Source organism: Macaca fascicularis, chromosome 6, assembly GCF_037993035.2.
Source record: "Macaca fascicularis isolate 582-1 chromosome 6, T2T-MFA8v1.1".
Taxonomy (NCBI): domain Eukaryota; kingdom Metazoa; phylum Chordata; class Mammalia; order Primates; family Cercopithecidae; genus Macaca; species Macaca fascicularis.
Genome location: NC_088380.1, coordinates 148,451,282 through 148,522,531, shown reverse-complemented (window position 1 = coordinate 148,522,531; position 71,250 = coordinate 148,451,282). Strand labels below are relative to the sequence as shown.

General features: G+C 43.3%; 2 protein-coding genes across 16 annotated transcripts; one reads left to right on the top strand and one right to left on the bottom strand.

The window, feature by feature from the left end:
* The first annotated feature begins 20,225 nt into the window (after positions 1–20,225).
* GNPDA1 (glucosamine-6-phosphate deaminase 1) lies at positions 20,226–43,203 on the top strand. Of its 6 annotated transcripts, none has more exons than XM_005558093.4 (7): positions 20,226–20,258; positions 21,211–21,340; positions 25,571–25,672; positions 27,126–27,308; positions 28,310–28,494; positions 30,187–30,361; positions 42,487–43,203. In XM_005558093.4, the coding sequence occupies exons 2-7, from the start codon at positions 21,217–21,219 to the stop codon at positions 42,594–42,596; spliced, it is 879 nt and encodes a 292-aa protein (XP_005558150.3). In that variant the 5' UTR covers positions 20,226–20,258; positions 21,211–21,216; the 3' UTR covers positions 42,597–43,203. The 6 variants fall into 6 exon arrangements, with proteins under 6 accessions (XP_005558150.3, XP_045250291.2, XP_005558148.1 ...); XM_045394356.2 differs by having other exon boundaries at positions 20,226–20,962; XM_005558091.5 differs by lacking the exon at positions 42,487–43,203 and adding an exon at positions 31,350–32,821.
* A 1,733-nt stretch (positions 43,204–44,936) lies between these two features.
* RNF14 (ring finger protein 14) lies at positions 44,937–65,798 on the bottom strand. 10 transcript variants are annotated; one of them, XM_005558085.5, is made up of 9 exons: positions 65,239–65,798; positions 64,026–64,199; positions 61,330–61,499; positions 60,130–60,281; positions 56,241–56,768; positions 54,453–54,681; positions 51,276–51,448; positions 49,515–49,645; positions 44,937–46,396 (listed from the first exon to the last, which is right to left on the bottom strand). In XM_005558085.5, the coding sequence occupies exons 3-9, from the start codon at positions 61,481–61,483 to the stop codon at positions 46,339–46,341; spliced, it is 1,425 nt and encodes a 474-aa protein (XP_005558142.1). In that variant the 5' UTR covers positions 61,484–61,499; positions 64,026–64,199; positions 65,239–65,798; the 3' UTR covers positions 44,937–46,338. The 10 variants fall into 10 exon arrangements, with proteins under 10 accessions (XP_005558142.1, XP_005558141.1, XP_005558140.1 ...); XM_005558084.5 differs by having other exon boundaries at positions 65,284–65,798; XM_005558083.5 differs by having other exon boundaries at positions 65,736–65,798.
* Positions 65,799–71,250: the final 5,452 nt, after the last annotated feature.

Here is a 71,250-nt window from a genome sequence, read left to right as displayed (position 1 = left end):
AAAAACTAGCCGGGTGATGTGGCGGATGCCTGTAGTCCCAGCTACTCGGGAGGCTGAGGCAGGAGAATGGCGTGAACCCGGGAGGCGGAGCTTGCAGTGAGCTGAGATCCGGCCACTGCACTCCAGCCTGGGCGACAGAGCAAGACTCCGTCTCAAAAAAAAAAAAAAAAAAAAAACAAAACGGAACATCTTCAGGCCTCGGTTTCCTTATCTGTTAAATAAGATGACACATGTAAAGCTCTTAGCACAGTCCTTGGCATGTAGTAAAACAACCTCTAAGTGTTTTTAGTTATTGTTATTGTCTTAGTGCTGCCAGAGCACAGCGTGAGCCCCCTGCCCTGCAGCAGAGTGAGTTGGGTCTGAAGCCACTTTGGACTTCACACAGAGCCCCACGGCAATCCACAGAGATCCAAGGAGCGCTGTCAGGCTGGCCTAGATACTGAGATGGTATCCTGAGACGACAGCAACCCGCCATCTTTTCCTTGTGTCCCTCTGACAAGTGGGACATCACCAGCACTCACACTGGATGATGCTCCCTATACAGAAAGCACGTCCTAGAAACTGTGGAGACCTATAAAGTAAGGGTGAGTTTGCTTTAAGAATCAAATGAGGTAGTAGACATATTGTGCCCGGCACACAGCAAATAATCATTATTATGCATTATTAGAATCTATAACTTTATATAATTTGCTGTAGTGTCTCTAAAATACAACCTTATGAATAACAATTAGGATTAATTGAGCACCTACTCCAAGAGCCATCCGTTGGGTCTGGATGCTCAATACTTTCACCTTTTTCTGATGACAGCACTCCATTTTCCTTTGGGGAACTGCCTACACCCCTCCCATGGTTCTGGTGGGATGGCCAATCACAGTCCTCTATTCCAGTCCCTGACAGTTTCTTTAAAACCTGATCAGCCTGAGACCACCAGGAATGAGCCTATAGTCTGAGGAAATCAGATATCTTGCCTCCAAGCAGTAAGGTGGGGCACTCCAGAGGATCTCCGGAAGGAGGGCAGCTGTCTTGCAAGATTTGGGTTTCTGCTCAAGGATTCTAAGGAGGGTTGAAGGGAAGCACGCATCAGTTCTGGGTTGGATGCTGTTTTGGATGAGGGATTAAGAAGAGCAAGGATTAACTACGGATTGAGCATTGTCATGAGGCCAGGGCAGCTGAGCTGTTGGTTATCCCCAGTATTAGGTCAGAAAAGCAAAGCATGCCTCTGCCATTGTCTTTGGTCATAGGTAAGAGAGCAGTGGCCACTTGCAGAAGGTCCTTACAGCATTTCCCAGCCACTACATGACTTTGGGAGGAACAATGTTTCTTGCCGGCTTTGTAGCTGGCTCTAACTTTTCTGTCCTCTTAACCTGCTGTTTTCTTTTCCAGGACAAGTTGATTTTCACTTTCAGTCCTAGATACAGTTTTACTCTTTTTGCCCCAGTGGTGACTTTGAACAAAGACACCCTTCCTCATGACACTTTACTGCTATTTGCTAGACAGTTGTCATAATAAGTATTCAAACCTCTGATGACTATGATGGGTAACCCCTGAAGTTTACAAAGCCTAATTGTAATTGTAAGCAGCAGCCCTGCCCCACGTGCCCTGAGCTGGGGCAATCAGGCACTGGGAGCTGCGGCAGGAGACTCTTAGATGGGAGGCAAAGGTTGGAGGAGGCCATCTAAGGAAGAGTGCCAAGGGAGGCTGGGCCACAAACAGTTGTTGCTGAGATTCCTGGCTCTGCCTGTGCTCTTCGGGGCCTCCCTGAGGACTGATCGTTTATCTCTTCTTTTGATTCTGGAGCAATCCCAATGATTTCCCAGTAATCCTTGTTAAACTGAGCTAGTCAGTTTCTGTTGCTTACAACCCCAGAACCCTAAATAACATATCTGTTTTTGCAGGTCTTCTATTGGATGGTGGGATAGAGAGGAATAAAGTGCAGGCTCACAGTGGTATACTCACTGTGTACCTATGATGTAAGGGAGTGATTAGTCCCATGACAAAATGATTCTTCCCTTTGCAAAGTAATTCACCCCTGGGTCCTTCCCTTTCTCTCCTAACCCTCATTCTGTAAACTCTGTGAATTCTCACTATATCCCCAGTGCCTGGCCCACAGTAAGCCCTCAACAGATTCACTGAATGAATTAATGAATAAATGAATGGAAGTTACGAACAGCTCCATTTCTACAGATAGGAAAACTGTGCCTCAAAGAGACTTACAATTAAGCTTATGCACACGCTATTAACAAGTGGTAGAAGGCCAGGCACGGTGGCTCATGCCTGTAATCCCAGCACTTTGGGAGGCTGAGGCGGACAGATCTCCTGAGGTCAGGAGTTCGAGACCAGCCTGGTCAACATGGAGAAACCCCGTCTCTACTAAAAATACAAAATTAGCCAGGTGTGGTGGTGCATGCCTGTAATCCCAGCTACTAGGAAGGCTGAGGCAGGAGAATCGCTTGAACCCGGGAGGCAGAGGTTGCGGTGAGCCGAGATCATGCCATTGCACTCCAGGCTAGGCAACAAGAGCAAAACTCCATCTCAAAAACAAACAAACAAACAAACAAACAAAAAACCTGGTAAGTGGTAGAGTTGAAATTCAAAACCAGGCGAGTCTGCATCTTCACTACACCACACATACTTCCCTTATTCACCCTAGAAAGAAACTCTCCTTTTCTTGCATAGGAGAAAACCAAGGTCCCAATGAAAGGTTTTTATGTCAAAATGTCAACTTCCAATTTGGTGGTTCCTCAAAAAGTTAAATGTAGAATTACCACATAACCCAGCAATTCCACTCCTAAGTAACCCCAAAAGAGTTTAAAGCAGGTACTCAGATAAGTACTTGTACACACATATTCACAGCAGCACTATTTGCAATATTCAAAAGGTAGAAACAGCCCAAATCTCCATCAATGGAATGGATAAATTGTACATATACACACAATAAAATATTATGTAGTCACAAAAAAGGAGTAAAGTATTGATACATGTTATGATGTGAACCTCAAACACACTCTAAGTAAAAGAAGTTAGACACAAAAGGTCACATATTTTATAATTCAAGTTATATAAAATATCCAGAATAGGTAGATCCATAGAGACAGAACACAGATTAGTGGTTACCAGGACAGGAGGGAGAGGGAATGGGGAGAAACTGCTTATCAGGTACAGAGTTTCCTTTTGGGGTAATGAAAGTGTATGAACGTTACAAAGTGGTGGTTGTGCAATATTGTGAAAGTCCTAAATGCCTCCAACTAGTTCACATTAAAATGGCTAATTTTTTGGTCAGGTGCTGTGGCTCACACCTATAATCCCAGCACTTTGGGACGCCAAGACAGGTGGACTGCTTGAGCCCAGGAGTTCGAGACCAGCCTGGGCAACACAGGGAGACCCTGTATTGACAAAATAATATATATATATATAAATAAAAAAATACAAATTTTTAAATGGTTTAATTTAAAAATTTTAAATTTTAACATTTCTATTTTATGTAAATTTCACCTCAATAATACAAATATCTTGGCCAGGCACAGTGGCTTATGCCTGTAATCCCAGCACTTTGGGAGGCCCAGTCAGGCGGATCACCTGAGGTCAGAAGTTCGAGACCAGCCTGACCAACATGGAGAAATGCCATCTCTACTAAAAATACAAAACTAGCTGGGCATGGTGGCGCATGCCTGCAATCCCAGCTACTCGGGAGGCTGAGGCAGGAGAATCACTTGAACCCAGGAGGCGGAGGTTGCGGTCGGTGAGCCAAGATCACATCATTGCACTCCAGCCTGGGCAACAAGAACAAAACTCTGTATCAAAAATAATAATAATAATAAAAAATCTTAAAGCCACTGAACTGTACATTTAAAATGAATTAAATGGTACATTTTATGTTATATATATTTTACACACACACAAAATTCACACTCCAGGAGCCACCCTGGCACTCAGGAACACCAAATGTTGCCCATGGCATCTCTCCTAGCCCCGAGGAACACAATAAGCACTCAATGAATGCTGATGTTTTTAACTCGTTTTTAGGCTGTGCTGGAGAGAAGCCTTCTCCTGGAGGCAGTACGGTCGAATGGCTAGGAGTACAGACACAGGAGTTCAAACCTCAGGTCAGCCACTTATCAGCTTGGTGACTCTGGGTGATTTGTAAACCTGTCTATGCAAGTTTTCTCATCAATAAAATTGGAAAAACAGTGCCTACCTCAGAGGGTTGTTCTAAGGACTAAGTGAAATGATAATGTGTGAAAAGCACTTGGAACCATCCCTAACAACACAGTAAGTGTTCAGTAAGTATCAGCTGCTAGCATGAGGGTGATTATACACTACAGTGGGTTCTGCTGCTCCCAACCCCTCCATTTTCACCAATGTTTACCATACTACCTCTCTGTAATACATTTTGTGCTGCAAATAACCGGTTTTGGCAGGAAAGGAGTTATTATCTTCAAAGCAAGCTGACTCCCCAAAGAGAGACTTTTTGTGATGAAATCCCAAGGAAGCTCCAGAGACTCCCTCCTTGGTGTTTCTGTCCATTAGCAGTAGGGAGCTCCCAGGAAATAAATTCTTTTTTTTTTCTTTTTTTTTTTAACTGAGATGGAGTCTTCCACTGTCACCCAGGCTGGAGTGCAGTGGTGCGATCTCGGCTCACCGCAACCTCTGCCTCCAGGGTTCAAGCGATTCTCGTGCCTCAGCCTCCCGAGTAGCTGGGACTACAGGCGCCCACCACCATGCCCAGCTAATTTTTGTATTTTCAGTTGAAACGAGGTTTCACCATGTTGGCCAGGATGGTCTTGATCGCCTGACCTCATGGTCCTCCCACCTCAGCCTCCCAAAGTGCTGAGATTACAGGCATAAGCCACAGCACCCGGTCTAGGAAATGAATTCTATACCTAGTAATCAGAGTGGTTCCTGTGCCCTTTGGCTGCTTGTGCAGTTAAGCACATTTATCATGAGCTCTTCTTCTCAGTCATTCGCTATGTGGGATGAAGCTGTTCCCCTCTGGGATTAGGACTTCCCCCATTTCCACCCAGGCTGTTTCTTGTGCTCCGTGATGTGGAAGAGACTTGGAGATGTGGGAAGCGTCCCACACAGCTGATCAGCCAGGCACAGAGGTCCACCCGCCTGCAGAAGGGTCACCAGGCTCAGACACATCCTGTCCACACCTGCAAATCTATCCGTGCCTCCTGTTCATGCCCAGCCCACACATTCAAGTTTTTAAATTCATTGTTTTCAAAATAATTAAAAGTCTCTTGCTCACTCTGACAAAATAAGCCGCCATGTTGTGAGATGTTCTGTGACGAGGCCTAGGTGGCAAGAACCAAGGGAAGCCTCCAGCTAACAGCTCATAAGCAACTGAATCCTACCAATAAGCATGTGAGTGAGCCAGTGTTCCACAAAGGGGCTGGATACGCAGAGCGACCCCCAAATGCCAGAGCCAAGAAACGAAAGGAGGTTGACAAATCCAGCTTGCTGGTAAAGGATGATTTGTTGAGGTAACTCAGACAGAAGCGTGGTCTTGGGTGGCCACAAGACAGGTAGATGTGTTACTCCCCAAACCCAAGGATTATACACTATGGGGAAATAGTACATATCCTCTGGCAAGACAGTTAAAAGCAGCCCTCCAGAACAGTCAAGAATGCTGTGTGTGTCCTAGCCAATAATGTGTGCAATAACATCAAAGTTGCTTTTTTCTTACACATAACAAATAAAAGTGGAAATAACAAATAAAAGGGAAACCAGGAAACAAAATTAGCCAGGTGTGGTGGCGCATGCCTGTAATCCCAGCTACTTGGGAGGCTGAGGCAGGAGAATCGCTTGAATACAGGAGGTGGAGGTTGCAGTGAGCCGAGATCACGTCACTGCACTCCAGCCTGGGCAACGAGGGCAAAACTCCGTCTCCAAAAAAAAAAAAAAAGACCTAGATAGGGGCCAGGTGTGGCAGCTCAATCCTGTAATCCCAGTACTTCGGGAGGGTGAGGCAGGAAGACTGAGAGACTGAGGCAGGAGGATTGCTTGAAACCAGGAGACCAGCCTGAGCAACGAAGTGAGATCCTGTCTCCACAAAAAAAAAAAAAAAAAAAAAAAAATTAAGGAAACAAAAAAAGACCCAGCTAAGCTGCACCTAGATTCCTGACCTCCAGCAACTTTAAGATAATGTTTTTGTTTTAGGCACTACATTTTAGAGTAATCCGTCATTCAGTGAAGAATGACTAATATAGTTGAGGGTCAGTTTTATATGTTAACTTGTCTAGGATACAGTCCTCAGTCAATCAAACAGTAATTTAGTTGTTGCTGTGAAGGCAATTTTGTAGACATGATTAGAGTCCATAGTCAGTTAACTTTAGGAAATAGAGGCCAAGCGTGGTGGCTCACACCTGTAATCCCAGCACTTTGGGAGGCCAAGGCAGGTGAATCGCTGGAGTCCAGGAGTTCGACACCAGCCTGGGTAACGTGGTGAAACCCTGTGTCTAGAAAAAATACAAAAAATTAGCCGGGCATGGTAGCACATGCCTGTGGTCCCAGCTACTTGGGAGGCTGAGGTGGGAGGACTGCTTGAACCCAGGAGACGGAGGTTGCAGCAAGCCGAGATCACAACACTGCACTCCAGCCTGGGCAACAGAGTGAGACTCTATCAAAAAAAGTGAAGAAAGAAGAAAAGGAAGAAAAGGAAGAAGGAAGGAAGGAAGCAAGGAAGGAAGGAAGGAAGGAAGGAGGGAGGGAGGGAGGGAGGAAGGAAGGAAGGAGGAAGGAAGGAAGAAGAGATTGTCCAAAATAATCTGGGTGGGCCTGATTCAATCAGTTGAAAGGCCTTAGAAGAGAAGAGCTGAGGGTTTCCAGAAGAAATTCTTCCTGTGGACAGCAGCTTCAGTTTATGCCCAAGAGTTCCCGCACACCTTCCTCACAGCTTGACCTATGTATTTCAGAACTCCCTCACCAACTCCCACAATAGTATCAGCCAATTCCTTGCAATAAATCTCTCTCTCTCTCTCTATATATATATATAATTAAAGTTAAAATTGTTTAATATACATAATGCATCACAGAGAATAAAGACATGAAAACAGTATCAAAAGGATATGCCATAAAAAGGAAGACTCCCTCCACTTGCTGCCTTTTAGTTCCCTTCCCCCAAGGAGATCACTGCGACCTGTTTAACATCCTTCTAGAAATTGTCTGTGCACACAGAAACATATATTTATTCTTACCTCCTGACCCTCATGCATGTTTTAGCACACATGTTATACACAGAGTTCTGTATCTTGCTTTAAAAAATTTATTTAACTATTGTGGTGGTCTTCCTATCAGTTCATGGAACTCGCTTTTTAGTAGCTGTATTGTACTCCATTTTACAAGTATGCAAAACTAGTCAATCAGTCCCTGATTGACGGATATTTAGGTTGTTCCAATATTTTTCTTTAACAAGCTGGGATGCCATGGATGCCCTTCCAGAAAGACAAAGGACTTAGATTTCTTTCTGTTGGGTATGGGGCTTTCCCTCCCTTCCCCTCTCATTTTCCTCATAGAGTTGGCTGTGTATGTAGGGCACATCCTGTATTTTGTCCTACTTGACTTTGTCAAGACTCCTTCAGTGTCCTATGTTCAGCTTTTTTCTTTTTTCTTTTTTTTTTTTTTTTGAGACGGAGTCTCGCTCTGTAGCCCAGGCTGGAGTGCAGTGGCCGGATCTCAGCTCACTGCAAGCTCCACCTCCCGGGTTCACGCCATTCTCCGGCCTCAGCCTCCCGAGTAGCTGGGACTACAGGCGCTGCCACCTCGCCCGGCTATTTTTTGTATTTCTTAGTAGAGACGGGGTTTCACCGTGTTAGCCAGGATGGTCTCGATCTCCTGACCTCGTGATCCGTCCATCTCGGCCTCCCAAAGTGCTGGGATTACAGGCTTGAGCCACCGCGCCCGGCCAAGCTTTTTTCAATACATTTAAAAATTCATCAGAGCTACTTTTCCTCGACAGTAACTGGCACCTAAATTAAATCACCTAAATGGCAACACTAGTTGAAAAGCGTATCTCCATAAAGATTTGGACAATACCTTCTGGTTTCATGCAGGTTCGGCTGAGGGAAGAACAGAAGGAAAAACTGAGAATTAAGGGTACTTATTATTCAGGAAAGGAAAACACTGTTCTTTGGCAGAAGTCCAAAGTCATGAACTGGAGACACCGTTAATTAGAGATAACTTCCAATCATACACATGTTCTGAAAATCGGCCAGTCAACGACAGCATCGCTGCAGTAACCCCACTCCTAAAGGTAAGCGGATCCACAACAGCCCAAAAGGCAGCGCATCAGGGCCGGCCCCTCGGTCCCCTCCGCTGCTCGACAGCAGCCAATGAGCAAGTGCCTCGCTCCCGCGCCGGCGCTCTCGGAAGTCGGGGGCGAAAGGCAGCCTTCGCCTGTGATTTGCTGACACAGCTGAAAGGCCTTAGATTCCTAAATACTTACGCTTCAGCAGCGCCACCAACCCTGCATGACCTGCTTCCCTAAACCTAACACTAAATCAGCCCTGGGTGTTGGGAGACTTTCCCGTCCAAGTACTGTTCTCTCTTGCAAGCAAACCGGAAGTTTCCTTTTTTTTTTTTTTTTTTTTTGGCATCAGATGTCAGGTTCAATGTAATGCAACTCTTTTAACAGTTGGACCTTGTTTATAGTTTGTTATGAGTTTGGACTTATGAGTGACAGATGTACTAAAGCGGCTGTGAGTTTAGCAAAGTCAATCTCTTCCATTTTTGCAGTAGTTTATATGATGTTTTTTATTTGCGTATATTTGAACCCCTGATTGTCAAAAAGCAAGTGTAAATTCTGTCATGAAATTTCTGACCAATGGACATTTATTAAACAAGGAAAAAGTCCTTTTGAAGCTCTCTGTGTAGTAATTGTTCATTTAGTATAAAAAATGATAGAAAGTTAGGTGGAAACTAGCATATACTAATGGCTAAACATAAAAGAGATGTAAGATTTTCTCAACTAATACTAAGAAAAGTGATATACTAACAAATTTTTTTGATTAAGAGAAGCAGATTAAGACAAAAATAGTTGTAATAGAAGTTGTAATGGCCTTCTACACTATATCATTATCAGTCTTTCTGCTCAAATAACTATTTCAACATACTACTAACAAAGTATTTTCTGGTTCCAAAATTGCAAGCAAAATTTCAAATGCTAGGATAAAATCGACTGCCCTAATTTAAAAAAAGCTTCATTTATTATTACAGAGATTATCAAATATCTAAATGCCTCATCTTTTTATGGCATAGCTACAATACAAGTATCACAATACAGGTTCAACTTTTCCTGTGCGCACTAGTTTTCTCATGAAAAACACTTGCAATAAGACAATTACAGGTAGAATCCCTTCCAGGTGAGACTTCAGAAACAATAGCAAATATTTGCAGAGCCTCTTGAGTTAGCAGTTAATGAGAACATTTTTACTGCTTTTGTTGGAGATAATACAAATAGAACTTTTGGTGGATGTATGCATACAAGTACACTGTTTATTTGATGTTGGAGCAAAGCCTCAATGATTCTATGGAAGGTATCAGTAGTCCTGCCCATGTTCTCATAATGCTGCGTAAATAGCATTGGATGGATGTCTTCTATTGAAACTGAAGTAATTATCATGAAATTGTTCTCCTACTTTAGTATTTATAGCGTTCTAACTGAACATTTTAAGGATTTTTATGATTTTGATATTCAGAATTCTTCATTTCTCTTGCATTCAAAAATCCATTGGCTCTCTTTAACAAATATAGTTGAGAGAATCTTCCATTTATTTCAAGCACTGAAATTATACTTTAATTATGAAGAAAAGGCCCCCCAAGTTCTTGACTTTTAAAATAATCCATTGAATGATGCCTAGTTATTTCTCATTCATAGTTTTCAATGTCAATTCTGCAATAGGATTCTGCAAATTGAAAGAGCAAATAGTGTTATGGAAGTACTACTCCATTGCTAAGCGTATTTGTTGAATGTGTTGAAGGAGAATTGATGAAAAACGCATCCCTTGAATTATCAAAACTATTCTTAAAAGGGACATTACATATGAACAGGAAAATAAATTTTAGCTCAAAGTGGACAATTATCACAACACTTGTTATGACCATCTTTCAAGATGGATTTTATCCCTTGAAAAATTCATTTTTTTCACATGGATGTTACTAAATACTCTTCCAGTGTGGGTACAAGTGGAATCACCATGTGCGTGATGAAAAAGAAAGAATAAAATCTACACTACACTATATTACACTGTATTTTTTTTAATACATTGTATTTTTTAATTTATTACATGGGTTTTCCTTCTTTTCACTACACTACATTATGTGTTATGCATACAGGTACAATGTTTATTCAAAGTTGAAGCAAAACCTAAATGATTACATTACATGAAAAATTTCATGATAATTACTTCAGTCTCAATAGAAAACATCAATGCTATTTAAGAAGTATTATGAGAACGTGGGCAGGACAGCCAGTATCTTTCATGGGATCATTCAGGCTTTGCTTCAACTTTGGATAAACATTGTACCTGTTTGCATACATCCATCAAAAGTTCTATTTGTAATCTACATGTAGTGTAGTGAAAAGAAGGAATAAAAACTGATGACAATGCTCCTTTTTGTCAGTGGACAACATTTTAAAGAGTCATTGACCAAAAGAGGCAATGTGATCCTGAAGAATGGAAAAGGAAGTTACACATGAAAGATGACACATGTGCTTCAGCCAATCAAATTTGAAGAGTAATTATCAGAGTTGGTAACTTTATGTCTGTGTATGTTCAATACATTGGCTTGTAAAGCTAATGTCAAGCATGATTTCTCATTAATGAATATTCAGTGGCCAAAAGAGCAAAATAAATTGGATACAACCACTGCAGAAGTCATGATAAAATGTAAATGGAACACAGACTAATGCAAGGAATTTTATAAACAAATTCTGCAAAATGAAGAACTATTAGGGAGTGCCAAATCTCCAGGGAAATATAATAAAAAGGTATGTAATTTAGATATTTACAATTTATTTCAGATAAGCAATGAATATGTTACTAAAACTAACTTACTAAAAGTATGTCAGTGCATGCAATATTTTTCTATCTCAATTATAGATAATTATAAATTATCTATAATTTATAAATAATTCAGGCAATTATAAATAATTATAAATAATTCAGGCAATTATAAATAATTCAGATTTCACTGATGTCCTGTACTTTTATTTGTTAAATCTACTCCCTCAGCCTCTGTGCTGCTGGGCCTTTGCTTGTGCTGTCTGTAATGCCTTCCTCCTCCTCTTAAATGATCAAATCCTGACTCTTTTGAGCCCATCTCAAAAACCCTAGTAATAATGGTAATCGTCCCTTAGTGAGGGCTAACTCTGTGCCGGGCACTGTTCTAAGTGCTTTATATATGTTAAATCATTTGCTCCTCCCTGAGATTATTATTCTTGAGAATAATAGTACAAACTATGTGGCAGGTATTATTTGCCTTAGATGCATTACATCATTTACCCTTCGTGAGGCCACGGCTCTTGATAATAATAGTATGTACTATAAGATAGATATTATTTTTCCTGTTTTATGGGTGAAGCCATTAGGGAACAAAGACATGTCATAACTTACACAGAAATTACACAGCCCAAAAGTGGTAGAGCTGGGATTCGAAGCCAGATACTGTGGCCGTGGAGTCCATTTCTGAACCCCAGACCTGCATGTACCCCGCTCTGCCCTGTGAGACTCTTCAAGATATGACCCGCTTTCCCATTTAATGGTGGAACCACACAATTTATTATATTGTTTTTTCCTTGTGACGGAGCCTAAAATTACTAAATTTGTTCTCATTTCCCCCTTTAAAAGGAATTCTGCCATAGACAAGAGGTGGAATTAACTCAAGCATCCATCAACAGATGAATGGAAAATCAAAATGTGGTAGGAAGAGGCATAACTACAGTGATGATAAAAAGCTCAGTGAGGCCAGATGCGGTGGCTCACCCTGTAATCCCAGCACTTTGGGAAGCTGAGGCGGGCAGATCACTTGAACTCAGGAGTTCAAGACCAGCCTGGGCAACATGGCAAAACTCCATCTCTACAGAAAAAATAAAATAAAAAAAAAAGCTGGGCACAGTGGCATGTGACTGTAATCCCAGCATTTTGAGAGCCCAGGGCAGCAGGATTGCTTGAGCCCAGGAGTTTGAGACTAACCTGAGCAACATAGTGAGACCCCATCTCTACAAAAAAATTTAAAAATTCACCTGGCATGTTGGCCCATGCCTGTAGTCCCAGTTACTCAGGAGGCTGAGGTGGGAGGATTGCTTAAGCCTGGGCGGTGGAGGCTGCAGTGAGCAGTGATCACACCACTGCAGTCCAGCCTGGGCAAGAAAGCAAGACCCTGTCTCAAAAATAAATAAATAAATAAAAAGTTTAATGATTGCCAAGGGGTTCAGAAAGTAGAATAGGTCCTAAATTATAGTGTCATATAGAATAGTTTCACTGTCCTAAAAAAATCCCCTATTTTTGGGAGGATTTTTGACACTATGCATGTGTCAAAACCCATAGAATTTTACAGCACAGAGCATACAAATTTTTAAAACATCATTTAGGAGAAGGATCCCAGGACAGAATATAGAATGTGGCAAAACAATATAACTGCATTAAAATGTATTAAACAACCTCACTGAAAGTTATGGAGGGGGAAAGATGCTGACAAGTAACTTTGAAAATTAGTGGAGCCTGTCAGATGAAAGGCAAAAGAAACTGTACATAAGCACTGTGCTCTACTTGATAAAGTTGTTTCACACGGGACTGAGGGTTACAATCCTGGTACTGCTATACATGCGTACTGAAATCAAATAATTAAGTAAATGGATGGCAGATAGTAGGGGAAAATGTGGTATATACATACAATGGAATATCATTCAGCCTTGAAAAAGAAGGAAATCTTTCACATGCTACAACATGGATGAAGCTTGAGGACATTATGTTAAGTCAAAAAATGGTTTAATGGCTATAAAGTTTCAGTTTTTCAAGATGAAAAAGTTTTGGAGATTGGTCACACAACAATGTGAATATATTTAATACTATCAAACTATAGACTTAGAAATGGTTAAGATGGTAAACTTCATGGGGTGTGTGTGTGTGTGTGTGTGTGTGTGTGTGTGTGTTTACCAAATTAAAAAGAAAAAGAAAGGCCAGGTGTGGTGGCTCACACCTGTAATCCCAGCACTTTGGGAGGCCAAGACGGGCAGATCATGCAGTCAAGAGATTGAGACCATCTTGGCCAACACGGTGAAACCCATCTCTACTAAAAATACAAAAATCAGCTGGGCATGGTGGTGCACACCTGTAGTCCTAGCTACTTGGGAGGCTGAGGCAGGAGAATTGCTTGAACCTGGAAGGCGGAGCTTGCAGTGAGCCGAGATTGTGCCACTGCACTCCAGCCTGGTAACAGAGCAAGACTGTCTCGGAAAAAAAAAAAAAAAAAAGAAAGAAAGAAAAAGAAAAAAGAAATTCTTCCTTTGCCTTCTAGGCTTCTCCCCTCTCCTCTGCCCTCTAAGGAGCCAGTTTTTGGTGGTTTCAAATCTGGGTTTTTGCGATGAGAGAGAAGGGAGAAACAACTGAGAAGCCAAAAGGACTGAGAGAAATTTACTACAAGGAAGAGGAGAACAGAGCTAAATTGAAAGGAAAGCAAAGTAGAAACCCACTTTGGTTGGTCATGTGGGTGTGCTGTTGGGACAAAGAGATTTTTTAGTTAGAATTAAGAATGAGTGGTTGGCTGGGCACAATGGCTCATGCCTGTAATCCCAGCACTTTGGGAGGCTGAGGCAGGCAGATCATTTGAGGCCAGGAGTTTGAGACCAGCCTGGTCAACATGGCAAAACCCCATCTCTACTAAAAATACAAAAATTAGCTGGGTGTGGTGGCATGTGCCTGTAGTCCCAGCTGTTTGAGAGGCTGAGGCAGGAGAATCGCTTGAACCTGGGAGGTGGAGGTTGCAGTGAGCTGAGATAGTGCCACTGCACTCCAGCCTGGGCGACAAAGCGAGACTCTGTCTCAAAAAAAAAAAAAAAAAAAAAGTGGTGGAGAAAGTTTTCCTGGTTAGCAGTAAAATAAATTAATGAAGGAGAATTTTAAGAGGTGCTCTGAGTTCTGATTTGGATTATCTTTGATTTTCTTCTAGAGACACTAATAAAAATGTTAATTTTCAGTTGCTGGATTGTTTCTCTGAATATCTCTGATGAGAGAATAATAATAATATTAGGTTACACAGTATGAAATTGCTGATATTTTATAGTTTTTGACCCAGAAAAGTCACAATTTCAAATGGTTTAATAACTGGTATTTATTGACCACCCGCCATGTGTCAGGTGCGGTTCCAAATGCTCTACATGTGTCAATTCATTTCATCCTCACAGCTAGCCTATGAGTGGCCACTATGATTATCCCCATTTTACAACTGAGGGAGCTGAACTACAGAAAGGTTAAGAAAAGTATCCCAGCTAATTAGTGATTGATCCAGAATCTGAATCCAATGGGCTTTGGAGCCAGTGTTCTGAGCCACTTGGGGCTTTGGCTTTTATGTGCAAGGTACCACTGAGCTACAGGGAGTATGGGAAATGCAGGGAGTAGTGACATATGGCTATCATTATAGGAAGTAAGACAGGGCCTCTGAAAATGAAAAGGTGGAAAACAGCAAGTAGCAGAAAGAAAGGCTCAGCGAAAGCGTTGGCAGGGGATTCCACAAGCATGTGGAAGGGGGCATGATGTTGGAGTATAGGGGTGGGAAGTGGGGAGTCTCTGACGGGTCTGACATTGCACCTTCAGACACAAGGGAGTGGGTACAAAGGTTAAATCTCTTGTTCGCCACCCTCCCCATTTGTGGATTTTTTTTTTTTTCTGAGCGTATTAGATACATTGCTGCATAACAAATCACTTGATTTAGCAGCTTAAAACCACAAGTGTTTATTATTTCACAGCTTCTGTGAGTCAAGAATTCAAGAATGACTTAGTTGAGTGGTTGTGGTTAAGGGTCTCTCATGAGATTTCAGTGAAGCTACTGGCCAGGGCTGCAGTCATTTGCAGTCTTGACTGGGACTGGAGGATCTGCTTCCAAGATGGCTTCCATGGCTTTTGGGAGAAAACTTGTTTCCTCACCACCTGGGCTTTTCCATAAGGCTGCTCCAGTGTGTCCCCCAAATGGCAGCTGACCTCACTGAGAAAGTGATCCCAGAGAGAAAACAAAGAAGAAGCTGCAATGGATGCTATGACCTAACCCTGGAAGACACACCCATCATTTCTGCACTATCCTGTTGGTTACACAGGTCACCCCATCCACTGTGGAATGAGACTACATAAGAGTGTGAATCACTAGGAGCCATCTTGGAGGCTGGCTATCACACCAAGTTACTAACATTCATAAAAATGTAATTCCTAGAGCCTGGAGGTCCACAAGGGTGTGGACTTGGCTTTGTTCATTGTTGTGTCCCTAAAACCTAAAATAGTGCTGGGCACATAGTAAAGGCTCAATAAATATTTTATAAATGAATGACAAAGAAGACCGTAGGGCAGGTGGCACTTTACTTGGCTTGGATGGAAGCATAAGATTTGCTAAGTTTTCAAGGTTTTTTTGTCGTTTTTCCTTCAAGACAAAATCATTCATTTCATACAAATATTAAGCAGAATGTATCCTACCCCACAGCACCCACTTTACAAAAACATGAGTCAATGAGACGATGCTTTAAAAACTTTTAGCACAGTGCCTAGGACAGAGTAGATGGTCAATTATTTTGATCAAAACTTTTTATTAAAATTTTTTTCTTTTTTTTGCCAAATAGGGGGCGCAGTTTGTTTGTTTGAGACAGTGTCTTGCTCTGTCACCCAGGCTGCAACGCAGTGGTGCAATCTCGGCTTACTGCAACCTTCACCTCCCGAGTTCAAGCGATTCTCATGCATCAGCCTCCTGAGTAGCTAGGATTACAGGCACGTGCCACCATGACCGGGTAACTTTTGTATTTTTAGTGGAGACAGGGTTTTACTATGTTGGCCAGGCTGGTCTCAAACTCCTGGGTTCAAGTGATCTGCCCGCCTCTGCCTCCCAAAGTGTTGGGATTACAGGTGTGACCCACCACTCCTGGCCAAATCAAATCTTAATAACAAGTTAGTGTGTGTCTATGGCAGATTGTATTTTTTAAACATGGCCATACTCATACATGTATCCCATCCAACATGCTTTTCTTATAATATTACTGAACTTCTTACACAGAAAGATGGGGGTCTATGTTTTCTCTTTTTAAATCTGGGTAGGGGCTTGTGATTTCTCCAACCCACAGAGCTCAGCAGAAGGGATGCTATATGACTTCTGAGACTAGGTCAGAAGAAGGATACAGGCTTAGCCCACCTTTGTCTCGATACACTTGCCATTGGAACCCACCACTATGTTGTGAGGAAGCCACGGCGACAAGGAGAGCCATGTGTGAGTATTCTATTGACAGTGAGCACCCGTTGCCAGACATGTGAGTCAATGAGCTTTCATATGATTCCAGCCCCAGACTCTGAGTCTTTCAGTTGACGGGCAAGACATCATCGCCACTGTATCCTGTCTGAATTTCCAGCCCACAGAAACTGTGAGAAATAGTCATTACTGTTGTTTTAAGTCACTAAGTTTTGGGGTAATCTGTTATGCAGCAATACATAACTAATAAAATATCCTTCCAGAATTTCCTCTAACTAGCTTCAGGGGAAAATGATATTTAATTATGTATTCACTCATTTACTCACTCAACCACGAAACCCAAAAGGGTATATTTGGCTTCAGACAATGCTATTCTAGGGGGCTCAAATGATGTCATCAGAGTTCTGTGTCTTTCTTCTATTTGTTGTACCTTTCTGTAGCTCTAAGCTTTGCTCCATTTTACAGCTCAAGATTTCAGGAGAAGAGTATTTCCCCCCAGTAGCAGCATAAACCCCCAGGAAGACCTGAATCACCTGCTGTAACAGTGAGTCATGTTTTCAATTTCAAGTCACAGGCAATTCCCCTAAAAATGATTTAAAGATTAAGCCAAAAGGACATTTACCATTTACTTATAAGAAGCCCAGAGTAGGAGGTCCCAGCACTAGTCAGATAGCAAGGACATAAGTGTTTTCTCTCCTCCACTCTATCCTTATGCTTGGTGCCTCACAATTATAATGTGGCCTCCCCAGCTTCAGTCATCACAACTGCCTTCAAGGCAGGAAGGAAAGCGAAGGAACCAGAAACCGCCAGTTTGTTTCTCAAGCACAGCACTTTTCTCAGGAAGTAAAATATCTAACCAGAGGCCATCCTCCTCCCTCGTTGGGCAGAACGAAGTGACTTGGCCACGCCGTAGCTGTGGGAGAAGCTGTGAGGTCGTTGACTTTCCAGTTTCTCCAGTGGGAAGCAGCTAGGGAGAAGGAGGCTGTGAATGGCTGCTGGGTTAGTGTCTTCCATGCCTGCCTGGCCTTGAACTAATCATGGCCAGAGCCATGGAGTCTCTAACTGGTTCAATCCTAGGTCAAAGGGTAGGGCCAGCACCATGCAAACTATGAATTGAGCAGAATTTGGGGGGTAACAGCTGGGCAGGTTGTTTGCCCAAAGCAAGGGTGCATTAGAAGGTATAAAAATATCTGACCATACAAAAGTTGCAGAGTGTTCCATTGTGTGGATGAACTCACAATTCTTCTAATTTGCCAACTTTAGTTCCAAGACAAGAGGATGGGAGGATAAGTGCAGTTTAAACACAGGTGTGGAGTAGGAGGAGTACAGGGAGACAGGAGGTTAGGGCTAGAGAGCATTTCAGTATGGTTAGAGAGTGGGTTGCAAGGAGGGTTAGGAGGAAATAAGGGGTAAGTAATTACAGCTGGCTGTGAATGCCAAGCTATGCTAATATTTCATTTAATAGTCACAACAGCCACAGGAGGGCAGTATTACTTAATTTCCACTCAATTCTCATGTTTCAGGTAAGAAAACTGAGACCTGGGGAAGTTGAGTCATTTGCTTGAATTACTCACTCAAGAACCAGAAATTAGCCAGACCAGAATTGAAAGGCAGGTCTTTCCGATTAGTCCCCAAACTGACCCAAGAGCCTCCAGGCTTCACAGAGACCCTGTACTGGTTCCCTGCAGAAGGGGTAACTCAGGGGAAATGGGTTCAGTCACCAGAAGTCACCGTCTTCCTAGAAAGGTCTGGATGCAGATGCTGCACACCTGGCCCACGTTATCAGACGTGTTTGGAGATTGGAGTTGGAGCTTCACTGTGAAACATCTGCAGTCCTAATGTTGAGACATTTTTGGCTGGGTGCGGTGGGCTCACGCCCAGCACTTTGGGAGGCCAAGGCGGGCAGATCACCTGAGGTCAGGAGTTCGCGACTAGCCTGGCCAACATGGTGAAACCCTGTCTCTATTAAAAATACAAAAATTAGCTAGGCATGGTGGTGGGCACCTGTAATCCCAGCTACCCAGGAGGCTGAGGCAGACTTGCTTGAACCCGTGAGGTGGAGGTTGCAGTGAGCCGAGATCACACCACTCTACTCTAGCCTGGGCAACAGAGCCAGACTCCATCTCAAAAAAAAAAAAAAAAAAAAAAAAAAAAAAGATTTCTGACTGAATTTAAAAATAAACAAAAACTACACAAACACCAAGCCATTCACAGGCTCTCAGGATTTGGAAAATAAAAAACAAACAAACAAAAATAACACTGAGGCAAAAAGCAAGTCCCCCATAGTGTAAAGGTATCAGCTCCAACATCTCTGGTCTCATCAGGGCCTCACCAGATGAAGCCTACTCCTAGCAACCTGGTCTGGAGCTGCAGCTGGGCCCAAGGGCTGGGTGAGCGCCTGGGGCTGTCCACAGTGAGCAGATTCAGCAGAATTGCAGATCGTGGCCACCCGGCTGACTGAGGAAGGCCCTGTCACCTGTCATGAAGCCAGAATTCCTTTGGCCTTTTGCTGCGGGAGGAAAATTAGGTTGATTCAGGAGATCTCGCCACTGCTCCCTAGCACTGACCAAAGTCCGGGATGTCGGACTGTGAGGTCATATATCACAAGTCTCTGTACTCCTTTGAGCCCCAGTTTCCATATCAATAAAATGGCGGTAATCATATCTGACGATTGGGCAGGATTCTATGAAATAATGGGCACAAAGCTCTTGCAAAACCCTATGTAATGGAAGATGTTACTGATGACCAGCACTCAAGTCCTTCCTCCAGCCTCTGCATGGAAAGTTCCCAAGTGTCCCTAGAAGTCTCGAACACTCTAATGTTGAGTGGAAAGAATACGATGGATCTCTTGTTCTGATATAGAAGCGTCCCAAATTCAGTCATACCAGCTGGGAGGCAGTGCCCGCTAGCGGTAAAAAGCATGGATTTGGGATTTGGACAGATTCCCCTGAATTGAAGTCTTAGGCAAACCACTGGTGCCTCTGGCCAAGTTAACTTTTCTCTCCAAGCGTCAGTTTCTCCACTCGTTAAAAAGTAATGGCAAACCTACTACTGGAGCTTAATAAGGATTAAGTGAAATAATGCAGGTCAAATATCTGACCCTTGATATATATAAGCCTCATGTGTATGTGTTCCCATTTATGTAAAATAACAGTGTAAGCATATTCATAGAAAGCAATTCAGAATGTACTCTAAGCAATGGTTATCTTGGTGTGGGGAGTTGGGGAAACCAAGGGCCTGCCTTTTTCTCTATTATATAATGCTGCAAAGTTTGATCTTTAAAAAAGGACTTTAAAAAGTCCAATTGTATTTTAAACAACAAAAGTTTTAATACCTGGGTAAATAAATGCCATCTAAACAAATAAAGAAACTGAAGACAGAGCCAGGCCCAACCCTAGGAGACTGAGGCAGCGATTCTGCTTTGCCTGCCCCCAGCTCAACCCCTGCACTAAAAACCCCGGCCCCAGCCCCAAGTTCCAGAGGGCTGTATTCCTGGGGGCGACCCGGCACGCCTCAAGTCTCCCTCCTCTTGCACAAAAAAAAAAACAAAAAAACCAAAAAAAACACCAGGCTCGAATCCCCGCCTCTCAAGGGAAAGTGTGTTTTTTACGGTCTGTTCCAGGGCCTGCCGGAGCCACCGGCCGAGGTGAGACTGTGAGTGGCCGGAATCCCTCCGCCGAGAGAGTCAGTCCCAGTAGCTGCGGCCCCGCTGAGTCAGCCCAGCGGGCGGCGCACGCTGCGCCGCGTGACCCGCAGCCACGTGACCCGCGCCGGGCCGGGCCGCCGGCGCAGTAGCTGCAGCCGCCGCGGGAGGCGTACGCGTAAGTGGGGAGAAGGGCTGGCGGGCACCTTCCTCGCGGGCCGGAGCGCGGAGCGCTGCCCCAGCCCTACGGCACCCGGGGTCGGGACCCCGGGGAGCCGCTCTCACACATTTTCCAGCCGGGATCGGAGGGTCGATGGGGTGGTAATCGGGGTGGGGGACACGCTGTACCCCACCGACGACCGCGCGGGCCACCTTCGCCTCTTGCTTTCCCACTCCCACTAACCGCAGTGCTGGGGGAGCAAAACGTCCTCCTTCTGGAGCGATTACCTTTTACCTTTTGTGCTTTGGGGGAAACTGAGGACCCAGAGGGGTTCGCAAAGCAAGGCGGGCCAGTAGGAACACCCCTCCGCTAGTCCCTCAGCACACAGCTCCCCAGGCAGAGCTCATTGCCCCACCTGCTCTAGTGGCCCAGCATGATCCTATGACCCCTCTACTTCTTGAGGAAGAGTCTTGGGGTAGAGGGCGGGGAGTGTGGAGAGTATCCCGCTCCCGTGGGGGCAGGGATGAGGGAGGCGGGGCTGAGCAGAGCATCTATCCGGATGGTAACAGCCAACATAGTAAATACTAAGTGGTTTACACGCATTCTCTCATTTCGTATTACCCGTCGTGAAGTCTGTGAAGTAGGTACTATTGTCCCAATTTTTATAAAGGAGGAAACGGCTCAGAGAGAACTTAGGTCCTTCGACCGAGGTCCTTTAGTTGGTAAGTGAAGGAGCTGAGATTAGAACCCAGATCTGCCCCCAGTAGCGCCTCCTAGTGGACTGTGGGTGGTGGAGGCGACTGGCCCAACCTCTTAGCTCCTCTGTGAATAGAAAGGCCTTTTTCCTGGCTCAGACAGCTTGGGAAGGGGGGATTGTTGCTGGGTAAGAGAGGCTTCTCCCACCACCTCCATCTCTTTCTCTGCCCCTTACCATTGATTCCTTTCTGTCATCCCCTCTCCCCCACTGCAGGACAAGATGAAACTCATCATCCTGGACCACTATTCTCAGGCCAGCGAGTGGGCGGCTAAATACATCAGGAACCGCATCATCCAGTTTAACCCAGGGCCAGAAAAGTACTTCACCCTGGGGCTCCCCACTGGTGCGTTCTTGGATGGAGAGGGTGCCGTGGATAGGAGTGGAGAGAGTAGGCAACAGGGGCCAGGTACACGGGCTCACTCAGCCAAGGGACTTCACGGGGGCTCTGGGGTACTGGTGCTGAGAGTACCTTCGTGCCCCTTCCACATACAAAGGACCCAGCTTCCCTTATGGGTTGGTTTAGTGCTGCCTGTTCCTGCAGAATCCTGGAGCAGAAGGGATATTGGTTAGGTAGGAAGAACTTGATTTTTAGGCTACATCCTAAGTCAGCCTTGTCCACCAGGGTTTCTTAACAGAATTAAGTCCTGATACCCTAAGGCATTCATTTTATGTAATGAATTAATTTCTCTTCTCTATATCTAGAGGGGTACTAGCTAAGTACCATCCTTGGGAGAATTGAGAAGGTAGTCACTTAGGTAATTTTCTGTAAGGCTTAATTAAACACAGGACCTAAGTAAAAAACAGTCCTAATTTCTTTTGGAAAAAATCAAAATGTTGCTTTTTCAGAAAGATATTTTGACCCCAGCTCCTCAAGACAAATGTCCTGATTATTTCTTTCAGAGATGGGTGGGTTTGCCCTAGTGGCCGTTCCTGACCCATCCATTAGAGTGTGTATGTGTGTGTGGTGTGTGTCGGGGGGGTTCTTCAAGCTTTTTCTTTTTCTTTTTTGTCTTCCTTGCAGTCCAGACTTTTTCTGTAAAAGGCCAGTAGTAAATATTTTAGACTTCACTAGCCATATAGTCTCTGTTGCAACAACCTCACCCTTCTGTTGTTTGAAAGCAGCTATTATTAGCCTGGCACAGTGGCGCTCACCTGTAGTCCCAGCTACTTGGGAGGCTGAGGTAGGTGGATCGCTTAAGCCAGTAGATTGAGGCTGCAGTGAGCCAAGATTGTGTCACTGTACTCCAGCCTGGGTGACAGAGTGAGACCCTGTCTCAAAAAAAGAGAAGACAATATATAAGTGAATGAGTATGGTTGTAGGCCAATAAAACTTTATGGACACTGAAGTTTGAACTTATATAATTTTCACATGTCACAAAATGTTGTTATTCTTTAATTTAAAAAAACTATTTAAAAATGTAAAAACCAGTCCAGGCACAGTGGCTCACATTTGTAATTTCAGCACTTTGGGAGGCTGAGGTGGGCAGATTGCTGGAGCCCAGAAGTTTGAGATTCTCCTGGGGAACATGGCAAAACCCCATCTCTACAAAAAAATACAAAAATTAGCTAGGCATGGTGGCACATGCCTATAGTCCCAGCTGAGGCTGCGGTGTGAGGTGTGAGGATTGCTTGGGCCTGGTCGAGGCTGCAGTGAACCATGATTGTGCAATTGCACTCCAGCCTGGGCGACAGCAAGATTCTGTCTCAGAAAAGAAAAGAAAACCATTCTTAACTTATGAGCTGTATAAAAACAGGCTGCAGTGCTGGGCGTGGTGGCTCATGCCTGTAATCCCAGCACTTTGGGAGGCTGAGGTGGGTGGATCATTTGAAGTCAGGAATTCGAGACGAGCCTGGCCAACATGGTGAAACCCCACCTCTACTAAAAATACAAAAATTAGCTGGGCATGGTGGCAGGCACTATAATCCCAGCTACTCAGGAGGCTGAGGCAGGAGAATCAGTTAAACCCAGGAGACAGAGGTTACAGTGAGCTGAGATCGTGCCACTGCACAGGCCAGATTTGGCCTGTGGACCAAAGTTTGCTGAGCTCTGCAGTAGAGGTTTGTGGGAGTAGTATCCACCTGTGCCTGTGAAACCACCAATGTCTCAGGCCCTCTGGAGGCTGTGCTAACATCCTGTCTCCTAACTGTGGAGAGAAACAACCTCTCTATGGGTCAGAGTCTGGTCTTCTGAAACCATTCCCTCATTCCCATCATTGCAGAGTCAGATCCAAGCTCTTCAGTGGCATTAAGGCCCTCCAAAACCTAGCCTCTCCCTGCCTGTCCTGCTTGAACCAACAGGACAGCATTTCCACACGGGTTCCTTGGAACATTCCTTCTGTTAGATGTAGCACCTGTCAGGGTTCTGAGTGGAAACCGCAGAAACCAACTCCAGCTAAATTAAGCAGAAAAGGAGTTTATTGGCTAGATACTGGGAAGTTTAGAGAATTCATGGGAAGGCTAGAAGTTTGGAAAATGGCAGGAGAGAGGAAGCTATGTGGCTCAGGCATAGCTAAGGCCTTGTCACACGGACCAGCTGATTATTTTGCATGAGTTGTGGGGAGCTGCCATTCACCCAGCAGGTATTTATTGAGTGCCCTCTGTGTGCAAAGCTGTTCTAGCCTCTAAGAATACAGCAGTGAACAAAAAGGATATAAACTTCTGCCTTCTGAGGCTTAAATTATAATGGGAGAGACAGATAATAAACAATTAGCAAAATATAGAGTATGTTAGATGGTGATAAGAGGAAAGGAGAAACATGAAGCAGGAAAGGATAGGGAGTGTGTTGGCAGGGGTGGGGCTGTGCAGTGTTGGATATGGTGGCAGGGAGGGTCTCATAGCCGGGGGCCAGGTTCTGTGGAGCCTTAGAAGGACTGGTGTTGCTGAGGGTGAAATGAGAAGCTAATGGTGGGTTTTGAAAAGAATGGTGACATGATGTAATCTCGGTAGTTTTTTTTTTTCCTTTCATTTTTTTAGTTTGCAAAATCTGAAATATTCAGAAAAGTTAAAAAAAAAACAGGTCAATACCATTCACCTAAATTCACCAATTGTTACCATTTTGCCACATTTGCTTTAACCTTTCTCTGGCTCTTGTTCTGTATCTACACACACACAAGTTTTTTTTCTGAACCATGTGAAAGTAAGTTCCAGACATCCTGACACTTCTCTCTAAATCCTTCAGCACATATCTCCTGAGAATAAGGACATTCTCCTACACAACTATGATACCATCATACCTAAGAAAATGAAAAATCACGCCATCATCTCATATGCAAACTATGTTCACAATTTTTTCTCAGTTGTCCACATTTATCTTTTATAGGTTGGTTTTTTAAAAATCCAGTGTTCAGTCAGGGTTCATGCATCTTTAGTCTTTTAATATACAGTGTTCTCCTACCTTTTATTATGTGTGTGTTTTTATGACATTGACTTTTTTGTTTTTTTTCAAGATGGAGTCTGGCTCTGTTGGCCAGGCTGGAGTGCAGTGGTGCGATCTCGGCCCACTGCAACCTCTGCCTCCCAAGTTCAAGTGATTCTTGTGCCTCAACCTCCTGAGCTTACAGGCACATGCCACCGTGCCCAGCTAATTTTTGTATTTTTAGTAGAGACGGGGTTTCACCATGTTGTCCAGACTGGTCTTGAACTCCTGACCTCAAGTTATCCACCTGCCTTGGCCTCCTAAAGTGTTGGGGTTACAGGCGTGAGCCACCACGCCCGGCCATGACATTGACTTTTTTTTTTTTTTTTTGAGACGGAGTCTCGCTCAGTCACCCAGGCTGGAGTGCAGTGGTCGGATCTCGGCTCACTGCAAGCTCCGCCTCCCGGGTTCACGCCATTCTCCTGCCTCAGCCTCCCGAGTAGCTGGGACTACAGGCGCCCACCACCTCGCCCGGCTAGATTTTTTGTATTTTTTAGTAGAGACGGGGTTTCACCGTGTTAGCCAGGATGGTCTCGATCTCCTGACCTTGTGATCCGCCCGTCCCGGCCTCCCAAAGTGCTGGGATTACAGGCTTGAGCCACCGCGCCCGGTGACATTGACTTTTTAATGAGACTCAACTAGGGCTTCGCTGCTCCTCAGGGAAGTCTTCCTTGAACCCTGAAGCACTGGGTGAGCTTGTACTTTACCCCATCACAACTGATGTTCCTGCTTTGTGTTCTGCTCCTAAACAGTTGAGTTATTTTAGAGTAGCTACTGTCCCTTGCTCCCCTGTGTCCTTATCACATGGCCCTGTGCCTTGCACATAGTACTTGTTCAGGGATTATCATGTCAATAATTAAGTCTGATGTTCACTCAGGTACTAATCAGAGTGATTTCAGTCATCAGTGTGCTGGATACTGGGGATTCAGCAGTGATCAAGGCAGACACAGTCCTGCCCTCCTGGAGCTTAAAGTCTAGTGGCAAAATAGGCATTAAACAAACAATTAACGGATGGATGGCAGTTAGGATTGGAGTACTGGCTAGGACTTCAGATCTGACAGGTTCTCCCTGTGAGCAGCCCAGACTCATTCCTGTATACCCTCTGGGCTTCCAGACTTGGGGTGCAAGGGGTGTTCATGGCTGTGGCCACTCTTTCAGGGAGTACCCCACTTGGCTGCTACAAGAAGCTGATTGAATACTATAAGAATGGGGACCTGTCCTTTAAATATGTGAAGACCTTCAACATGGATGAGTACGTGGGTGAGTCTCTCTTTCAAGGTTCTTTCCTGATTCTAGGAGACTGATGCTCCTCCTCTCATTGGCCCAGCCCTGGAGAGGAATCAGGGAGCCAGTGACATTTGATGATAGGCTCAATTATCAATATTTACCTCTTGGTTTACTCAGCTCTAAAATGGGGCTAGTAAAGCTGACCTCACAGGTTGTAAGCATTAAATGATATCATAAAAGATGTGGAAGTTTCTTACACATAACAAATACTTAATACATATTAGAGTATCTCCTTCTCCTGCCTGCTCCCCAACTCCATGCCATTTCTTTCTGGAACAAATGATTGCAAGTGGGATCCTGGCTGGGGTGTTTCCCCTAGGATCTGGATCTGTGCTTCCTCTCCTGTGTGTGGCCTCCAGCTCCCCTTTCTGCCAGGTACACTTGGAGGGGACCCGAGATTGGTGTCCTTCCTGCTGCTGAAAGGCTATACCTTAGTCTTCCATCACCTCCCCTTCACCCAGTCCTTTTGTAATAGCTTCATGTTAAACATCCTTTTTAAAAGAAAAAAATTGTGGTAAAATACATGTAACATGACATTTACCATCTTAACCACCTTTCTATGTATAGTTCAGTAGTGTTAAGTGCGTTCACATTGTTGTGCAACCAATTTCTAGAACTCTTTTCATCTTGTAAGACCCAGGCTCTATACCCGTAAAACAGTAACTTCTCGTTTCCCCCTTCACCAGCCGCGGAAACCACCATTTTACTGTCTGTTTCTATGAATTTGACTACTCTAGAATCAAACTAGAGTATATAACTGGAATCATAAAGTATTTGTCTTTTTGACTGGCTTCTTTCACCTAGCATAAAGTCCACAAGGTTCATCCATTGTTGTAGCGTGTGTCAAAATTTCCTTCCTTTTTAAGGCTGATTTTACATACTCTTAATGCTTAACATTAAACATTATTATTTTTTTTTCCTGGCTGAAAAAAAAAGTTGATTTGGGGAAGCCTTGAGATAGTTCCCTCTAACCACCTGGTGTTCAAGCTGGAATGTATTCAGGCTGAGTGGGGTAGAACTGGGAGTGGATGGTGGGGTGAGAGGCACAGGGTGAGGGGTGTGCTTGCTTGCTTTCTAAGATGAGTGCAGCCCTACCCCAGGGGGCCAGAGTGTCTCCAGCCTCTAACTTAATGGTCATTGCCTTATGAAAAGCAGATTAGAATGTGGGGATTTCCCAGGCCCTTGGTGTGTAGTTACTCTGGCCCAGCTCTGTGGCCACAGATGGTGGTGCTGGGTGGGTGGACACTTACGGATACTGGCTCAGTCTGTCCCGAGTGGCTAGGGGTCAGAGGGCTGGTGCCTAAGGCTCCCAGATGGGCAGACCCCTGGGAGTGTCTCTGTAGGTCAGCTTGGTGTCCTGGCATCCTTCTTAGGAGGGAGGCTTTGGCTTGGCCTAGGCATGACTGAGTGCCCCATGGCCCCACAGGCCTTCCTCGAGACCACCCAGAAAGTTACCACTCCTTCATGTGGAACAACTTCTTCAAGCACATTGACATCCACCCAGAAAACACCCACATTCTGGATGGGAATGCAGTCGACCTACAGGCAGAATGTGATGCCTTTGAAGAGAAGATCAAAGCTGCAGGTGGGATCGAGCTATTTGTTGGAGGTAAGCTTGACACTCTGCAGCACACAATCCAGGGCCAGACCCGTGGGAAGGAGGACAAGACACCACGCCTATCTCCAGACAGCTTCCTCTGGGCGTGCTAGTGACCGCACAGACAGGCAGGAGAAATGGGCTCTGCCTGGCTCTGTTACTCAGGAACTGTGTTATCTTGGGGATCTCTTTGTGCAGTTTGATGCCTTGTCTATAAACTGAGAGGTTTGGGTTTGGACTCTGAGGTTCTGTCTACTCCCCAGTCTTAAGGTTTTATGGATCAGTCCTGGAACTTATCTAAACATTTAACATCATGGACTCCTGTAGTTCCAAAAGTCTCCACACAGCCCCTATAGATAGCCAGTTGAACCCCAGAGAAGTTAGGTGACTCACTGAAGGTCCGCAGGTGGGAGCAGGTGTCTGCTTCTTGGATTTGTGCTCGGGTCCTCTGGGCTGCCCTTTTGTGTGTCCATCTGTCGCCACCTCTGGAGTTACCCATGAGGGGTAACATTGAATTGCCTTTTATTGCTCTAGAGATCACTGTTCTGTACTTAAAGGTGGGGAGGAGGTAGGAAGCTCTCATCCTCTGAGATTTTAGAACCTTGGCAGCCCCTTCCAGGTTCTCTGGGTGTTTTGTTCACTGCACCTCTATCCCAGCAGCAGGACCCTCTAACTACAGGCGGAAGAGACAGAGAAGGTCCACTTTCCTGACAATCTGGGGAGGCAGAAGCTGTTTGGAGTGCTTCTTCCTCAGTTTTTTGGGGGTGATAGCAAGTTAACAATGTGTGTGCCTTAGACAGAAATGGTGGGGAGGGTCTCCTCTGAGACAGTATGTCAAAGAGAAATAAATGGTAGGGAGGGGGACAGAGTACCTGCTCAGGGCTGCAAATGAGAAAGGTGACACAGCTTTCAATGATTTTTTTTCAGACCCTAGTTAGGGAAGGAGAAATTGTCCATTCTTGAAATCTTGGATCCCTGGGACTCACAAAGCTGCGTGGGCTCTCTCCCTGTAGGCATCGGCCCTGATGGACACATTGCCTTCAACGAGCCAGGCTCCAGTCTGGTGTCCAGGACCCGTGTGAAGACACTGGCCATGGACACCATCCTGGCCAATGCTAGGTTCTTCGATGGAGAACTCACCAAGGTGCCCACCATGGCCTTGACGGTGGGGGTGGGCACTGTCATGGATGCTAGAGAGGTGAGGATGCAAGGGCCCCACCAGCTTTGCGCTGGGTGGACTTGTCTTTCTCTTATTAATCTTAACTATACTTGTACCACCTACATTCTTATTAAAGATGAACACATGATAAATAAAGCTAAAATCCCTGCTGACCCTGTTACTCACTGTTCCTCTTGCCTCTTTGGAAGACATCATTATTCCCAGTGTGAGGTGAATCCCTTGAGCATGTTTTTGGTGCCTTTGGCTGACTGCCTGGGACAGCAGGCTCTCTGGCCTCGGGCCCCTTTCATGCTTTTCACAGGCAGAGAGGAGGCCAGCATCACTAATGTTGGAATATGAATTTTGTACCTGACCAGGTATGGAGAGAGGGGCTCCCTTGTTCCTTGTAGTTGGCAGAGGTCACTGTTTGGACACCAAGGATGCTTGTGCTTCTAGCCCCGTGCTCAGAGATTAATAAATGTGGTGAAGTGTGATTAAAATATAAGTGTTTTAAACTGAATTTAGCTTTTCCCCTAAAAAATTGACTATCATTTGAATTTGAATTTTTTGTGGTTCCAATTTCCTTATTTTCATTAGAACTTTAGAAGCGTTTTCTCTTCCTTTCTGATGTGCATTCAGTGGGAAGCAGCTATAGACATGTTAGATTTACATTTCTTTGCCCAAGCCAATAGACAAGCATCTAAATCAGTGAAAAATTCCCTGTTTAAAGTGAACTTTTGTGATATGAGTGACAGCGCCCAGATTTCTGTTGGGTAATCTTCAATCAGTATGTGGGGTGGGGGTGTTTACTCGCTGTTTTTAGCCTTGCAGCTTAAACCTGTTTTTATCATGAGGGCATCTTGATCTGGGAAAGGACCTGGGACTGGAAATCAGGAGATTATCTTTTCTAAAAAGAGTTCTGGGTTGCTGAGGGGTCCGGAATAAATAGTCACATTCCCTCTCTGCTTCTGTGTTCTAATCTTTTAAGAAAGGAACAGTACATCTTGTTCACAACTCTGTGGCACATGTGAATTAAAATGAAAGGAAATCTATAGAACTGAGTTATTTTTTTTCTCTTTTCCTGCCCTTGAATAGAGCTGATTTCTTTAAGATCACTTACATTCTTGATATCTTAACTGTTAAGTGGAGACTGTGCCTTTGTTTTATTATATATTAACAAAAACCATCACCCCAGGTCACATTAGTTCATAGGTTTAATGCTATGAACTGAAAGTGACCAGATAATGGAGCAGCCTTCCTGGGATTCAGCCTTAGAGGTCCCACAGATAACTCCTACCATTGCCTGCAAAGCATCCTTGCTGGTGGTGCAGGTTAGGAGCCCTCTTTCACAAACTGTGCTTGTGGAGAGTCACCAAGCTGACGGGATAGCGGGCCTGGGCATGGCATGTCTGTTTACAGGGCACTTTCATAGGCATCATCAAAGATACCTGGAGGCACTGTCACGTGGTGGTCAAGAACATGAACTTTAGGGTCATAAATGACCCTGGGCAAGTTACTTAACCCCCCAGGCTCTGTTTTCTTATCATATAACATGGGGATAATGATGCCGCCTGCCTTGGGTTATTTGTGTGATAAAGCACAAGGAGCACTGAGCAAAAGTATGTTGCATGGTAACCACTTACAATGTGATATGAAAAACAATCATCCTTACAACTGTTTAGGGTGTCTGGAATGCTCCCCTCTATCACGGACTTGTTTTCTGATCCCCAGGTGATGATCCTCATCACAGGTGCTCACAAGGCATTCGCTCTGTACAAGGCCATCGAGGAGGGAGTGAACCACATGTGGACCGTGTCTGCCTTCCAGCAGCATCCCCGCACCGTGTTTGTGTGTGATGAGGATGCCACCTTGGAGCTGAAAGTGAAGACTGTCAAGTATTTCAAAGGTGAGGGAGGTGTGGGTCCAGGAACAGGTGGTCAAGCTCAGGGTGTACCGGGAGTTAGTAGTAGATCCAGCTTTCATCCTCTAGTCGTTTTACTTGACAACTGTAATCTTAAGAAATATCAAACCCAACTGCATCACACTACACTGTCATTTATTTTCCACCTGTGACTGCAAAGATCCATTTCTGGAGATATGTTTGCTCTGAGAAGGAGGAAAGAAAATGCCGAGTATGGTCCAAGGACTATGTGATGACCTCACAGTGCCATTGAGCCTCAGGTTTTCTCTTTTCAAATCTTAAACAGCCATTCCCCTCTAGGTGAGACACTGAATTATCAGGAGGATCTTCATTTCTTTTACTTTTTTTTTTTTTTTTTGAGACAGTGTCTCACTCTGTCACTCAGGCTGGAGTGCAGTGGTATGATCTCGGCTCACTGCAACCTCCACCTCCCGGGCTTAAGTGATTCTGCTTGACTCAACCTCCCAAGTAGCTGGAATTACAGGTGCCCGCCACTATACCCGGCTAATTTTTGTATTTTTAGTAGAGACGGGGTTTCGCCATGTTGCCCAGGCTTGTCTTAACTCCTGACCTCAGGGGATCCACCCATCTCGGCCTCCCAAAGTGCTAGGATTACAGGCATGAGAGCCGCCATGCCCGGCTCTTCTTTTACTTTAAAAGGATGCACACTGCTTTAGGCAAACGTGAAAATCCTCCTTTACTCAAGCAGGTCAATTAGGAATTTGTTCTTTGCTGAAAAGACTAACCTTTAAATAGCCAACTCCCATAGTGATTGAATTTATAAAAGTTCCATGAATATAGTACTCACTGTGAATAACTCTTCTTGTACTTAGGGTGTTTATCATTTGGGGATCATAGAGAAAAGAGAGAAGAGTCAGCTGTAAGACAAAATTTGAGAGCTCCTGGATGTTATGATTGATAATCAAGGAACTCTTGCCACTGCCTGAATTAACTACTTTTTAATTTTTTGTAGGTTTAATGCTTGTTCATAACAAGTTGGTGGACCCCTTGTACAGTATCAAAGAGAAAGAAACTGAGAAAAGCCAATCTTCTAAGAAACCATACAGCGATTAGCCTGTGCTGGGACCTAGTGTCAAGTACCCATAGGGAAAGGCAGGTCTTTCTGGAAATTGTCTTTAGAAGAAAGAATTGTATTTCTTTAATCTAGTATGGGTACTCCAGATAAGTGGGTAAACTTATTGTTCTTGGCCATGAGGCTGGGAGCCTAGTCATGGAGTTTAGCTATAGGGAGAATGATTTGTTTGTAACTTAATCAGAAAAAAAATCTCTGCAAAATGTACTCCATCATTTTGATGTCTGCCAAACCCAGGTTGGGAGTTTTAAACTTTTTGTTCTGCTTCAGCCACGGTTCACATGTACAACACACTCCCATCAGGAATTTCTCTCCTTACATGCACTGATTTTCAAGTGGGAGGGAATTAGGGGCTTGTGTATATTGGATGCCACCTCTTTGAAGAGTCTTGAGAGTCCTTCTTGCACAGGCCTGCCCCTTGGTTGAGAACCATTGTTCCAGGTTAAGGCACAAACTCTCAATATCTAAAGTGCAAGGAAGCAGGCTCTTTGGTCAGTAACAAGTGCAGTGGAAAGAAAACATCCCTTCCTTCCTTCTTCCAGTTGTTTTCCAGTTTCACAGCTTTTCTCTGAACTGGGAGAACCTGGGGGTGGATTTGGGTGGGTGGGGTCAAAGAGGCGGCTTCTACTGATAAACCCAGAGCCTCAAGGGGCCCAGCCATGTCAAACTTCTCTCCCTCAGGGACTCTGCAGCATCAAAAGGAGGAAGGTGGAAGCCATTTTCCCCCCAGAGCCCTGTGTTTTTGTGAAAGGCCTCACTGTGGCTCCTCTGTTTTACATACTCATTAGTAAGTAGGAGGTCCACTGGGGCAACAGACACTGCCACAATTTCAGTGTTGTGTTCAGCCAAGAGGATGGTCTGGGCAGGCAGCTTAAGTGTGAGTTTAGTCACAGCTCCTGAGTGTCCCGCTCTCCTGCTTCCCTAGGAGGTGAGTGCCAGGAAAACACACCAAATGTTTCTAGTATTGTTTCCCCACTTAAAATAGTCCTGCTTAGATTCACATGGTGTGGTCTGATGTTCTGAGAACATCAGGAAATACAACCCTTTTGCCCATTTATCCTTCTCCCCGGATCCCAAGGTGGTCTGTTGCTCTGGCTTCCTTTCATTGTCTTAGGCCTTCATGGAGTGGATGCTGCCTCCTCCTGGCTGTTTTTGTGCCTGTTTGAAGCTACTGCTGTCTCTATTTCTGGGAAAGACCTTTAAGAGTCTGGCTCAGGCCTAAGGGCTATGTTTGGTACCAGTGTTTTGTCTTTAGCTTTTCTATGTGATTGTGCTGTCATTCTGTTTTAAGCTCATGGATCAATGGATTTGTTTACAATGTGATATTTTCTATTAAATCCAGTATTTTCAAATAACATGTCATTTGTGGATTTGAGCCCTCAATTTTAGAAGACTCGGCTATTTATATATTTTAGAAAGAGCTGGTAAGCAAAGCGTCACACTCAGTCCTCACAAGAACTTGCAGGAAGGTCACAAGCAAAGCAACCATCTATTGATCTCTTCTTCGATCATCAGAGTGAAAAATAAGAGATTTTATGAAAATGGAGCACCTATAGGAAAAAGGGTAGGAATGAACAGATGAGCAATAAATTGTCATGTTCTGGCTGTACCTGAGATCCAAATGAGGATACAGCTGTTATAAAGATTAAGGCAGATTTGTGATGAGGGATATTATTGCAAGGTACGGAAAAAAATATATATATATTTTTTAAGTTAATATAATGGAATAGCTTATTAGGTTAATATAGCCAATTAAGGAGGTAGATGTAGAAGTTAAAAGAAGGGTTTAATTTTTTTTAACAAAATTTTGAGGCTGGGTACAGTGGCTCATGCCTGTAATCCCAGTGCTTTGGGAGGCCAAAGCAGGAGGATCACCTGAGATCAGGAGTTCAAAACCAGCCTGGGCAACATAACAAGACCCTGTCTCTACGAAATTTTTAAAAATTAGCCAAGCATGGTGGTGCATGCCTGTGGTCCCAGCCACTCAGGAGGCTGAGACGAGAGGGTTGGTTGAGCCCAGGAGTTCAAGACTGCTGTGAACTATAATCGCATCACTGTACCCCAACTCTGGACAACAGAACAAGACCCCATCTCAAAAACAATTTCTTGAGATATAAATCCAATGATTTCTATGATTATGATTGTGTACTTCCTTACCACAAGTGTTTTTTTTGTTTTTTTTTTCCAAGAGACAAAGTCTCACCCTGTCCCCCAGGCTGGAGTGCAGTGGTGCGATCTCAGCTCACTGCAGCCTCTGCTTCCTGGGTTCAAGTGATTCTCCTGCCTCAAATTCTCCAGTAGCTGGGATTACAGGCATGTACCACCACACCCACCCCACCTAATTTTTGTATTTTTAGTAGAGATGGGGTTTCGCCATGTTGGCCAGGCTGGTCTTGAATTCGTGGCCTTAAATGATCTGCCTGCCTCAGCCTCCTGAAGTGCTGGGTTTACAGGCGTGAGCCGCCGCGCCCAGCACCACAATCCATTTCTATCATTCCCAAAAGCTCCCTACTCCTAACCCCAGCCCCAGGCAACTACTGGTCTGCTTTATGTCTATAGATTTACCTTTTCTGGTCATTTAATATAAATGGAATCATGTGACATGACATCTTTTGTGTCTGCCTTTTTTCACTAAGTATAACATTTTTCAGGTTCATATAACACATAGCAGTAGTCCATTCCTTTTTATTGCTGTATAGTATTCCATTTTGTGGACATACATTTTGTTTATCCAGTCAAGAAGGGTTTAAATTTTAAGTATGTTATTAACTACAGTAAATTAACTACATTAACTAAATTACATTAAAATGAGACAAAAAAAGGACTAGGTGATGACAGCTAAACTGGAGATAGCTGTACGAACCTGGGACCTTAGAAAGATCTGATGTCTTTCCCAAGTCTGTGTTTTCCTGGTGGCTCAACAGCAGTGTCCTGCTACAACCAGCGCTTATGCGATCAAGTGGGATGTACACCCCTGGGTCATCTTGGGCCTCTAATATCAGGCTCCTTGTGCAGGAGCTAATTATGTTTGGGGGTAGGGATCAGAGTGGGCCTGGAATATCTTGTTACTGGAAATAAGGGTGCTTTCAAAAATGTCTGTGGCTGGCCCAGCGCAGTGGCTCACGCCTGTAATCCTAGCACTTTGGGAGGCTGAGGCGGGTGGATCACCTGAGGTCAGGAGTTTAAGACCAGCCTAGCCAACATGGTGAAACCCCATCCCTACTAAAAATATAAAAAATTAGCCAGGTGCAGTGGCGTGCACCTGTAATCCCAGCTACTGGGGAGGCTGAGGCAGGAGAATTGCTTGAACCCAGGAGGCGGGGGTTGTGGTGAGCCAAGATCATGCCACTACACTCCAGCCTGGGCTACAGAGCAAGACTTCGTCTCCAAAAACAAAAACCAAAAAAAAGTCTGGGGATGAAATAAAACAAAACAAAAATGTCTGAGGCAGTTCTGAGAGGACAAAACAGCCAGTTAATGGGTTCCCACTGAGCAGGTTTTCACAATTTGATCAAAAAGGAAATACTAAATACAGCTGACTGGAACACGCTGAATTTGTAAAACAGCAAGTTTGATAAGAAAGGGAAAATGTAATATTAAGTGCACACAGAGTTGTATTTCAGGAAGAGTAGACAGAATGTATTTAAAGTTTTATTACATTTAGTAAAAAGTGGCAGTGTTGACATCAATGGTTGCTGCCTGTCTTCTATTAGTCTGTTTATAAAGTAGAAAACACAAAAGCCTGGCTCACTATTGCCCCTATGGCCTACTCTTCTAGTCTTTCTGTCCTTCAGGCCTCACCTCGAATGTCATTTATCAGATAACTCTTCCCTGACCCTCCAATATAAAGCTGCAATCCCCAAGTTCCTATCCTTGCCGTGCGCTATTTTCTCAGAACCTTTACACTGGACATGTATTTTGTTTCCCACTAAATGTAAACTCCATGAAGGTAGATGTTAAATACTGCTTTATTCTGCCCCTATAGCAGTGCCTTGATATCTAGAAGGCACTGGTACTTGTTGAACCATAAGCCTGATAGTTGTCCCCAAGAGTAGTGATCGTACATAACAACCAGGGGAAATCATGGCCTATTATATAATGGATTAGCCAACTGGCCTACTGAGGAGATCTAACTTGGCAAATTTGATGCTTCTTTCCTGGGAACCAAAATCGTTACTGTGATGAGATGCTAGTGAAACACGTCCATTTCCAGTAAGACACAGTGTAACGATTTTGAGTTATGCAATAATGGGCAGGTAAAACAGAATATAGCACTTTGGACCTCAGGGGCGCCATTACCACCAGCTGGCAGTCATACTATATTAATAATCACACTAGTCCATTTAGTATCCTCAAAGACTAAATCATAAGGTCCCAAACGTCTAACCCCTCTACCTCAGCTTTCCTCTCAGCTGATGACCTTGAAAACAGAAGCAATCAGAAAAGAATGTCCATGAGTTCCCACCATCACACTCACACGTCAGCCCTGCTCTCACACTCTGCTGTCTTCCTGTTACCTGCTCCTTGGCCGAGCTCTCTGCTTGCACACCAGATCCCATCCTCTCTTGCCTCCTTGAGGACATTGCTCTGGCAACACTCCCATCTCTCACCTACAGCATCAAATTATCCTCTCCTAGACCACTCCTATGGCATTCAAAACAAGACTTAAAAACAAAACTCTAAGGCCGGGCGCGGTGGCTCACGCCTGTAATCCCTGCACTTTGGGAGGCCGAGGCGGGCGGATCACGAGGTCAGTAGATCGAGACCATCCTGGCTAACACGGTGAAACCCCGTCTCTACTAAAAATACAAAAAAAAAATTAGCCGGGCGCGGTGGCGGGCGCCTGTAGTCCCAGCTACTCCGGAGGCTGAGGCAGGAGAATGGCGCGAACCCGGGAGGCGGAGCTTGCAGTGAGCCGAGATGGTGCCACTGCACTCCAGCCTGGGCGACAGAGTGAAGACTCCGCCTCAAAAAAAAAAAAAAAAAAAAAACAAAACTCTACCTCATTTGCCCCCTCAGATACATCATTTCTCTGATCTTGTTTAGAGCAAAGTTTCTAGAGTTACTCATACTCTGACTTTAATCTCTCTCTCTTCTATTCTCTCTTCTTCTGGTATGGTAGTCGCCCCTTCATCCACAGGGCATATGTTCCAAGACTCCCAGTGAATGCCTGAAACCGTGGATAGTACTGAACCTGATGTATAGTTTTTTTGTTTTTTTTTTGATACACATATACCTATGATAAAGCTTAATCTATAAACTAGGCACAGTAAGAGATTTATAAAAATAGAATTATAATAATACACTGTAGTAAGTTATGTGAGCATTGTCTCTCTCCCTCTGTCTCAAAATCTTATTGTACTGCAGTTACCTAGTTTTGGACTACAGTTGACCATAGAAAGTGAAACTGTGGATATGGGAGAACTACCGTATTCCCATTATGCATAGCTACACTTTACTTTTTTTTTTTGAGACAAGTTCTCACTCTGTTGCCCAGGCTGGAGTGCAGTGGCATGATCTCAGCTCACTGCAATCTCCACCTCCCAGGCTCAAGCGATCCTCCCACCTCAGCCTCCTGAGTAGCTGGGATTACAGGTGTGCACCACCATGCTTGGCTAATTTTTGTATTTTTTTTTTTTTTAAGAGACTGGGTTTTGCCATGTTGCCCAGGCTGGTCTCAAACTCCTGGCCTCAAGCAATCGCCTGCCTCAGCCTCCCAAAGTGCTGGGATTACAAGTGTAAGTCACTGCATCCAACCTACACTTTTAAAAATTATCCCACAGTTCTTGGATATTCTGCTATTTTAAAAATTTTTCCATTCCTTTTTGGAATCTTTCCATTTCAATTTGGGAAGTTACTATTGATATATCTTCAAGCTCACTGATTCTTTCTGGCTGTGTTCAGTCTTATGAGCCCATCAAAGGCATTCATCTCTGCTTCAATGTTTTATTTCTAGCATTTGTGTGTTTTTTTTCTTTTTTTGAGACAGAGTTTTGCTCTTGTTGCCAAGGCTGGAGTGCAATGGCAGGATCTTGGCTCACAGCAACCTGCGCCTCCCGGGTTCAAGCTATTCTCCTGCCTCAGCCTCTCGAGTAGCAGGGATTACAGGCACACACCACCACGCCAGGCTAATTTTGTATTTTTAGTAAAGACAGGGTCTCTCCATGTTGGTCAGGCTGGTCTTGAACCCCCGACCTCAGGTGATCCTCCCACTTCAGCCTCCTAAAGTGTTGGGATTACGGGCGTGAGCCACCGCGCCTGGCCTTTTTTTTTTTTTTAGCATTTCTTTTTGATTCTAAGTTTCCATCTCTTGCTTATACTACCTGACTATTCTTGCATGTTGTTCACTTAGTCTATTAGAAATCTGGCACATTAATCAGTTATTTTAAATTCCCAGTCTGATAACTCCCAAATCTCTGACATATCTGAGTCTGGCTCGATGCTTGCTTTGTCTCTTTTTTCCCTTTTAGCATACTTTGTACTTTTTTACTGAAGCCAGACATGATGTATTAGGTAACAAGAACTTAGGTAAAGTGAGTTGTATGTTTATCTGGCTAACAGGCTGCGTCTGATGTTCACCGTAGGTGCTAGAGGCTCCAATTTTCCTCAGTATCCTTGTTTGTCTCCCTGTTGTCTTTGGGTTTCCCTAGAAATTCCTTCTTAAAATACAGTCTGTGTCTTGCAGCTCTCTCAGTTGTAATCCACCGTTATCCTGGAGCCCTACTGATGGTATCGTATTGGTGAGGAGATGCACTGCATATTCTTATGATAAAATCTTTTTTTTTTTTTTTTTATTAGTGGAGCCTTGTTTTTTCCTCCTCTTATGTGAGACAGGAAGGCTAGAGGAGGGTTGAGCCATCCAATTGCCCTTCTCCTAAGCTAGAGAAGGCTCCTGCAAGTAGTTTTCCCTGAGAAAACTCTTCTCTGCCATGGAGAACAGAAGATCTGGGTCTGCTTTCTTCCTGGATATATTTCGAAAGGATTACTTTCTCCCTTCCCGTGTCCAAAGCACAAGGGAATTTTCCTGCCATCTTTACAGGAGAACCTAGTGGGTCTCCTTGAGGTAAAACCCACCAAAGTGTGGGGTCCCCTTAGACAAGCTCCTGGTTTTGAACTCTCAAACTAGTCCACACTTAGCCCACAGCAATTTGTTTAAATCTCAATTACTGGCTCCAACAGCTTCTGCCTTAGGTGAGCCGATCTCTATTTTCCTGCCTGTTTTTGCGGTGGTTTGCCCTGTGACCTCAATTCTCTGCAGATATAAGAAAAGCTGTTGATTATCAGTTTGCTCAACCTTTTTCTTATTATGAGGACACCCCATTCTTTCTCAAACACACTCTAGATTTGCAACTGCCCTCCACTGAAATAGCATTTGTCAGAGTCCCCAAGGACCTCAACACTGACTGCTTCAATTGTTACAGCTCACATTACTTGACGTTTTTGCCGCATATGACACAGTTGATTACTCCTTCCCCCAAACTTGACTTGGCTTCCAAGACACCACACACAGCTGGTTTTCTTACCTTACTGGCCACTGTCTGTCTTTGCTGGTCCTTCCTCATCTCCTTGACTTCTTAGCATCTGGAGTGACCCAAGACTCAGTCCTTGAACCTTTCCCTACATATAACTCCCTCCCTTGGTAATCTCATCTAGTCTCGTGGCTTTAAATGCCATTTACATGTTGACTCCCATAATTCTATCTCTACCCTGAGTTGCTCCCTTGAACTCCAGACTAGAATATCCAACTGCCTGTTTATCATTTCCCCTGGGATAACTACCAGGCATCTCAAACTTACCTGTCCACAACCAAATTCCTGACCTTCAGTCACAGACCTGTGCTACCTACAGATTTCTCATCTCAACTGCTCAGACAAAAATACCTAGAAATGAACCCCGATGCCTTACTTTCTCACATTATATAGCCAGTCTGTCAACAAATCCTATTAATTTTACCTTCAGGCAAGTACAGAATCTAACCAGTTCTCAAGATTCTAACTTCTGGCACACTGGTACAAGCCACCTGCACTTCTCACCTGAGCTACTGCAAATGGCCTCCCAACTGGTCTTTTTCCACCTTTGCTCACCATTCCCCTAAAACACATGCCAGACCCTATCACTCCTCTGCTCAATGGCCCCCACTCAGAGTGGCAGCCAAAGTTCACACAAGGCTCATATAGTCTACAGGACCACCTATTCACATCCCATCCCTCACTCTTGCTGGGTCTGCCTCAGCCCTCACTGGCTACCACACAGTTCCTGGAGCCCTCTTACATGCTCATAGCCCAAGGGCTTTGCCCTTGCTGTCTCTGCCTGGAATTCTCTTCTCCCAGGTGTCCAGAAGGTTCAATCCCACACTGCCGAGACTTTGTTCAAATGTTATCTTGATGGAGTCCTCTCTACTCTTTAAGATTACAACATTGCCCTGCCTCCCCTAATTCCCTATTTCTTCTCCCCAGCTTCTATGGTATTTTTCTTCTTTTAGACAAATATCTTGCTTTGTCATTTAGGCTGGAATGCAGTGGTGTGATGAAGGCTCACTGCAGCCTTGACCTCAGCTCAAGAAATCCTCCTGCCTCAGCCTCCTGAATGTCAGCTGGGACTACAGGCACATACCACTGCACCCAGCTAATTTTTAGGTTTGTTTGTTTTTTTCTTTTTAAGAGAGACGGGGTTTTTCTATGTTGCCCAGACTGGTCTCAAACTCCTGGCTTCAAGTGATCCTCTCACCTTAGCCTCAAAGCACTGGGATTACAGGTGGGAGCCACTGCACACAGCCCCATGCTACTTATCTTCTGATGAACCAGATACTTTATTTAGTGTCTCTTTCCTTCCACTAGAATCTAAATTCCAAATGGGCAGGGAGATTATATCTGTTTTATTTACTGCTACATTCTCACCACTTTGAAAAAGAGTAAGGCCCATTGCAGGGTATTCCATCAGTATTTGTTAAATAAGTGAGTTATTCCAGGAAATACTAGAGGCTGCACAAAGTAGAATGGTACTGAGGGTAAGACACACAATCGCTTTTAAAATTTTCATGTATTTATGTTGTATTCGTGTGAGTTTAGTTGTTCTTCCTTTTTTGATTTGTTTTTATAATGAAGGGAAAAAAAGAGATTCAAGCAAGGGAAAAAAGTGACTATCCCAGCACTTTGGGAGGCCAAGACAGGCGGATCACGAGGTCAGGAGATCGAGACCATCCTGACTAACACGGTGAAACTCCGTCTCTACTAAAAAATACAAAACTAGCCGGGCGAGGTGGCGGGCACCTGTAGTCCCAGCTACACCAGAGGCTGAGGCAGGAGAATGGTGTGAACCTGGGAGGCGGAGCTTGCAGTGAGTGGAGATCGCGCCACCGCACTCCAGCCTGGGCGACAGAGCGAGACTCCGTCTCAAGTGACTGTGTTGACTTTGTACTTAGCGACTTCAGCATCAAATCTCCCTAAGTTTCCAATGTACACAATCTTCTCCAAAGCATCCACTGGCTCGGAGAAATGTGGGAGTCCTTGGAGTGGTAAATCTTCAGACAACCTGAGAAACTGTACGGTCTAAACGATGAGTGGTGAAAGTTGATTATTACCATAAGCATTTGTTAAGAATACCCCTAAAGCTCCCATAGCCAGATTTCTGACCACACTCAGTCTGGCCTGATTTTTTTTAGTTAAGCTAAGGTCTGGGGAGCAGGCTGACTACTCTTACCAGCATCAGAGGGCACCATGGTGTTACAATTCCTTGGTCCTACTTAGGAGCTTCATATACAACTTAATTTCCCTACTTTGGTGGCTGAAGGTTAAGTGCCACTATCAGGAGTGACACTCTGCTATGTAACAATGGCATAAGATGTCAACTGTGGTTCATGTACACTTTGGAGTATTTAAAAATTTCTGGTAATACTGCTGTTCCTGCCTTGATAGTATTGTTAAATACCATTCTGTCTACTAAAGTATAAAACAGACTATAATTAAATATAATGAGGAAAATTTAAATACCAGAAATTAAATCTACTTCTGTAACAAAACAACATACTCTATACCTGTCTTAACTAGTGACTATATTTTTATAACATGGGCACTGCTGCCACCTGCTGGTGATGCTTATGGCAAAGTTAATACTAGGTGGGAGATCCAAACTCCAGTCAAAATTCTGAAATTCCCTTTCAAAGCAGACAGCCACTTGAACAACTTTATTATTATCTCCTCTAATTAACTCTCATTACTCTTGACAGAAAAAAAAAATACTAAGTATATTAAGAGATTACTAATGTAAATTAGAACTGTCTACTACTAAAAATATGACTGGGCAAATGACTTTGGGCTGGGCACGGTGGCTCACACCTGTAATCCTAGCACTTTGGGAGGCTTAAGTGGGTGGATCACTTGAAGTCAGGAGTTCAAAACCAGCCTGGCCAACATGGTGAAACCCCATCTCTACTAAAAATAAAAATATAAAAAAATTTTAAAAAATTAGCCGGGTTGCCGGGCGCGGTGGCTCACGCCTGTAATCCCAGCACTTTGGGAGGCCGAGATGGGCGGATCACGAGGTCAGGAGATCGAGACCATCCTGGCTAACATGGTGAAACCCCGTCTCTACTAAAAAATACAAAAAACTAGCCGGGTGAGGTGGCGGGCGCCTGTAGTCCCAGCTACTCGGGAGGCTGAGGCAGGAGAATGGCGTAAACCCGGGAGGCGGAGCTTGCAGTGAGCTGAGATCCGGCCACTGCACTCCAGCCTGGGCCACAGAGCGAGACTCCGTCTCAAAAAAAAAAAAAAAAAAAAAATTAGCCGGGTTTGGTCGTGGGCACCTGTAATCCCAGCTGCTTGAGAGGCTGAGGCAGGAGAATCACTTGAACCCAGGAGGCGGAGGTTGCAGTGAGCCGAGATTGCGCCACTGCACTCCAGCCTGGTGACAGCAAGACTCCGTCTCAAAAATAAAAAATAAAAAAAAAAATAGACTGCTGACACCACAAATCTGTCTGGGAATATGGCTTCTGATTCTGAGCCTTTCTTACCTTCACCAGCTCCTCCACAAGTCAACAGGAAGGGATGCATCTACGCAACAAACTTTGGGATGCAGCCAAGATGGCAGGCTAATGCTCACACCAGTGCACAGTCTAATGGGTCCAGCTGACTTCCTGACTTGATCAACTTGCCCAGTGTTTAATGATGTTTTTCAAGAAGCTGAGCAGGAAAATTACCAGAATAGGGGAACAGCCTAAAACTGCATACACAGCACTGAAGCATCCTGAGAAGTAACTGATTTAAAGCTACAAAAGACCTCAGTCAAAAAGAAATCACTGATTTGCTGAGCCTGCTAGGATTAGGAAATGTGTCTTCAAAAAGTTTTTTGGCTCCTGCCCAGTCCAGATGTACCAAGGTATAATTAATGTTTATATAACAATAAAAACAGATGAGACAACAGTGACAGCTGAGAGGGGTCTAAGGAGACATGACTACTAAATGTAATAACGTGGTGTCCTAGAAGGGATCCTGGAACAGAAAAAGGACATCAGATAAAACTAAGAAAATGTGAATAAAGTATGAACTCTACTTAATAATATCAATACTTCATTATTGATATTAATATCAATATCAATTATTGCTTCATTAATATGATGTGTGCTACACTAATATATTAATAAGGAAAACAGAGTGAGAGGTACATAGGAACACTGTACAATCTTGGCAATTTTTTCTGTCAATCTATATTCTAAAATAAAAAGTTTCTTTTTAAAAAATGGATAGTCTGTTAATAGGGTGGCTAAAAAAATAAAAATTTAATAGAAAAATGGATGAAACAAGATGCATCTCAATTGACAAAGGCAGGCCCTTAAGTTAGTTTGATCACAAGCTTAAAATGTCACAGAGCTTCTATTGTGATTTTTAAAAAAAAAGTTATGGCCAGGCACGGTGGTTCACGCCTGTAACCCCAGCACTTTGGGAGGCCGAGGTGGGTGGATCATTAGGTCAGGAGTTGAAGACCAGCCTGGCCAACATGGTGAAACCCCATCTCTACTAAAAATACAAAAAAAATAGTGGGGCATGGTGGCGCACACCTGTAGTCCCAGCTACTTGGGAGGCTGAGGCAGGAGAATCACTTGAACCTGGGAGGTGGAGGTAGAGGTGAGCTGAGATCGTGACACTGCACTCCAGCCTGGGCAACAGAATGAGACTCCATCTCAAATAAATAAATAAATAAATAAATAAATAAGTTATTTGATAGCTTATTTTCGTTTATCAGCTCTAGACCCAAACCTTTTATATAAAAATGAAGAGACACTGACTATTCAAACTCCCCAAAAAACACCCAGGAGGCCAGGCACTGTGGCTCATGCCTGTAATCCCAACACTTTGGAAGGCTGAGGCAGGAGGATCACTTGAGCTCAGGAGTTCACAGCCTGGGCTATATAGCAAGACCTCATTTCTACTACAAAAAAAAAGCTGCCTATGGTAGTATGTGCCTGTAGTCCCAGCTACTCAGGAGGCTGAGGTGGGAGGATTGCTTGAGACCAGGAGATCAAGGCTACAGTGAGCTATGATCACACCACTGCACTCCAGCCTGGGTGACAGAGTGAGACCTTGTCTCAAAAAGAAAAAAGACCCATGAGCTTCATACTAATTTATGGCAAATCTCAACCCACTCGTAAAAAAGGCTTTCATGAAATTAATGCAGGTACAAAACTCTTTATTCTGTCATATATTTTGCTGACACTGCAACCTTCCATAAACCTATTTGTTTTACAGGGCATTTGGGGAGTTACCCAAATCTTTCATTTTACTGAGACAAAAGTACTCTACCAAAACTATACCATCTTAAAATTAGCTCATAACTCATGCTTCAAAAGTATAACTTTATAAGCCCTATTTTCTTTGTTAAAATTGAGTGATGAAGACTTTGCACGTAAGAATCACTAAGGTGACCAAACAAATTTTTAAGACTAAACACCAAATACCTGTGTTGTTTTTAATATCATAAATGGGAAAAAAAGGCTCCCATTTCTTTCATAAAACTCTATTATAAAGGCTTCTTTCCTACTTCCATGACATCATCAACAATGTACAACAGCTTAACATAAAATGATCTCTAGAAAATATCAAGTAGCTCATGAACTACAGAGCTTCTGAGTAGTTCTTTCTAAATAAATCTGAATTGAACTCCTTTTGATCACAGAAATCACTCTTCTCAGGTATATATTATAGAACAAATCATTTTAATTTCCATTTCTTATCTTTAATTTATTCTTTAAATTAACCTCAATTTTTACACAAAATGTCCTGAATCGAAGACCATGAAACTATCTGGTTTAAACAAAATATGGGCCCTAAAACCTAAGCTCAGTCATAAGCCCAGGTAAAAGAGATGCTATTCTGTGACCTTTTTCTTCTTACTTTAAGAATATGTTATATGCCAAACAGTTTTAAAATGTGATTAGTTGCCTTGGTGACAGAACAAATAGCAGCAACTCTGTTCTAATTATAAGATGATTTTTAAATTTATTTTTATTTTAAGATTAAGCATCCTCTTTGACAATCCAAAAACATAGTCCTTGCTCACTCTGGACACACACACCTAAAACAGTTAAAAGTGATTCCTCAATTTTCAATGACGAAGTAGGAAAAAAAGAATATGTTCTCAAGCTGCAGTTCAATTTTTCTGTCCTCTTTTCCAAAAAAATGTTATTTTGCTACCAAGCCACCCACCAATGATAAGACAATTTTTCAAAAAGCCAACAAAACCCGAAAAAAAGAACAGGTATCAATTCAAAATTATCACCCAGAACAATGCTGTTGCAAAAAAAAGAGTATGAAGCCAAATTCCCATAGCTTGTTAGAGAAGATCTTTAAGAATAATTCAGAAAGTTAGGACTGGAACTACCGTGGTATAGACAGGTTATACTGTCACTATATGCATATACAGTGGTGAATGCAGATAATTCAAGAACATTCAGCTTGGGAATATATTAAGCTTTCTCCTATTCCAGCAGAGGAAATAAAAACATGTGTTCCTGGAATTAATACTAAAATCGTCCTTACAAACAGAAGGTAGGGCAAAGGTAAAGAGAGAGAATGTGGAACAAAAGTAGCAAAGACAAGTCATTTTGAATCTAGGTTCTAACTCCTAGGAAAGTTGAATAGAACTTAAATTCTTCTGAGCCAGTATCACTAAATTCTAGATTTGGCCTGCAACCAGTGGATCATATACACCACTAATAAATATCAAGTGCCCCACAGTGTTTGTGGTATTAAAACATATATTTAAATTATTATAAATTTCCATTCTGAAAAGCAGATCAAAATGACACTGGACCATCCAGTCAGTTACAGAGTAAAGGGCTTCCTCCAAAGAGAACTGAGTTGGCAGAAATTTAGGTTGGTAGGAATATGATTAACATGGAGTAAATGAGATCAGGTTCTCAGTATAATTTTCAAAAGGCTTCTACCCACTCCAGTTGTAAGGAATAGTAGTACTGAGGGAGCTCCAACAGAATGTCTTAGAGGGATGCTTCTCAGAGACAAAGGGTCTCTAAGTTTAACTCTTGACCCCTCTTCTCCTTACCTAAAGCTTGGGGAAGAAAATAAATATTTAATTTTTTACTATTCAGAGCTTTGGGCACATTATCACATTATAATATTTAATATTCTGTAGTTTCATTTTCTGAACCTTTGGCTTATTTTTCTCAACTTACATTTTAAAATGTATGAATGCACCTTCTTCAGTAGTTACCACATGAAAATATAAACTTTGTTCTTCCATATCTTCTACACAGGAAGAGTGAATGAGTAGTACCCTAAATATCCCGCAAAGTTACTTTGTGTACTTGACGAAAGATTAGGGAAAAACAATCCACTTCCATATCTTGAGCAGTAGTTAATTAGTCTTCAACCTCATCTTCCCAAATATCGTCGTCAACATCCACAGCATAAAACAGCCTGGAAGCATTAAAAAAGGTACATTTCTATACACTTGAATGAAACAATGTAAATTGCCTCTCCTTCACTGAAAAATATTTTCTGTACTCTTATGATAACATTTTTGTATATCTTTTCTTCTCCTTTAATCATTCCACTAAGGAGGGCTGAAATATGGGTCCCTTTGAACAATCTACCCTAAAGTTGGTGAAGAACGGCCCGTTTGGGCTGGGCATGGTGGCTCACGCCTGTAATCCCAGCACTTTGGGAGGCCGAGACGGGCGGATCACGAGGTGAGGAGATTGAGACCATCCTGGCTAACACGGTGAAACCCCGACTCTACTAAAAATACAAAAAATTAGCTGGGTGCGGTGGCGGGTGCCTGTAGTCCCAGCTACATGGGAGGCTGAGGCAGGAGAATGGCGTGAACCCGGGAGGCGGAGCTTGCAGTGAGCCGAGATTGCGCCACTGCACTCCAGCCTGGGCAACAGAGCGAGACTCCATCTCAAAAAAATAAAAAATAAAAGAACGGCCCGTTTAAGGTGGATGAGTGCCTGTCCAGCTCCATTCCCATCTGGCCTAGAAGATTTAATTGGCTGTCTTATAGCCTTAAGTCCCTTGGCCATACGGGTCCCACTGAGGGCCTAGATGGAGGCGAGGCAGGTTAGCCACAACACTCCAGCAATGATATGGGACAAAATAAGTTTGACCATCAATGGTGCCTCTGGCAAATCTCAGTCAAAAGGGGGAAAATGAGAAATAAAAATGATACCCTAAGCCCACAACCAACTGAACAGACCCTCTCCTGGCCAAGGGAACCCCAAAGAAACCTTGAAAACAGTTCCCGGCCATGACGGGATGGGAGGCCAGACACACCTGGTCATACCCCCCTCCCTCATTGACCACCATTAGGCTTTCTTTCCCTAAGGGTTCAAACCAACCCTCTGGGAAGACTTGCTCCACTGCTGATATCAACCAACCGCCTAACGCTGCCCCTCCCTTCTGCAGTTTTGGCACAAAAACCGACCAGCATTTCTTCCTGTCAATGGACCACTGACCATGGAGTGGTTCTAGCCAGTCTATGGAGGATGTGTACTGAGGTTTTCGTATTCTCTGCTTCACCTTTTGATATCAGAGACCTCCCCCAGAGATCGTGCCATTTTTTGAACATGGGTCCCCTGAAGGGTAATGAAGCTCAACTGCACATGCAGCATATTTCTCCTTTCATAAATATTCATGACTCCTCCTATAGCTTACTGAATATGTGTATCTGGCTATCTTGTAGAGCATAAATCCCTGTCTTCCTCTTTCCACCCTTAAAGTGTCTGTTTTCAGCTTCCGGCTGAAGGCTATGCTTCCCAACCTGTCAGAACGGCCACCTTGCCGGCTTCAACTCTTTATGAGAAATAAAGCTCTCCTTTCCAAATTAAAACAAGCAAACAAAACAGTCCTGTTAGAATCCAGACAAACTCTCCAGGACCAAGGATAAACAATAAGGGAGGATGGGTATCACAAAACTGATACTCAGTGTATATAATAGATGGAATAAGCTAAGACTGGGGAAGTCAGGCAATTTAAACTGAACTCTTTCAAGACACTATTATTACTATTACATGCTCATCAATCACTCCATTCTATCTTCACAGTCCTTGCACCCTCCATTTATAGAATGTTTTGTAGCTGTCAATTTGTCTTCCTTTCCTTATGTTATGTACAATTTATGCAATTTCCAACACTAGATTTCCAACAGTTCATGGCAGGGCTTGTTTCTTCAATTTCTCTTATAGTTTCACAATACCAATGTGTTTACTTAACAGACACCTCTTAACAAAGATCATCAACTGATGCTGAAAGTGGAGAGCTCTTGGAGAACAAGATATTCACACTGTGCCAAGGAATCACCCCACAGATTACTTCCTAATAACAAAATGGAAAACTTGCCTTTACAATAAAGCAAACTGTAGAACTGAGCACCACACTAATGAGGGACATCATGGACCTCTTGATGTGATCCAATACGGAATACACATCACTCCTCATGAAGTATCAGCATAAAAAATATTATTCTAAATCTAATCAAACTTCAGTCTAGACCTAACTTCCAGTTTATAGCAAATAAGATAGAGAAACTAGCTAAAGGACACCATGGACAAACAAAACTCTGGAAGGTAAGACGTTATATAAGACAACTGGCCTGGACTCTTCAAAAAGTGAATGTTCAGCAGGGTGCGGTGGCTCACGCTTATAATCCCAGCACTTTGGGAGGCCGAGAGGGGCAGATCACAAGGTCAGGAGATCGAGATCATCCTAACACGGTGAAACCCCGTCTCTACTAAAAATACAAAAAACTTAGCCAGGCGTGGTAGCGGGTGCCTGTAGTCCCAGCTACTTGGGAGGCTAAGGCAGGAGAATGGCATGAACCTGGGTGGCGGAGCTTGCAGTGAGCCGAGATTGCACCACTGCACTCCAGCCTGGGCGACAGAGTGAAACTCCGTCTCAAAGAAAAAAAAAAAAAGTGAATGTTCACAAAACACACACACAAAAAAGGTGGGCCAAAGCTTTTCTGCATTAAGAAACTAAAGAGATAGAACCAAATACAGTGACTGAACTTGTTTAGATTCTGGTTCAATCAAATAGCTTTAAAATATATTTTCAGAAATAATTAGGAAGTTTCAAATGTTTGTTTACTAGATAACAGTATGCCACTATCATTAAATTTTTTAAAAGTACTGTCATGATGTAGAAGCATTTCCTTATCTTAGGAGAAACGTGGAAATATTTAGTTGAAGCATTATCATAACTCCAACTTCATGTAGTTCAGCAAAAATATTAAGGGAACAAATATGGCAAAGTATTATCAATTGTTAATTTGGGTGGAAGGTATTCTACTATTCATAGTCCTATCCTTTCAAATTTTCTGTATGTTTGAAAACTTTCACTATAAAAACTTCCAGATAGTGTATATTCTCATTATAAAGCTCATTTTTGAGAAAATAATATAAAAATTCCTTCATGGGGGAAAACATGTAAGAGAATTCTCTAAATAAGTCCAAGTACTTAAATAAAACACTGGATGTGTGGTCTGCAAATCAAGTACCAAAAATTGCTGGAGAGCCTAAGGAATTCTGTGTATACATACCGGTTAAAACATGGTGAAGCAGGGTCATTGAAATGTTTGTAAGGGTTTGCTCTAGAGAGAGAACCCATGCAAATCCAACAGAAATATTGCTTACAGCCAGTACATGTCATCTTGTTACATCCATCTAATTTCTGGTGGGAAGGATAGAAAGAGAAAAATATCAAGGCTGTAAGAGCAGAAGAGACATGCACATGCCAAAGTGATTCAGTACAACATTGTCCTGGTCTTCTCCTTTTTCTTATGCAGGGTTGAGATATCAATGTAACACACTGATGACTATGTAATTCTATTTTGCACTCTAAAATACAGAAAATAGCTAGTGTTACTACAACTAGTTACTTGGCACAATCTCTTCTGATAAGCAGTAGATAAAAATCACACACATATAACTGGAACATGTAGATTAATATTAAAATACTTGGATGTAACGTGTGGGTTTTTAATTTTTACATAAATCCAAGTAAATATTTGGTACCAAGTCCTCCACTCTGTCATAGGGCTAAGGTATGTCAAAAGTGATTAAATGGCCAGGTGTGGTGGCTCATGCCTGTAATCCCAGCACTTTGGGAGGCCAAGGTGGGTGGGTCATTTGAGGTCAGGAGTTGGAGACCAGCCTGGCCAACATGGTAAAACCCCATCTCTACTAAAAATACAAACATTAGCCAGGTGTGGTGGCTGGCACCTGTAATCCCAGCTACTCGGGAGGCTGAGGCATGAAAATTCCTTGAACCTGGGAGGCGGAGATTGTAGTTAGCCTATATTGCACTACCACACTCCAGCCTGGGCAACAGAGAGAGACTCAGTATCAAAAAAACAAAAAAGTGATTATATATAGTGCCAGTTTCCTTACCTGGAGTATCACTACTATGTTCAGTTCAGACATAATAGATTAGAACAATAGAATCAAATGCAAAGATGTATTTTGATTTTAAAACATATTAAGAATGGCCGGGCGCGGTGGCTCAAGCCTGTAATCCCAGCACTTTGGGAGGCCGAGACGGGCGGATCACAAGGTCAGGAGATCGAGACCAGCCTGGCTAATACGGTGAAACCCCGTCTCTACTAAAAAATACAAAAAAAAAAAACTAGCCGGGTGAGGTGGCGGGCGCCTGTAGTCCCAGCTACTCGGGAGGCTGAGGCAGGAGAATGGCGTAGACCCGGGAGGCGGAGCTTGCAGTGAGCTGAGATGCGGCCACTGCACTCCAGCCTGGGCGACAGAGCGAGACTCCGTCTCAAAAAAAAAAAAAAAATAAATAAAAAATAAAAAATAAAAATAAAAAATAAAAAATAAAAATAAAAAAAATAAAACATATTAAGATTTTTGTCAAGAAGCAATAGAGTTGTGTAATTATTTTGACTCAGATTAATTCCTGAGTGTATCTTAAACAGGTGTGCAGCATTCCAGGATAAATAGTTCTGAGAGGTCAGATTTGATTTTTTTTAATCACATAGATGAGGTAAGAAGTGACCATAGCTCTAGTATGCCCTCCTTACAACCCATTCAATTTTGAGATGGATACAATGTAAGAACAATGGTCACTGTAAGAAAGACACAAAGAAAAGACTTTGAAAAGGGAAGTCTACAAACATTTAAGGTCGATAACAAGATTTAGTAGTGAAATTTCCACCTTCCAAGTAAGGAAGGTGCAATAATACCAGCATGTGTTTTGTAAGTCATAAAATTGACTAATAAGGCTTCTTAAGGTAATCATAGCATGCTTGCAAGTCTGATGGCCTCCAAGTCTGTCCCAAATCATTTACCTCTATGGGAGTTCCACAACATGGGCAGCTCTTTGAGTTCTTCTCTAGCCACTCCTTACTTTCCATCTCTTCCAGTGCCTTCTGAATCACTCTCTTACCATACCTTTGATCCAAAAGTCTTTTATTAGCCTCATCTGCTTGCAGGTATTCATTTCGTAAGTCCATTAATTTCTCTAGAAAGTGAAATGGAAAATTAACTTTTATATAACTTTGTAATGCTAACTAAAAATCATTAAAAATGGCTATAATCTTTGACTATTCAATAATGTTATTCCTTGAACTTTATCATAAGGAAGTAATCCAAAGTCATATGCATGGAGATGCATATAACAGTGGCAAAAAAATTAAATTTCTAAGGAAATAATTATGTTTGAAAGAGCCATTTAATGTCGCAATATTCAATTATTAAAAACATAATTACATTCGCTACAACCCAATTAAAACACTCATCACAGAATCCAGAAAAAAAGTATATTTATGTTACAACCCAGTAAAAATTATACATGCACAAATGATAATGAATGGAAAGGAATCCCCCAACTAGAAAAGATGTATCTGCTAAAAGTGGTAGAATAAGATAGGTTATTTTTTTCCTTTGTTTTGATTTCTTAATGTTGGTATGTTTATGCAACTAGAAGTATGCAGTTAAAGACTGACTTATCTAGAAGATACAAAGGTTGAAACAGACATTGATTTTTCCGCTAAGTTGGCACCATTCACCGTTTGATAATGAAGAGGCCTACCAAATACAAAGGCACCTTTGGCTTAAGAGCAAAGACTACCTCTTCAATTTTGTGTTAAAAAAAAAAAAAAATCAGTGAATAAAACTTACCACTCAAGTCTCACCCTGTACTATGCTTTGCTATAGGTGCTGAAAAGTTTTCCCTTGATACTCTTCAGTCTGGCTTCTACTGCTCTATCATTTAACTGAAATGGAACAGGTAACTAATCCCAAAGGCTTTACTTGCAGACAAGAGGCTTTTGTTCACAATTCTATTACTTAATTTTTCAACACAATTAAAGAGTTTTCCCAACAATGTTCTGTTTATTTTATCAGTTTACTTTCCTCACATTATTCGGAAGTCTATCTCCCTTTTAAAGCAAAAGACATCTTCTGATACCGAATCCTATATCCTATCTCCACTCTTTGCTTTCACCTGTGAATTCTTCCTGTGTAGTGCATTCCCACGGCTCCATCACCTCTACTTCAATGTAGCAGTGAAGTAATATAAATCTCATTCCTCTAATCATTCAATGCATTTTTGTGTTCCTAGGCATCTTAAGGACAAAGGTTATACTGCTTTAGTCTTCTCAAAATAATAAAATTGTTGGTATTTCATATTTTATATAATATATACATACAAAGAGAGGGAGAGATTCCTAATTTTACTAAATCCCTGAATGCTGTGAAACACCTGAAATGTACTGTCGACTTTTAATGAAAAGGTTACAGAAGTCTAAAGTAAAGGCTTATATTATACTTTGCTAACTTCTCCATCCCATTTGGCCTTACCTTCTACAAGATGCTGCCTGAGGCAACTGAAATTATCTACTCACTCTTTCCTCTCAGGATACTTTCTTGGAAATAATGACAGTCTGCTAACATTAGCAAGCAATAACTACAATAATAATAGCATTAATAATTACCATTTTTCTTTTTCCTTTTTTTTTTTTTTTGAGATAGGGTCCCATTCTGTCCCCCAGGCTGGAGTGCAGTGGTGCAATCTGGCTCACTGCAGCCTCTACCTCCCGGGGTCAAGCGATCCTCCAGCCTCAGCAACCTGAGTGGCTGAGACTACAGGTGTGCACCACCACATCCCGTTAGTTTTTGTATTTTTTTGTAGACACGGGGTTTTGCCATGGTGTCAAACTCCTGGACTCAAGCAATCCACCTACCTTGGCCTCCCAAAGTGCTAAGATTACAGAGGTGAGCTACTATGCCCAACCCCATTCTGCATTTTACATGGATTAGCTCACTGTTTCTCAAACTATTTATGGTAAAGGCCTAGTTTTTTCTCTAATATGTCAAGGATCAACACTTTTATAAGATATAATCAGGTTTGCTTGATTTAATTTTTTTAAAGGCAGAGTCTCACTATGTTGCCCAAACTAGTCTTAACCGAGGCTCAAAAGATTCTCCTGCTGTAGCCTTCTGAATAGCTACAACTACAAGTGTGCACCACCAGTCAGCTAACAATTTATTAGAAAAATGAAAAAAAGTCTAAATTTTTATTAGGTTTGACTGACATAAAATTATGTGAAATCACTATAAAAGTTTCTAACCCTCTCAATTTCTATATCTCATTATAGACCACTGTAACAAATATAACAATTTTGAATAGCACAATATTAGTTCCCTTCATCCTTAGAATAACCCGGTGAAATTATTGTTGTCTGCTCGAGCTGCAATTTTGTGAAGTAGCTGTTATCATTATCACTGTTAGTCTGAGAAAGACTAAGCCACCAAAGTCCAGTTAAATCGACATTAAGGGCCTGATTTATGATTCCTTATCTAGACTGGAAATGGCAAACATATTTCACTCCTGTGTCTACTTTATCAGAGGGTAGTTGTCCGAAGTGCCATGCTGAGGAAGTTTCTGAGGCCTCTCTGGGCTCAAGGAGAAAGCATTTGATAAATGGTCAAACACATGTGCCATGGAGACAAGAATGGCAGCTTAGATGCCCTGCATTTGCCATCCAGGATCTACATTATTCCATGTTCGTAGATAGAATTTGCCATGCCATTTCTTCTCCTGGAATGTTCCTCCCTGGTATCTGCATGGTTTTTCCTACCTCCTTCAAGTCTTTACTTAAACCATTTTGCCAGTGAGGCCTCCCCTGGTTTCCCTAACTAAAATCCCAAGTCCCCTCCCCTTCAGAACATTTCATATCCTGTCCTTGCTTTATTTCTTCTGCCTCTTCAGCACTTACCATCACCTAATATCCTTATTTTGTTTTCCTGTCTCCCCTAGTAGAATGTAAGTTCCATGAGGGCAGAGATTTTGTCTCTTCTGGTCACTACTACAGCCCCAGGGCCTGGGATAGTCACTGACACAGAAATATCGTCTAAAGGAATACTTCTAAAATTGAAGAATGAAGTCATAAGGCACTGGTAGGAAAGTGAAATGTGAGGGAGAGATTGGGGATAGAGGATTTGGGTTCACAGTTAAAACATACCTGCAGTCACCTTACATGGAGAGACCCCATGGTAGGTCAACCTGCACAAAGTACAGAAGGCAAAATTGCAGCTGGAGCAGATACCCATGGTGCAGCCAGGCTCCTGCATCACAGGCAGCTGGCAGCATGGCCGGGGGCAGTACACTACATCTGCCATCAGGTCCAAGGTGGACTGGAGGAGAAGGCGGTCATAACGGGCAAATAACTCTGCTTCCACTAGCTCTTTGACCTGGAGGGAAATACAAAACACCATAGGTTTGATGATTCCACAACCAGTTCTGAACCTGAGGAGATTCTTAGGATGCTAGTGTAAACCAGATGGGCACATAAATTAAAATCTCTCTTTCACTTTAAAATCAAACCAAGTATATTTTGACTCAGATGGCAATTATGGTCTACATATTTGTTAAAACTAAGCAAAGTGTACAATTCATTTTATATTTTAGTTTTATTTCTTTAGAGATAGGGTCTTACTCTGTCGTCCAGACTGGAGTGCAGTGGTGCAATCACAGCTCACTGCAGCCTTGAACTCCTGGGCTCAAGTGATTCTCCGCCTCAGCTTCCCTAGTAGCTAGGACAACAGGCACTTGCTATCATGCCTGACTGATTTTTTTTTTTTCCAGACATGGAGTCATGCTATTTTGCACAGGCTGGTTTTAAACCCCTAGCCTCAAGTGATCCTCCTATCTTGGCCTCCCAAAGTGCTGGGATTATAGGTATAAGCTACCATGCTAGCCTTGTATGCTTTAAATGTGTAGTTTACTTTAAGTAAAATTATGCTTTAATAAGAAAACAAAAAACTGGCTGGGCGCAGTGGCTCACACCTGTAATCCCAACACTTTGGGAGACCGAAGTGGGAGGATCACTTGAGGTCAGGAGTTCAAGACCAGCCTGCCCAACATGGTGAAACCCTGTCTCTACTAAAAATACAAAAAAAATTAACCATTCCAGCTACTTGGGAGGCGGAGGCAGGAAATCACTTGAACCCGGGAGGCAGAGGCTGCCGTAAGCTGAGATCGTGGCCCTGCACTCCAGCCTGGGTGACACAGCAAGACTCCGTCTCAAACAAAACAACAACAACAACAACAAAACCTAAGTAGGCTGTACTTATGCTGAAGTCTATAAAAGTTGGTTAATCATTCCAAGAGATATCCCCTTCAGATCCCAACCTCACACAAGGATAAGCTAGTGATTCCCCAAGGTTTATGGGATCCTAGCAGATATACAAAGTAAATTATCACAATTACTTAATAACTAACACTCATCCTTGCCCATTGCAAGGCCAAAGGAAGCATTCCATTTGCTTAAGCAGTAGACTAAGACCATAGCATTCTTTTTTTTTTTTTTTTTGAGACGGAGTTTCGCTCTGTCACCCAGGCTGGAGTGCAGTGGCCGGATCTCAGCTCACTGCAAGCTCCTCCTCTCGGGTTCACGCCATTCTCCTGCCTCAGCCTCCCGAGTAGCTGGGACTACAGGCACCCGCCACTTCGCCCGGCTAGTTTTTTGTATTTTTTAGTAGAGACGGGGTTTCACCGTATTAGCCAGGATGGTCTCGATCTCCTGACCTCATGATCCACCCATCTCGGCCTCCCAAAGTGCTGGGATTACAGGCTTGAGCCACCGCGCCCGGCCTGACCATAGCATTCTTAATGGATACAGCAAAACAACTTGTGGGCTGGCTCCAAGGCCTCAGACTGCCCCATGAGCCCTATCAAGGAAGTTCTTGAGATGATATCTCCATTTATGGAAGAGAATTAGGAGGCAACCATCAGCAGGGTAAACAGTTACCTGACCAGGAGTGGCCACCGAAGGGCACTTTGGTTCTGGACAGTTGAGGCATTGAACCTGGCCATCTCTGATCTGGATTTCAAAGTAGTCCTTCAGACAGGCTTTGCAGTACACATGCCTGCACTCCAAGAAGTACATGCATTCACTACCCAGCTTCTCACAGAAACAGATATTGCACAGGAACAATTTACTATTAAAGCATTTTATCTGCTGAGCTTGATCAAAGTCCAAGATTTCCTGGATCAGATTTGACAATGATTCCACATCCTGCACAGCTCTCTCATCCACAATTTCCTCTTGGTCTACATCAGATCCAGCAGCTCCTCCAAAATCTAGCTCTGTGTTGGGAGAGGCTTGAGCTGTCCTTCTCTGCACTTTTTTCTGAGAACCAATCTTGAGCTCAAAAGGAGAGACAATATTCAAGTATGCTAGGGTCTCTTCCTTAAGAAATTGCATCCAGGCAAACAGGACCACACTGCCACGGTGTTCTTCCCATAGGTTGTCTAAGTGCTTGCATAGAGCAGATAGCTAGGAGAAAACACATGAAGATGTTGGTGAGTTCGGAAAAATGATGCTGCAGCCAACTCCTGGTTTCCCGAGAAATCTTTTCCACTTGCAAGTTAGGGCCTTATTCTAACACTATTTTTTTACTGCTGTGATACACTGTGCTACAAAACAGTATAAACATTCTTACTGGAGCACTTCTTAAACTATTCAGCAACATGAGCCAAAGTAGAACACAAAGTCAGAAGCAAGAAGTACCATGAGAACAAGAGAAATAGCAAGACTCCACAAGGTAGAGAAATAGCTGTACATTTTAGTCACTGAAATGGAAGACTTTTTTCTGTTCTTTAATCTTTTAGTACTGCCATATATCTCATGTAGGAGAAAGAGATCTAGTTCTAAAACTAAACTATTTTTCTTCCTTTAGGAGTCCTAGCCCTGTTGGTATCCTAGAATAATGGTTGGAAAAAGAATTGTTTAAAAATACTACTCAAGTTTTAAAATTAATTCTTTCAGTTTTATCAAAATGTCAACTCATCTGAAACAATCACTCACAGAATTCAACCTCAGAGTCCTTGTTCAGATTTACAAGCTGCTTTTAACTAAGCAATCTGGGCTTATATCAGATCCTGGTTAATGGAGGGAAGTTGACTGACATTGACCCTAGTCCTAATCACAAGCCCTCAGCAAGGTTTGGCAGCCATAGAGAAAGCTTACACTTCCTAAGCTAAGCAACCAAAGTTAAATTATTTGGAATTTTCCTCTTTAAAAATGGTCTGTTCAATTTGAAAGGCAAATATAAGAGGATTTTCCATTAGAAATATAAAATATTTGTAACTAGAGCACAGGAATTATAAGCAGCTTTTCTTTTTTAGGTAAACATCCAAAAATAGGCCTTCCAGATGGCAAACAAATTTTGTAAATTTAAATGACAAATGAAAAGGGACCAGATTTTCTGTTTCTTATGCTCTGTGTAGTGCCACTGACTAAACCCTGCACAGGTACTACCTTAAATACTTATTGATGAGTTCAGATTGAACAACTAATAATTTTTCACATTTACATAAATATCCTTATAAATCAACCATGCTTTTGAGAAATCTGCTAAAATCCGTAAAATGTGATAAATACTAAAAGGGAAGCTCTGAGTGCTGTGTGAACTGCCAAGTCCTATGAAGAAGCCATTCTCCAACCTCTTTTCTTCTCCAGTCCCTTCTCAAGAGAGGCAGCTGGGGCCGGGCGTGGTGGCTCATGCCTGTAATCCCAGAATTCTGGGAGGCCGAGGCGGGTGGATCACCTGAGGTCAGGGGTTCATAACCAGCTTAGCCAACGTGGTGAAACCCTGTCTCTACTAAAAAATACAAAAAATTACCAGGGTGTGGTGGTGGGCACCTGTATTCCCAGCTATTTGGGAGGCTGAGACAGGACAACCACTTGAACCCACTAGGCAGAGGTTGCAGTGAGCTGAGATTGCGCCCCTGTGTTCCAGCCTGGGCGACAGAGCAAGACTCCATCTCAGAAAAAAAAAAACAAAAAAAAAAGAGAGAGAGAGAGACAGAGAGAGAGAGAAAGGCAGCTGGAATGCATGTAAATGGAAGGGGGATGGGAATTCAGGGAAAAGAGCAAGAGACTGTGTAAGTATATTTGGGGAGGAATAAGGAACAAGGTTTTAGAAAACTAAAACCACTTCTGTCTATCCACCCCAATTCAGGGAATGACAGCTCTATGTGTCAAATTCACTATTAACAGGTGAGAGTCATAATGCCAAGGAATCAGGGTACAGCAACAAACAAGAACTGAACCAAGAAGGAATATAAGAGACTAATTAAAATGTTAATTATATGCATAAACATTTATTTGATAAAGAATTCTGTAATTTTAGCTGCAACACATAGAACAACTCTCTTCCCCAGCACACACCCCCACCCCCAAATCCAGCATTAAGTAGATGCTGGTTAGCTGGAATCTGAAACTGCAACCACACATCCAGTTAATCTGTCCTGTTTCGTGCGTGTGTGCGCATATGTGTGTGCATGCATGCACATGCGTGGATGTAAAGTATGAAAAGCTCTCTGCTGAAATACGACTATGAAGATCTAAATAATTCAGCCAACTATCAGTGGCCTAAATGCCAAACAGTCTTGATATTCCTGAACAAATCAACTGTCTTGCAACTGTTGCCTCTGGCACAGATATTAGAATGTAAAGTAATACGCCTTTTTATTCTACCTATATTATCCTTTTTAAGGTTTAATTTTGCTTTTAAGCCATAAGCTCAAGTTTGCAAAAGTACTCTCAATGAAAAGATTAGATTGGTGGATGGGGGAATGAAAACTGTATGATCCAAAGATAAAAACTAATGAGCTATTGCTTGAGGTCAGCAATTCTGACAGCTTTTGTCTTTTTTCTTTTCTGAGACAGGGTCTCTCTCTGTCACCCAGGCTGGAGTGCAGTGGGTCAATCTCAGCTCACTGCAATCTTTGCCACCCAGGCTCAAGTGATCCTCCCACCTCAGCCTCCCAAGTAGCTGGGACTACAGGGATGCACCACCACACTTGGCTAATTTTTGTATTTTTTGTAGAAATTGGGTTTCGCCATGTTGCACAGGCTGAGCTTTTGTCTTAATACGCATCAGTCTATCAATCTTCATTATGACTTCTAGAAAAGCAGCTGCTACTGATTCATTATCTATCCTATAATGCTTTCTATTATTTATATTTAGCTTCAAGTCATATTTATTTCTCAATCAAGAGTTGAAGTTGTTACTAGAAAAGTATATATAACCCAGAGGAAATGAGGCTCTTAACACAAGGCCTCAAGCTTTACTGAGGTATCTACAGGAACTATACACATTTCTACTTGTATGCATTTATGTCTATGTGATACCAGTTGACTGTTACTTGTTATTAATACAGATTTTACAAAGAAAATCAGTTATTGTATTTACTCAGAAAATTTGCTTATTATAACTACAGTAGCTCAATTTTTAGTCCTAATTACAATGGAATCTTTCATTTAAGGAATGGATAAGAAACTGAGAAAAAAGTAGTATCAATATCTAAGGAAAATGAGGAAAACCTCATAGTCTCCATTATAATACAGATTAAATGGGAAAATAGCAAAACAAGAAAAGAAATAATATACTTGCTTAAAAATTACTCCTACTACAATTCATGATTGTTTCAATTACTGCCATTCCTTTTTAAAACACCAAACATTTTCAATTTCTTAACATCAGGATTCACCAAGGCAAGGGAAAAAAATTACAAAACCAAAGCCATTTGTTTTTCATGCACTGAATTCAAGATCATTAAGATAGTCTTCAATTAAAGATGATTTTTAAGTTTCTAAAAATGGATAGGAAAAATTAAGTTTCAAGTCTAACCTGAGTTGGTGACAGCCATTTGCCACTAAGTGTGAATGAAGGTGGGGAAGAGGATGGATAATCTGGTGGCAGTTCAAAGTTCAGCACAAGTGGAGGCAGAAAGCAAATGGTGTATTCAAAGCCACTATTCTGGAGACACTCATTTGAATTGCCTGAACCAAAAACAAAGATTAGAAAGGATCAGTTGGTCAACACTTGAGTGTCCATTACCGTTGAGCAGCGCTCAAGAAAGACTTAATGCTTTAGTTGAGGGAAAAACCCTCCCCCAAAGCACTTTCTATTTCCTAACTTTAACTTGGTAGCCACCACCTTAAAAAAAATCTTGTAAGCCCTTGAAAAATCTACTCAGCACCATGAAATGTATAATGAAAATACTACAACTTATTCTTGTATACAATTCTGGGTACAATTCCTAACACTAATGACCAAGGAACACACAATGTTTGATTTGTTGTGGTTTGGTTTATAGTAGATGATTAAAGACATGATCTAGAGAAAGGATGTTCATTTCCATTAAACAACATGACCTACTTAGACCAGCATGTCCCAACTATCCATGAATCAGTTGGGAAAATTTGTGCCAACACAATGATCTCAGGTTTGAGGATATGATATAGCATACAACACTCTCACAACCAAAGCTGCATTTAAATTACCACACTTACGTTCTTTACTCAATCCCTTTATAGTAGAAACATTTTGAGAAAGTGTGCATCAAGGTCTTCTGTAAATGTCTGTATCAAAACCAGCAGTATTGTTTTTTCTGAAGCAAAAGGTCACAGAGTAACAGCATGTGTCATATGTTTATAGCAGTTGAAATGATTCTGGAAACCAAATAGTATTAGCAACCACCACTGTACTTGAAAATTTCTAAGTGTTTTCACATACATTAATTTTCTCTTTGATTATCACTATGTAATAGCCAATGACTCATGGCTGATAAACTGCTAGTCAGCAGACTAGGATATATGAAATACGCCGGATAATATCCCTCTTCAGTGATCAAAAAGGTAGAATCAAATTGAAAACTGTTTGCCCCTCATTGCAATTTTCATTTAAAACAGAAATATGCATTAAATCTGTAATACTACCACCTATCACTAATGCCTATAAACACGAAATGACAAATAGTTTAAGGTACACTAAGAAATAAAGAATAATATTTAGAAAAATCTGTTTAAGAAAATATTATTAACTAACCGCTCACAAATATCTTGAAATTCTGTGGCAAATCCAAATAGATCCTGGTTTCTCCACCTTGGACAGACTCTGCTTTTCTAAATTCATCTCCATCATAAATACTAGCCAGGGCCAGCAATTCATCCTCCTGAGCTTCTCGGTCTTCTGACGACATTTAATTTTCTGAGGACCTGAAAACATTAAAATCAGTTAAGAACAGAAAATGCACAGAGGGTGGCCAGGTACAGTGGCTCACGCCTGTAATCCCAACACTTTGGGAGGCCAAGGCAGGCAGATCACCTGAGCTCAGGAGTTCGAGACTAGCCTGGCCAACGTGGCGACCCCCCATCTCTACTAAAAATACAAAACTTAGCCGGGCATGGTGGCAGGTGCCTGTAATCCCAGCTGCTTGGGAGGCTGAGGCAGGAGAATGGCTTGAACCGGGAGGTGGAGACTGCAGTGAGCCAACATAGTACCACTGTACTCCAGCCTGGGTGACAAGAATGAAACTCCGTCTCAAGAAAAAAAAAAAAAAAAAAAAAAAGAAAAGAAAATGCACAGAGGTGGGAAAAGTTTAATGGCACTTTAAAAAAAGTTCCTCACCAATAACTGCAAAGAATTACTCGATATTCTCACTTTCCTCCCAAACCAAAAATGACAGCCATATCTGGCATTCCATTCGTTTTGTAATATTAACAGTCTTTTTCAAAAAGGATGGTTGTGGTACTTCTAATTTCTGACCTTATCAGTTAGATATTTTATGATTGAATTAGAGGGAAGAAAGCACAATTTGAAAATTTTCTTTGAAAACGACAAATCACAAGTTTACTTTGACTTGTCCACTGAACCTAGCAAAGTGCCTGGCTCGCAAAAGTAGTCAAAGTGTATTACACTGCTTTCTTAAAATAAGTTAATTTGCCAGGTGCAGTGGCTCACGCCTGTAATCCCAACACTTTGGTAGGCCAAGGCAGGCAAATCACCCCTGGGAGGTCAAGGCTGCAGTGAGCCATGATAGCACCACTGTACTCCAGCCTGGGTGACAAAGTGAGACCCTGTCTCAAAAAAAAAAAAAAATCTCCAAGTAGCACCGAAAGTCCTGGGACAGGATGGGGGTTGGAGGCAAAATTGCTTCCAGTTGAGAAAACTGTGCTTGAGGATGTTACAGGCATAGATACAAGAAAATTAGATAACTGAGCAAGCAGCAAAACAATATTAAATTTTTGAAATAACAGATTTTGTCAAATCCAAGCAGTCATCAATTTTAAGATTTACCATTATGACTTAAGAATATTTAAAAGATAATAATGTTAAGAAAGATTTACCATTATTTTAGGTAATACTAAGAATTTAGCTGCAAGGCCCAGGCACAGTGGCTCAAGCGTTTAATCCCAGCACTTTGGGAGAGCAAGGCAGGCAGATCACTTGAGGCCAGGAGTTCAAGACTAGCCTGGCCAACACAGCAAAACTCCATCTCTACTAAAAATACAAAAATTAGCTGGGCGTGGTGGTGCACGCATTCCCAACCACTTGGTAGCTGAGGCACGAGAACTGAGAATCACTAGAACTCAGCAGGCGGAGGCTGCAGTGAGCTGAGACTGCGCCACTGCATTCCAGCCTGGGTGACAGAGACAGGAAGGAAGGAAGGAAGGGAGGGAGGGAGGGAGGGAGGGAGGGAGGGAGGGAAGAAAGAAAAAGAAAGAGAAAGAAAGAAAGAAATTAGCTACTATTAAAGTATGAACTGGCTGGGTGTGGAGGTTCATGCCTGTAATCCCAGCACTTTGAGAGGCCAAGGCAGGAGGATCGCTTGAGGCCAGCAGTTTGAGATCAGCCATGGCAACATACAAGATCCTGTCTCTATAAAAAATTAGCCAGGTATGGTGGTGTGTGCTTGTAGTCCCAGCTACTTAGGAGACTGTGGTAGGAGGATCGCTTGAGCCTTGGATGCTGAGGCTGCAGTGAGCCATGTCTGCATCACTGCACTCCAGCCTGGGTGACAGAGCAAGACCTTGTCTCAAAAAATAAAGTATGGGGCCGGCCGCGGTGGCTCAAGCCTGTAATCCCAGCACTTTGGGAGGCCAAGACGGGTGGATCACGAGGTCAAGAGATCGAGATCATCCTGGCTAACACGGTGAAACCCCGTTTCTACTAAAAAATACAAAAAAAACTAGCCGGGCGAGGTGGCAGGCGCCTGTAGTCCCAGCTACTCGGGAGGCTGAGGCAGGAGAATGGCGTGAACCTGGGAGGCGGAGCTTGTAGTGAGCTGAGATCCGGCCACTGCACTCCAGCCTGGGCTATAGAGTGAGACTCTGTCTCAAATAAATAAATAAATAAATAAAAATAAATAAAGTATGAATCAATGTTTTTAAAATAGCGTCAACTGAAAGATACAGCAATTTCAGATAATTTAAATGTGGAAAAAAATAAGCAATGAGAATTTACAAAAATCATTTTAATAAAACAAAATACCATTCTGTCAATTAAAATACTGAACAACAATTGCATTTGCAAATATCCTCCCTCACAACTAAAATATTTTTAATTAAAATGTACATAATTAAAAAGTTAGGATTTTTTTACATTCTAAAAGGTCATACTGTGAAATTTAAAATGATTTCATTTCAAAAAACACTTTTTCTAGGAGACGTTAGTTCATGGCTCTGCTTAAGTTGCCTCCCTAAAAGACACAATTACGTGTTCTACTTGAGGTCAGTTAGTACCTGTTAATAACAACCAGAAGAAAAGAATATTAACACCACAGTCTGTATTTCAGCTCAGAGTGGAGTTCGTGCAAATCCCATTTATTCTCTAACTGGTGGAGCTGACACTGCTGAAGCTGGATAAGAGGCCAAGATGTGGAACTCATACTACATATACTATGAAAATCCTGCCATCTGCAGAAAAGAAATACAAAAGATGGTGTTAGGACCCTCTCCAAATTAAAATTCTGAATTTCCATGATCACCACTTAAGTCAAACATATCCTAACGTACAGCCAATCCTAATCTACAGGTGCATGTTACTCTCCTAGGGCAGACTGACTGAGCCATGTGGTTAAAGGAGTATTTGCATGTGCCCAGCAATGACTGAGGACTTTTTATCTGTCTGCCCTCAGCCATGGGAGGAGGTAAGGAGGAACACCAAGGTCATATGAGAGGACAGGACACCATGCCCCATAACAAACAGCCTCTTCAGTTTCTTGTTTTTTCTCCTTTCCTCTTCTGCTTTTTGTATTCCTTCATTTGCCATCCCCCTCCAGTTTTTCCTCTCTTGTTCATGAATTAATACCACCAGTGGCACTCATGGTTAATTTTGATAACAGAAAAATACTTAAACAAAACAAGAATACACAAACAGAAACTTTTAAGTTTTATTCTAAACGCTTTAGAGCTAGGCTTCTTCACTGGGGTGAGGGGAAAAGGGAGTATGGTCTCAGATGGGTTATGGAGAATCCTATCAACACCCTAAAATTATATGCAAAAATACCATATACAAAACCATAATTAAAAAGTTACAGATTCTCGGATGTGTAACTCCCCAATAAGAATGAGATTCAGAATCAATTTACATTTATTGAGCACCTACTACGTACAGTATTAGGTCCTTTCACATTGTCTTATTTAATCTTAAACAATTTTACTAGGTGGGAATATATGGTGCTAATTAAGCTTTTTGTTTCTTCCTGTTAAAACATTTGCAAATGGGATGAGAGATTCATTTATGCAGTTTATGGTTTTAGGTTAGTGTTCTCCATCTGACTGCACATTAGAATCTTCTAAGGAGCTGTTTTTTAAAATCTGAATACCCAGGCCACACCCAGAACAATTAATTCAGGCCTCAGTAGTTGTCCAAGTTCTCCAGGTGATTCCAATATGCAGTCAGGGCTAGCAACTTCTACTCCAAGCAGTGTTTCAACAGTTCCTCATGACCTACCCTACTAGATTTCAGCTTGTGAAGCTGTCACTTGGAATCCAGTACCTCAATTCTGGTTGCTACCCCCATTTCCTTCTCATTCTATCCATTTGGTCTTCGGGTGTCCTGGTCTGGGTTCAGCTCGCCACCCGGCGTGCGGAGTCGTTTGGGCGACTACCCCAAAACAGGGGCAAGTCCAAGGCTAGCTATCCGCCCCAGCGCTGGGATCAGAGGGCGCTATCCGGGCGTGTGAGCTGCTGGCCAGCCTGGGGCCTCCCAAAGAAGCAGGGCCCACACCTTTCTCTTCCTCCTCAGGAGCGTCCGGAAGGGAGTCCCGGCCAGCTGGGCTGCGGACGCCCGGTCCCGGGTTTGAGCGACTGAGGCCCACTGTACAGTCCTGGCCCGGTCCCCTTTTCTGCCTCGCGCGCCCAGAGAGCTGTCCCCACCGTATCTTCCGGCCACCCGGCAGTGCCAAGCTCCAAAGTTCCGCCCTCCGCCCTTGCCCGGGGCCCACTCACCGCCGCCAGCCGACCAGGCCTAGCAATTCCCTGCTCAACCGGCGCACCGCCTCTTCCGTTCTCGGGAGCTGTCAGCTGAGCCAAGCGGATCCCGCTGGTGGGGTAGTCGGCCTAGAGAGGACTCTGCGCAGCCGCCGTGGTCGCCCCTGTCTCTCGGGCGCCTCCCGCAGGCCCAAGGCGGCGCTGCCGGCGCGACCGCCGTCACTCCAACCACTGCGAGCCCAGTGCTCACAGGAGGCTGTTTTCAGTAGTTCTGATGGGGCCCGAGAATTCCAATTTTTACCAATCCCTAGAGGTGATCACGAGGCAGTGGTCTACCTAGGGCAGAGACTCTCACAACAATCCCAGACCTGCTTCTCTAAGTGGACTAAGCTAGCCTGCTTCCTCCCGTTTACCTTCTCAGAAATGCTGCCCGTCTTTCTGGAGCTCCACTGCAGAAGCACGCATTCATCGCTCATGTTATAACTGCAACACCGACCGCATTTATTGAGCAGTTAGGATGCTTCAAGCACTGTGATAAATGCTCTACGTAAATTTTCTATCTTCACTGTAACCTTATGATTTAGCTACCATTTGTTATTCTCACTTTACAAATAAGGAAATTGAGACTTAGGTGCAAAAACTTACAAAGGGTCACATGATTATCATCAGGCTAAGCAGAAATTAAAATTATATGCTTCCTACCTCACACCATATGCAAAAATTAACTAAATATGGATCAACGACCTAAATGTAAGAACTAAAACTATAAAATCTTTAGAAGGCCAGGCACAGTGGCTCACGCCTGTAATCTCAGCACTTTGGGAGGCCGAGGAGGGCGGATCATGAGGTCAGGTGATAGAGACCAGCCTGACCAACATGGTAAAGCCCCGTCTCTACCAAAAATACAAAAGATTAGCAGGGCGTGGTGGTGGGTGCCTGTAGTCCCAGCTACTCGGGAGGCTGAGGCAGGAGAACAGCATGAACCCGGGAGGCGGAGCTTGCAGTGAACCGAGATTGCGCCACTGCACTCCAGCCTGGGCGACAGAGCGAGACTCCCTCTCAAAAAAAAAAAAAAAACCAAAAAACCCTTAGAAGAAAATGTAGGAGTAAATATTTATGAACTTGAATTAGGTAATAGTTTCTTAGACATGAAACTAAAGGCACAAGCAACAAAGGAAAAAAACACATAAATTGCATTCACCAAAGCTAAAAACTTTTGTACTTCAAAATGTCAGAGGCATTCGAACCAGAGCAACTTCATCTGGAGTAGGGGCTGGGTAAAATAAGGCTGAGCAACCTACTGGGCTACATTCTTAGACAGTTAGGCATTCCAAGTCACAGGATGAGATAGGAGATTAGCACAAGATACAGGTTATAAAGATCTTACTGATAAAACAGCTTGCCGTAAAGAAGTGGGCTAAAACCCACCAAAACCAAGATGGCCACGAGAGTGAACTCTGGTTGTCCTCACTGCTACACTCCCACCAGTGCCATGACAGTTTACGAATGCCATGGCAACGTCAGTAAGTTACCCTATATCGTCTAAAAAGGGGAGGCATGAATAATCCACCACTTGTTTAGCATATCATGAAGAAATAACCATAAAAATGGGCAACCAGCAGCCCTTGGCACTGCTCTGTCTATGGGGTAGCCATTCTTTCATTCCTTTACTTTCTTCATAAACTTGCTTTCACTTTACGGACTCGCCCTGAATTCTTTCTTGTGTGAGATCCAAGAACCCTCTCTTGGGGTCTGGATTGGGACCTCTTTCCTGTAACAAAAGGACACTATCAAGAAAATGAAAAGACAACCCACATAATAGAATAAAATATTTGCAAATCGTATATATCTGACAAAGGTCTACTTATCCAAAATATATAAATAACTCCTGCAACTCAATAACAAAAAGACAATTTTTCAAATAGAGCAAGACTTCGTCTCAAAAAAAAATGTATCACAAAATACATATAACATAAAATTCACCATCTTAATTTTTAAGTGCGTAGTTCAGTGGCACTCAGTGCACTCACGCTGTTGTGCAAACATCACCACCGTTTAGCTCCATAACTCTTTTCATCTTGCAGACCTGAAATTCTGTCCCCATTAAACTCCCCATGCCCTCTTCCCAGCCCCTGGCACCCACTCTTCCACTGTGTGTCCCTGTGAGTTTGGCTACGCTAGTGCTTCGTACGGTGGAGCTGGGCATTGTTTGTCCTTTGGAGGCTGCCTCATTGCACTCAGCATAATGTCCTCAGTCTAACAGCCATCCTCTTTCCTGAGCAAGTTCAAGTGGGGATTCTGTCACATGCAAACAAAATGACACTGACTAATTCAATCATTACAGCTTTTGAAAAAGCAATGTAATTTAAACCACAATATAGGAGAGTGTTGAAAGAAACACAAACATTGATGCTTAAGGTAAAAATCTTCTTTTATTCACTAAACTCAACTGGCCTGACCACTGCCTGATGGAAATGATGAATTTTCTTTCGCTTTTTTTCTTATGTAGGTGGCTGCTGCCCAGCCATCCCACCCACAGTCCTGTGCCCACTTTGCCCTGAACCCTCAGACACTGGCCACATGTGAGGGTACTGTGCCAGGTGGCCTCTCACCCATGCTGGGTGGTCATTTGTGGGTTCAGGTGCAGGTCAGAAAATGCTAGGGCCCTCCTCAGGCAGGTCAGGCTTTTCCGCTCCCCAGTTAGCAGCCCTCAGCGGCAAAGCATTCTCTGCGTGGTCCCCACAGCCTTTGTGGGTTTACCATGGAGCTTTCCATGGACACACACACTTCCCAGTGCCAGCAGGGCCAAATATTTAAACCACTGATTTGCTCTAACCCAATGACTGGTTATGAAATCCGTGCACAGGGAGGCTCTCCCCATTGCTCTGTAATGGTGGCTATGAAGCTGAAGTGCTGTCAGGGGATAATTCTCAAACCTTCTGTTGACCCACAGGCTGTCAGCTGGTGGGTGAGGGGACTTCATTTGGGAGGGGTCTGGGGTCAGGAGGCTTGGGCTCGAGCCAACAGGACCTGGCACCCTTTCCAGCAGAAGAGTCCCTGGCACACTAATAACAGCAGCCTCCACCTTCCAGGAGGGGAGGGTCCTGTGCCACTGCCTGCCTAGGGTCTCAGGTTAGCAAAGGCTGTTTGTGGGAGAAAATGGGGCTGGGTCCATGGAAGGAGAGGTGTGAGGCTTTTGATGAAGTGATAGTTGTCTGTGGGCCTTCTGCACAGAGTGCACTGGGTGGAGAAAGCCCCATGTCACCCCATGCACTCCTACCTCCCAGGCCTGCTCAGCCAGAGGTGGAGAAAGGATGACTCTGGACAGTGACAGGAGAGGAAGGGGTTCCCTGCAGGGAGATGACCTGGCTTTGTGCCTTTGAGGCAGGTGAATGTGTCCACAAGAGGTGCGCCCAAGCAGAGGCAAGTGGAGTGGAGACCCTGGGCCATCCCTGGCTCCTGGGCTTTTTCCCGATGCCTTTGAGGCTGGATTCTGGGTTCACACCTTCTCCTGCAACTCACATTTTCACAGGTGCCTCATGTTCCACCTGGATTGGTCCACATGTGAGTGTTTCCAGAGGCAGTTGAAATGATGAGTGGGAAGTTGCAGAACTACTGGGTCTCTCATCCATCTTTTGACTTCAGCAGGAAGCCCCACGTCACATGCCCACAGGGGCTGGTGGGGACCAGTGAAGCAAGCTGGTTCCAGACAGCAGGGAACAGCGGGGGCTAGGCTGAAATGGAGAGTGTGGCCTGCCGAGGGGCAGCAGCTGCCCAGCTGAGGCCGATGCTTGTCATGGGGAAATGTGGGCTCAGTTTTTCCAGGGCTTCCTGTTTCTAGAGAAGTTAGAAAATTAGATTTGGGGGTAAAATCTAATTTGTAAATATTAGCAATAGTTCAATAATGATGATGATGATGATGACAACATTATGTGGGCCAAATGAAACACATTATGGGAGGAATCCATTTGTGGCTTTGGACTAGGGGTTCTGACCTCTTATTTGTTGGTGTTCTACCAATCTCTTGTTTTATTTAATTTATTTTAATTTTTAAAAGAATTTTTTAGTTTTCATGTTTGTGGGTACAATGTAGGTGTACGTATTTATGGAGTACCTGAGATGTTTTGATACAGGCATGCAATGTGTAACAATCATGTTATGGAGAACTGACCTCTTGAGTAGGCTGTTTTTAGGGTCTGATTTTGCCCTGGGTCCTGCACCTTATCACAGGCCCTAAGAGCTAAGTAGAAGGGACTCTAGTCTGGTCTAATATGATTTAGTATGGTCTGGTCTGATCTAGCCTGGTCTGGTCTGGTCTAGTCTAGTCTGGCATGATCTGGTCTGGTCTAGTCTCCTCTGGTCTGATCTGGTTTAGTCCAGTCTGTTCTGATCTAATCTGGTCTGTTTTGCTCTGGTCTGGTCTGGTCTAATCTGGTCTGGTCTGGTCTGGTTTGGTTTGGTCCGGTTTTGGTCTGGTCCGGTCTGGTCCGGTCTGGTCCAGTCTGGTCCGGTTTGGTCTGGTCTGATCTGGTTTGATCCGGTCTGATCCGGTCTGACCGGTCTAATCCGGTTTCATCCGGTCTGATCTGGTTTCATCCGGTCTGATCCGGTTCCATCCGGTTTCATCCGGTTCCATCCGGTTTGATCCGGTCTGATCGGGTTCCATCCGGTTTCATCCGGTTTGATCCGGTTTCATCCGGTCTGATCCGGCTTGATCCGGTCTGATCAGCTTCCATCCGGTTCCATCCGGTTTCATCCGGTCTTATCCGGTTTCATCCGGTCTTATCCGGTCTGATCCGGTTTGATCCGGTTTCTTCCGGTTCCATCCGGTTCCATCCGGTTTGATCCGGTTTCATCCAGTCTCATCCGGTCTGATCCGGTTTCATCCGGTCTGATCCGGTTCAATCCGGTTTCATCTGATCTGATCCGGTTTGATCCGGTGTGATCAGGTTCCATCCGGTTCCATCTGGTTTGATCCGGTTTAATACGGTTCCATCTGGTTTCATCCGGTCTTATCCGGTCTGATCCGGTTTCATCCGGTCTGATCCGGTTTCATCCGGTCCGATCCGGTCTGATCCGATTTCATCCGGTTTCATCCGGTCCGATCTGGTCTGATCCGGTCCGATCCGGTCTCATCCGGTCTGATCCGATCTGATCCGGTTTCATCCGATTTCATCCGGTCTAATCCGGTTTCACACGGTCTGATCTGGTCTGATCCGGTTTCATCCGGTTTCATCCGGTCTAATCCGGTTTTGATCCGGTTTCATCCGGTCTGATCTGGTTTCATCCGGTCTGATCCGGTCCGATCCGGTCTCATCCGGTCTGATCCGGTTTCATTCGGTCTGATCCGGTCTGATCCGGTCTCATCCAGTTTCATCCGGTCTAATCCGGTCTGATCCGGTTTCATCCGGTCTAATCCGGTTTTACCCGGTCTGATCCGGTTCCATCCGGTTCCATCCGGTTCCATCCGGTTCCATCCGGTTTGATCCGGTCGGATCTGGTTCCATCTGGTCTGATCCGGTTTCATCTGGTT

Bases quoted from the DNA above. Each gene is read 5' to 3' on its own strand.
- GNPDA1 (XM_005558093.4), top strand. From the start codon at position 21,217: ATGAAACTCATCATCCTGGACCACTATTCTCAGGCCAGCGAGTGGGCG. The intron at 27,309-28,309 runs GTAAGCTTGACA...CTCTCCCTGTAG, and splicing joins GATCGAGCTATTTGTTGGAG to GCATCGGCCCTGATGGACAC. The intron at 28,495-30,186 runs GTGAGGATGCAA...TCTGATCCCCAG, and splicing joins CTGTCATGGATGCTAGAGAG to GTGATGATCCTCATCACAGG.
- RNF14 (XM_005558085.5), bottom strand. From the start codon at position 61,483: ATGTCGTCAGAAGACCGAGAAGCTCAGGAGGATGAATTGCTGGCCCTG. The intron at 56,769-60,129 runs GTTAGACTTGAA...GTTTTCTCCTAG, and splicing joins AATGGCTGTCACCAACTCAG to CTATCTGCTCTATGCAAGCA. The intron at 51,449-54,452 runs GTATGTTTTAAC...TTCACTTTCTAG, and splicing joins TCCATGTAAGGTGACTGCAG to AGAAATTAATGGACTTACGA.